The sequence below is a fragment of the Vipera ursinii genome (genome assembly GCF_947247035.1).
Source record: "Vipera ursinii genome assembly, chromosome: 3".
In the NCBI taxonomy this organism is placed as follows: domain Eukaryota; kingdom Metazoa; phylum Chordata; class Lepidosauria; order Squamata; family Viperidae; genus Vipera; species Vipera ursinii.
The window spans coordinates 89,680,245-89,752,333 of NC_139516.1; the positions used below are offsets into that span (position 1 = coordinate 89,680,245).

General features: G+C 39.3%; 2 protein-coding genes across 3 annotated transcripts in view; both read left to right on the forward strand.

The window, feature by feature from the left end:
* Nucleotides 1-3,111, forward strand: part of LOC310638889 (pancreatic alpha-amylase-like) — a gene marked incomplete at both ends in the record, with an annotated part of 23,070 nt that extends 19,959 nt beyond the window's left edge. The window contains 3 exon segments of the mRNA XM_083360250.1: nt 1,349-1,448; nt 2,041-2,162; nt 2,853-3,111. Of these exon segments, the coding sequence (XP_083216376.1) occupies nt 1,349-1,448; nt 2,041-2,162; nt 2,853-3,111 (481 nt within the window).
* Nucleotides 3,112-7,054: 3,943 nt separating this feature from the next.
* On the forward strand, nt 7,055-28,012 carry LOC310638114 (pancreatic alpha-amylase-like). Of its 2 annotated transcripts, XM_083358878.1 has the most exons (12): nt 7,055-7,504; nt 8,854-8,927; nt 9,830-10,197; nt 11,975-12,121; nt 14,000-14,197; nt 18,773-19,003; nt 22,708-22,841; nt 22,933-23,055; nt 23,450-23,549; nt 25,034-25,155; nt 25,321-25,446; nt 26,578-28,012. In XM_083358878.1, the coding sequence occupies exons 3-12, from the start codon at nt 9,904-9,906 to the stop codon at nt 26,765-26,767; spliced, it is 1,665 nt and encodes a 554-aa protein (XP_083215004.1). In that variant the 5' UTR covers nt 7,055-7,504; nt 8,854-8,927; nt 9,830-9,903; the 3' UTR covers nt 26,768-28,012. The 2 variants fall into 2 exon arrangements, with proteins under 2 accessions (XP_083215004.1, XP_083215005.1); XM_083358879.1 differs by lacking the exon at nt 8,854-8,927.
* The last annotated feature ends 44,077 nt before the right edge of the window (nt 28,013-72,089 follow it).

Here is a 72,089-nt window from a genome sequence, read left to right on the forward strand (position 1 = left end):
AGAGGCAAGACCTAAAATGTATAGTTTCCATAGCTGGATGGCTACTGAATTAGAAGTATTTGCTCTTTGAATTTTGATTCTGCGTTCCAGAATCAAATTTGTGACCAAATTGTAACCCATCCATTTTTTAAAAAACCTTCCCCCCCAAAGCGGTCCCATAAATTAATGACATTCAAAAATTTTAATGCATACTTTTATCGTAATGTATTCTTTTGTATGAACATGCTCAAGAGTTCATTAATTTGGTGCTGCAGCCCGTGGCAGCCTAAAAATAAACATGGAATGTACATTTCCCCTCCATTTTTCTGAACATATTTATATGAAAATAGATAACATTGTATTCAGTTGGGTGTAATCTCAAGAAATTATGGGCAGAATTTCATCCTTGATATAATATACCACTGGAATATCTTTGCAGTGTAGACGTGTTCCTGTTTTCTGAACTGAAGAGTGAGTTGGTACTAAAGATGGTGGTGGTGATGATCACATCTACCAAGTGTAGACTAAGTCTTTTCCTCCTGCATCTCTATAAATGGAAAGTTCTCATGCTACAAAAGAAAGCTTGGCCTTCCACCATCATCTTTACAAACATATCTCTGGGATCTACATAAACACCTTTAGAGAGTACCGTACATGTGCTCTCTAAACTTACTACCATAATTGAGCCAGGAATTATGGTTATTAAGTCATGTCAGCCATTAACTGGGTCATCACATGCTGATCTGATTTTACAACATTTTTTTGTTAAGCATATGCAGTGGTTATTAAGTGAATGTGGCAGTTGTTAAATGAACCCTTTATTTGCAAGGGGTGTTTTTTTCAGGAAATTGGAAGTTAATGCCAGTTTCTATAAAAAAAAAAGTTTCAAATTGCAGTCCTGTGGCCGTAAATGTAGACCCAAAATGCAAAGGGCCCAAAATTGAATTGTGTGACCATGGGGGAGGGGCTGGCCATTGGAATTTTGATATCCAGGTCATAAATATCATTTTGTGAGTCTGTTGTAATTTCGCACAGTCACTAAATGATCAGTCATTAAGTGCAGTTTACCTATAAACATTGGGGGCTACAGGGAGATGCTTTATTTGGAAATGAGCTCACTTGCCCAGAAAACCAGATAAAAATAAGCTATGATTGTTGGGAACATTGGGTGTGCTGGGGGGGGGGAATAATAGGGAGCAAACATCAGTTTATTTTTTGATAAGCTGAGTGCTCACACCCGTGACTGGAGCCATTTTGTGAGAGTGCCTGTCACCTGTTTTCAACATTTCAAGTTATCTATTCTATGTTTGTTCATTTCTGTGTCTGAAAACACATTTAAACCAGAACTCTTATTTTATCTTTTTAATAGACTTTATAAGATGGCAGTAGGGTTTATGCTTGCTCATCCCTATGGATTCACACGAATCATGTCAAGCTACTGGTGGCCTAGAGATATCCAGAATGGAACGGTAACTTTTTGTTACTTCACACAAAACAATTGATTTTGAAAATGTTTTCATTTTATTTGTAAGCCACTGTATCTTAAAAGATAGTCCCATCACTTTGAAAACAGATTGAAATTGATGTTTTCCTGTCTTTACTATTGTGAGTTTTACTGCAGCATTTTAATCATTATATTTTATATCTTTGTCCATTTATTTTGTTTGTATTCATCTTTAAACAGCTGGGAGGATGTTTTGATGAGAGACTATTTAGATTTTAGCTCATACAGAATATGAATTGCATAATTTTGCTTTAAAAATATTTGCACAGAAACATTCGCATATGGCAGGGAAAATTAACTTTTGCAAGTGTTTAAGCTTAACTGATGTTTGCAGTGCCAGTTTAGGTTTTTGGTGATTTTTTTTGTTTAAGTTTCACTGATTCTCAAATTCTTGCATAAATTATAATAAGAACCTTGTTAACTTTCCAGAGTCTAGGACTGCTGCTTCTAGAAATGTTTAAAAGCCGGATATTATAAAGGAATGAAGGTATTTATTTAGCATGTTCATATCTTGCTTCTTATGGTTTTAGTAATGGTATGCTACTTTTTTAAACAAGGACTTGAATGATTGGGTTGGACCACCAAGCAATAGTGATGGATCCATTAAACCTGTGACAATTTATGCAAATGAAACTTGTGGCAATGGCTCGATCTGTGAGCACCGTTGGGATGAAATTCGGTAAATGCTTTCAGTGCTACCTTATATAGAGCCTTCTTGAGAGTAAATTTGCTCTTCTGTATGTCTAGGGTTCAAATAAGCCATTTTTTTCCTAGGTAAGCAGGTGGATGTTAAAGATGTCTTTCCCTACAAAATGCTGTACAGGTGGTTTCAGTTACAATTTCCATAATCTGTGGGCTTCAGAGCAATAGGAGTGTATCCAAAAGTTACTGCAGACAGCAAGAAAAGTATGCAAGATCAGTTGTCAACATGGCAATGGTAAAACACATTTAAGTCCACAACAGACGTAATGTTTGGAAGTAGTTCAGACCTCCAGAATTCACTGAATTATATGTTGCACCTTTTCTTACATAAACAGATTTATCAAATTAATGTCAGCCCCATTATGTAGTCCAGACAAAATCAAAAATTACTTTTATTAAGATTGGCTCTAATTTCAGAATCTTGCAAATCTGATTGTGCTGTAATTCCTCCTCCTCCTCCTCCTTATTCTTCATTGAATTAGGGAGTTGTCTCTCTGAGCTTAATATTATCTATCTGTTGTGAATTTAAAATAGTTTTATTCCTGGCTGCCCTAGCAAGTGATCTTTCATCTCTCTATCAAGATAATCTTCCATTATTTCCCACAGTTACCAGGTTGTGTAAAGATGTGTACATTCCTTACACTGATCCATTTCCCCCCCATTTTAGGAACATGGTGATATTCCGAAATGTTGTCTATGGGGAGCCAATTACAAACTGGTGGGACAACAATAACAATCAGATAGCATTTGGACGTGCTGGCAAAGGATTTTTTGTGTTTAACAATGATGACAGGTATGCTTGTTTAAGAATTGAAAGGGCCTTGAATTTTATGCACTGTATAGTAGGACAAAATCATTTGGGTTGCATCTTTGGATCAAAGCTAATTAATTGTTTAGTTCCAATTTGCTACTTTCCTACTGCCTGATTGGTCATATTGAAAAGGGGTTGAATGTCTGTCAAAACACTGGATGTCATCATCAGTCATTCATACTCAGCATATATTCCACAGCACACTGGGTTTTCTGATACTCCATCTCTTGAGGTTTTGTAGGGTCACTGCGCAGACACATTTTAGCTTTTCTGCATTCCATGCTAGTTTTTTAACGGAGCTTCTGTAACCCTCCAATCATTATATAGCCAAAAATATTGTAAGGAAAACAGATAACAGTAGAATTCATTTATTGAACAGTTTTGGGGATTAAATAATATGTTCTTCTTGAGGGTCAGATATCAATACAAACTTTGTTGCTGTTATTGAGATGCCATTATAGTTTGTCACTATAAACCATCATTCTAGAGATAGACAGTCTGGTCTGCTCCAGAATATCTTCCAACATTCCCAACCAGCATAGCCAGTGTCAAAAAATAGGAGTTGTACTCCAGAACTTCTGGATGACATCAACTTGATTAAAAATAAAGACTTATAATGAGCCAACTCCTGGTGACTACATATGTACAGGTAGTACTTGGTTAACCAGAATTTCCATCACCAAGCATTGCTGTCATAAAGCACATCACGTGACATGGCTTAGCAACAGCAATCCCGGCACTCTGTCATTAAGCAAGGAATATGGGTTATTAAGAATGGACCTTCTCACAACTTGTTGCCAACAAGCAAAGTCAGTGGGGAAGCTGGCAGAAAGCTGCAAGTCCACGGCAGCTTATAAGCAGGCTGGTGACCAGAAAAATGGCTGCTGTCAGGTAGGGGAGGATGTGTGAGGGGCCAGTATGGCACAGTGCAAGTGTGGCAGGGCTTAGAATGCCTACTGCAAGATGCATCAGGCTGTTGCTGCACTAACCACCCTTATTCACATTACTCATCCCACTTGATTTTACCAATGACAAGTTCAGCTTATCTTATACTGGGAGTGCTTTGTCTAATTCTGCCAAAAATGAGACCCTCGGGGTTAAGGAATATTGGGTTATGTTAGACCAGGGGTGTCAAACTTCCAGCCCGCGGGCCAGATGCGTCACGCGGAAGCTGCACCCACCCCATTGCCGGCAATGCCAAAACAGTCCCGATACGTTGTGAGTTTGACATGTCTGTGTTAGATCATCTCAACATTAAAGAATATTTATTTCCCAAGGTTTTTTTGCATTGGCAATGAGAAAGATCATCCTACTCTACATAGGTGTCCTACCAAGGACAAGGTGAAGCAAAATATGATCTAAGTATAAATAAAATAAATGCTTGTTTAATTCCGCATTATTTCTTCAACCATTACATGGGAATATAGAGCTGTCTATGCCATGCACTTAAGAGATAGTGGTATAAATCACTATCCAACTTGTCCTCATCAATCTTCTGGCACAAAACCACCAGCACTAAACCTTGTTGAGTTTTTTTCAAGGCTAGGCAAAATCTTTACATGCTGTCACCTTCTGTGGCATCAGAATTGTTTATATTTTCCTATTCTGCTGCTAAATCAAGTTAAAAACCTAAACAAACTACTTAATATTTAAAAGGATTCCAATGCTAGTCTTTGAATGTTAAGGGAAAAGCTACATATTTATCCATATCACCTGGACTATAGAATCCTGAACTTCATTCAGATTGTCTTCCAGCCCTTTTATTTATTTTATCTGGTAAATGAGGTGCATCCCCTACCTGGAGGAGAGAAGCCTGTCTTTGGAGACTTAGGCATAGGCAGCTTCAATTATTGTAATGGAAATTTTTGGTGAAAATGGTATGGAAGACAGTCCAAGAAATTCTGTTCGCCCAGAAATTGGCAGTGCAGTCGGTGAGCGTTGTTTGTGTTGGAACAGCTTCACGAATGGCTGGTTGCCTTCTAAGGTCATTACAACATATGAAATGAACCTTTATTGTCAAAGTACAACTATGTGTACATTGAGATTAGCTGAGCCTCCCTTTGTGCTCCCACCCCCCAACACACAGTGACAACAAACCCTCCATCTTACTACACCATGTGAACCAACTACACCACACACCGGCCTCCCAAGTCAATTCAATTCATATGTTAGTTTAGAAAGCATAAATGATTTGTACCTGGGTTGCTTACAGACTTTCAGCATCCATCAATATAGTAATTTTGTTAAAGGTTGTAATTGTAACAATAAAAACAAATGTAGAAGACTAGAAAGCAAAATAGAAGGCAGAGAAGAAAAAAATGAAAGAGAATGAAAAGTAATAAAGAAAAATAAATCTATCTCATTTCCAACCTTCATCAAAATAGCTATCAACAGTTTTAGTAACTTGTCAACTCCTCTTAAAATACAACAAATAATCTCTTCTTCCCATATCCCATCTTTTTATCTCTAAATGAATCCATAAAGCATACTCATTTCAGTGTCAGCAAAATTCCATTCAGCGTAACAGAAATAACAAATCTTTATGAGCCTTGATCAAATAAACCAGTTTTTATATTCTTTCATTTTATTCCCATCAGTTTCAACCTTTATTCCATTTAAATAATGTTGCAGAACTTGATTTTTATTTCATTCTTTGTCCCTTCTCATGAGATCGTTCACAACTTTAACAAACCTCTTTTGTAAGTCCAATATAGGAAAATTATCCAGGTCATTCTCTTGGTTTATTGTTTGTATATGCCTTTTAAGTATTAAAGTAGACACAGTTTCTTTGGTATGTCCAGGATAACAACGTTTTCCATGTTTCTCTGTACATTCAAGTGTAGCCTGTCATTTGTAAATCCACTTTAAATTCGATCTTGGCAGGTATAACATCTTTTAGACACACTCTAACAATACACTTTTAGACATATAGAGGTACAGATGTCTGTGTTGACACTATTAATATTAACTTTTGAGACCATTTTCCAAAAATGTCCTTTAATATGTCCAATGTTAAAATACTTTGCTTCATTCTGTAATTGTAAATCATGTTTATGTTGCCATTGTAATATCTAAATGTCTATGGAGATTCTCAGTCATCCAGGTCATAGTTGTCCCAAAGAGTCTTTTCAAAGGTACCAAATAAGGTTTGAGCGAGATGAATATTATCTTGTCTCCCAGAGCTCTAAACCCTCAGGAAATGACTATCTTCTATCTCTTTGTGAGGGGCAGCTATCGAGCACATGTGGGTAATCTCAAGTACTCTCCTTGTCCAGAGAGGTTCAAAGAGCCAGCCTAGTTGCCAGCTTTTCATTCCTCAGTACAATTTTCAGTCTGCCATTTCTTCCTTCAGAAGTCAAGTTACTTACAGATTTTCTATTCTTTTGTATGCAGTCTAAAAAGGGATGTATACCTGTTGCTGATTTTATTATTTATTTATTTATTTGTTTGTTTTTATAAACCGCCCTTCTCCCGAGGGACTCGGGGCGGTGTACAGAGTAAGGTAGGTATACAGATTGAACAATAGTGAAAAACAATAGTAAAAACAAACTGGGACCCCAATTAGAGCTATCAGGCCAGGCCGGACTGCTGGAACAGGTAAGTTTTTAAGTCGCTGTTTAACTTTTCTCCAAATTGTGAAACCATATGGTCACTGAAGGTGAAACAAGGCTCCTCCCTCTTAACAATTTGGAAATGAGCTGAAAACATTCTTATTTACCCAGGCTGGTTAATGTTTTAGTATTTTAGTGTTCTATATTTCTTGATTTGATGCGTAACCATTTCTATTATACATTTTATAAGACATTCATAGCAATGGGTGGCATATCATTTTCTGAATATAAATAAAAGAATAAAATTATCTTTTATTGTACAGGAACTTGTCGGTAGTCCTTCCAACTGGTCTTCCTGCTGGGGTTTATTGGACAAAAAGAAGGCAAGGCTTGCACAGGAATTCAAATCCATGTTGCTGCTAACGGCATGGCTCATTTCCAGATTAATTACCAAGCAAAGCATCCGTTCATTGCAATTCATGTTGAAGCCAGACTGTAATATATACTGATGAACATTTCTCCTATTTGATTGGTTTCTGTTCTCTGTGTATTATAAAGCTGATTTTTACATGATTATTACTTGTATAGGCTGACCCCATCATAACTCATGGTGGTGTACAATGTAAGACAACTTACAGCAATGCAATTCAAAACAATACCAAGAACATGTGGAATAAAATAATATAAACTTTAACAGACAGTTATCCTACAAGGAATTCATTTCCATCCCATTCTAACCCAAGGCTTGGGATGGTCAGTGAAGTCCATATGAATATCTGGGAGAAGAGTATAATTCCAAAGAATGAACGATGCAACTGAGAAGGTTTGCTTCCTGAGTCCTACCAGGCTACGTTGCCTGATTATATGGAATGAATAGAAAAGATAGATGGCCCTCAAACAATTAGGCCCTTTGTCGTGAAGGGCTTTATAAATTGGAGTGCAGCCTGAAGCTTACTGGTAAGTAGTACAGTTTACAAAGATTTGTTCCGTGGACATATTGTGCATACCCATAACTTATTTTACCACTGTGTCCTGGACCAGCTGTAGTTCCTGAAGTGGTCTTCAAAGATGGACATATGAAGAGTGCATTGCAATAGTCCAAATGCAAGGCAAGCAAAACCTGAGTGATTCTCCTCCTAGTCCATGTATGGGCACAATTGGCAGCTAGATGAATTATGCAAGGAAGACCTGCAATGAAAACCCCCAAAGTGTGTGCCAGTGTTGAAGGGAGAAGAATAACTTCCAGAATAAAAATTGCTGTCTCTCCTGCCTGGGTAGTCCCAAAATCCCAAGACACTAGTCGTATTGAAATTGGTCCTCTCCATCCAGACCCACACAGCCTTCAGTCACTGAGATAAGATCTTGATAGCATCGCTTGTTCAGCCTATGGTTGAGATTTACCGCTGAGTATCAGTGTTCTGATGATACCTGACTTGAAACTAATGGAGGGCTTCATCCAGCATCTCATATAGAAACTAAAGAGAGGAGCAAGAACCTAAAACTCTGAAGCACCCCATATATCAGGGGTCTGGCTTGATTTCTTCCCTCTTGGTGGTTCAGAAGGATATGTTCTATGATATTGATACTTGCTGAAAGATTGAGGAAAACCAGAATAGTTGCAATAGCCGATCTTGGCTGCCTCATATTATCAGCCAACGTAACATGTTGTTAAACCTGTCTCGAAATTTACTCAAAAATAAATGCCATTCATAGCTCAAATCTTCCTGTTAATATTGTTAAATAAACTTTGGATGCTTTGTCCATGCAAAGGTGCCCTGCAGAGACATTCCAATATTGGACCTCAATTCTTGCTAGCTGGGTGTTCTTGGAAAACCCATCAACAAGGTATGAGGATGGTAACTCCACCTCATTGTTTGTCCCCCAACAAGCAGTTTTTATGAGAATAACCTCTCTGAACAGGATGCTCAGTTTTTTACCTCTTGTAACTTGCAACTTTGGGACTTTAAAGTGGACTTGACTGATATTTGTGGAAGCTTTGGAGGGCTGATGAAAAACCCTTAACATCCTGATAAGAGTTTTTGTCACTCCTCTGGGACATGAAAGCTGCTTCCACTAATCAGTGGGTATCAATAGAAAAGGATCAAAAAGCAAGAAGTGATTATCTCCTATCAGCTCTTGATAATTGCTTCTCCCCCCCCCCTTTTCCCAGATAATAAGTGTTTCTTGCCCAAACCAAGTTTGGTATCACAAATTTAAGGAAATTATTTTTAAAAAATGAAATGTAACTCCTGCATGTAGCAAAACATCCTTTCATGTGGTAATCCCCAATCTTACTTTGGCTACAGGACTGGTGGCCGATAAAGAAGAAGGAAAATCCAAAGCAAACAACAAAACCCATCTCTGCCAACTCACTATACAGGTAGTTCTCGACTTGCAAGAGTTCATTTAGTGACCATTCAAAGTTACAACAGCACTGAAAAAAAGTGACTTATGGCCATTTTTGACACAACCTTTGCAGCCTCCCCACGATCATGTAATCAGAATTCAGATGCTTGGCAACTGGTTCATACTTAACGACCGTTGCAGTGTCCCGGGGTCATGTGATCAGCTTTTCTGACCTTCTGACAAGCAAGGTCAATGGGGGAAGCCAGATTCACTTAGCAACTAGGTTACTAACTTAACAACTGCAGTGACTCACTTAATAACTGTGGCAAGAAAGATCGTAAAATGAGGCAAAGCTGAACAAATTCTCACTTAACAGCACACTTTTTGGGCTCAATTGTGGATGTAAATTGAGGACAACCTGTAGTCACAGCACTTCATGCAGAATTTTCCCAGTGCAGAATAATTCTGGTCCACAGAACACAAAAGACCCCCAAAATTCAAAAGAAAGGTGTTGAGCTAAAGACTAAACTGTTAAATCCCTACCTTTATGTAGTGGGCAAACCCAGAGTTTTTAATGTCATGGAAAAGTAGCAAGACTTTATGTCTTAATTTTATTATTGGGATGAGAGGGGAGTTATGTGGGTTTTCATTGGTTCAGATGTTGTATCTTGGTCTAGGATGCGATGTACTTTTTGCCATTTAATCTCAGGCAGGCTAATATATTGGGCTGTTCCCCTGGCTTAATGCTAGGCAAAGTTATGAATCATTTGGGGGAATGAGTGTTACAAAGAACAGATCATCATATGCTGGAGGCCTCTGATGTCTGTCTGACTTGTAGAACTCCTTGAAGCAGATAGTACATTAACTAATTTATTTGGCCGAAGACATGGATGTGATTAATCCCTCTGAATCTTATCTTGGTTTATGCATTGACAGTTTTTCCCCAGGGAACCTGGTTCTTTATCTTCACCTGTTTTTCTTATTTAAACCGTCAAGTGGCGTGACCTTGGATGAATGGAAATTTGCTAAATGCAGCCAATTGTGTCATGACATGTACTTTGAGCTGTACCAGAAATATAAATGCAGCACTGAAAACTGCAACTTGGAGCACAGGAAGAGCCATTACCCAAGGCAGTATGTGGTTTTTAATTCTCTTTGCCGGTCTAGAACTTTGTTGGGCTCAGTATAACCCAAATACGCTGCCTGGAAGGACATCTATTGTTCACCTCTTTGAATGGCGTTGGAATGACATTGCTCTTGAATGCGAGCGTTACTTAGCACCTAATGGATTCGGTGGTGTTCAGGTAGGCAGATTTTGGTGGCAACATCTGGGAAAGATATCTTATGTCTTTGGCACACTTTCTCTAATTCCCAGAAAATATTGAATTTAATTGAAATTGAAATTCAACAATATTAACAACAGTGAAGGTCTGTGGAAAATTTTTTTCCCCCATGGTATAAATCACTAAATCATCTTTCAAGCATGCTGACTCCACTTCCAGGGTTTCCCAGTCAGTTTGTAGAAAAGTTGTTGCATCAACAGACAGTCAGATTCCTGATTTATTCAGCTTTTATTTTCAATATGGCAATCCGAGCACCTCAGCTGCCCCTTCATTATGTACTTCATCAATCATAAGGGCTCTGGCACAATAGAAAGAAAACAACCGTGGTGTTATTTTTTTTAATGGCTATATCATCTATAATGGGGATTGTGGAAATGAAAGCACTGCAGAGTATTAAAGCTGAGGAATTTTTACTGATGACCATTTTGCTAATGATAATACTCCATCAGATGCTGATTGTTATAGCTTTCCATCTGATTGTAAATATGTTCCTATATTATTCAGAAGAAATAGAAGAATAATGGGATTTACTATTTTATTACCCATCCTGCAATATAACAAGCTGGACCAGTATTTTATTTACACTTTCCAAACCAATGTGTAACAAACAACTTATTTTAATGAGTAATATCGAATTTATCATTCTGTCTAGCATATATTCATTAGCATTCTGGTCTATTATATAGACTGAATGTTCCTCTAGTACTTCGTTAAGAATATATATATAATGAAGACATGGCAACTTTTCTAGATGGCTATAACTGACGTAAAATAGACTTCATGTACAATGCATCTTGTTTATTTTATTAACCCAGTAGAAGTTGCTGTTTGCATTGAAAATAAGACAGTCAATCTCACTTCGTATTCAAAATTTATTGCCACCCAGTAGAAATCAATGTTTTGTCCAATGAGCAAGCAAGCCTACTGCCCAGTTATGATCCAATAATATTCTGAGCATCGGATGGATTATATGTTCTTGTTGTAGAGTAACAGAGGTGAATTTCAGACTGTAGTTCACTTCTGCAGTGAATTAGTCTTGCAAAACTAGTTTTCTCCTAATAAATATTTTATTTTGAAAGGGTGGGAAAACTGCTTGCATGAGGGGATAACCTTATGAAGCCAGAAGATGTTTTATAGGCTTTGGGTTAACTGAAACAGAATTCATAGGATTTCTAGTCACTCTTCAGTTTCTGATTTCAAGAAAACCCATGAACTTGAGAAGGAAAAAGTAAGGAAAGACTCGGCTTTGTGCACACTGGGCTTTTCCAAACTTTTTTGTTTAAAGGATTCCTTAAGAAACCCAAGTGCTTTAAACCAGACATGTCAAACACAAGGCCCGGGGGCCAGATCCGGCCCGTGGTTTCATGTGGCCCGCGAAGCCATCCTGGAAACAGTGAGGGAACGGCCCCCACTGCCTTGGCCCTGGCCCAGAGACCCTCCTCCTGCCAGAGACCCTCAAATCTGTCCCACTCCTGCCCAGGCCCCCATAGGCACCCTTGATGCCAACAATGTAAAGCTGGCCACGCCCACCCATACCCACCCGGCCCCTTGAGGGCAACTGCAATGCTGATGCGGCCCGCAATGAAATTGAGTTTGACACCCCTGCTTTAAACTGAGATAAGGATTGTACTGTATGTTGTATCTCCTATGTTGCCTGTTTTCCATGGACTATGTAAAAAAGGATTTTCAACCTGCCACTGAGCTACTGTGATGTTGTTGGATGATATTCAATTCACAGATCTCTCCTCCAAATGAAAACCTTGTCATTACAACACCATGGAGACCATGGTGGGAAAGATACCAGCCCATCAGCTACAAGTTGTGTACACGATCTGGAAATGAGTCCGAATTTAAAGACATGGTGAACAGATGTAACAATGTTGGAGTAAGTGAGCTCATATTCTGTTTTAAGATCTTTGGTTCAAGTTAAGTCTGCTTCCCTAACAGTGATACGTATTTTTAAATTATAGCTTGCATTCTCAAACTAGTGGTAGGACTATCTCCCTTTAGTCAGTTCAAAATGGAATCACTTTGATTGGATTAATTTAGAAAATGGGCTTGAATATCGTAAAGTCATCTATTTAAGATTAGCTCCTTCCAAATAATCACGTTCCAGAAAATCTAATTTTGAGGGCAATAAAATGCTGAGAGACTGCCTGAGGTGATCTTTTCTTTGAATTAACAAAATGAGGACAAAAGTTCCTTGCTGGATTTTAGTTACTACAGCTATACAATGTAGTCTTCTACAATTTCATATGCACGCACAGAAACATTCACCCTTCAAAAATGATAAGATATGTAGTTCATGTGACTCTCAGTGCCTAGAAATGTAAGGAATCACAAAAATTATATTTGACATAATTAACATTTGATACCAGACACCTCAGTCCATGTTGACTTGCTCCTGCTGGGAATTGGGAGAACTATGCTTTGCATCATTCCTTGTCAGCTAGGAGCCTGAACTACAAGCTGGGTCTAAATAATACAAGTGTAGTAATAGGAGCTATTTTGGGAAGACAAACCAGCCACCATCCATCTCTAAATTGGGAAAGGAGGGAGGATCAGCAAGGAGCTTTCAAAAAGCACAGCATGGGAAAGCAAACTTCGTCTTGACTGTGAAATCATCCGCTGGGTTCTTGTAAATTGTTTCACTGCTACTCTTTTATCTCTGCCCTACAGAGAAAGGTGAAATGTAAATTAGGATTGGATAGGTTCTGGAGGGACAGACTGATGATCGCCCTCACAAGCACAAAGTCTTTTATTTGATATCCTTTGGCTGTGATGCTGCCAGCGCACAAAGCTCAGAACTGTACTTTGGCAAATCAGTGCAGGAAGGAATGGGACACCGGCCAAGAATGTGATTTCTATGCCTTTAACTGAGCCTGGTGCACAGATGGTATCATCCAAAGGGCAGCTTTGGGTAGCTTTCAAAGGTATATTAGAAGCCCAAGGGAGAAAGTGTTCCTAAGATAGGTTGAATACAAGCAAATTGTCCCACCAGGCTCAAGGTTGACTCAGCCTTCCATCCTTCCAAGGTAGGTAAAATGAGGACCCAGATTGTTGGAGGCAATAAGCTGACTTCGTAATAATGCCACTTGTGGGGGGGATGAAAGCCCTAATAAGCAGGCATATACATAGAATGAAGGCTATTGCTAAGCACATTGATTTGTGCTTCTTAGATTGTAAGCCGCCCTGAGTCTTCGGAGAAGGGCTGGTTATAAATGGGATTAAAAAAAAATGTTGCAGCATCTTGAATTATGCCAGTAAGAGAGTGGGGATATGCAATTATAATACCTTGCAACTGCATGGCAACACCTCCAAGCGTTTACACGTGTCATCTCACTTAGTCATCTTTACAATCAATTAGCTATTAACGTGTCCCTATTGTAGTTTGAAAAAATGATTTTTCAGTTAAGGCCAGATTGTGAATGCAAGTATCGATCTGGAGACTTCGTCATCTATAGTTTAGGAAGGAATTTTTGTCTAGTTTTGTAAAGCTACACTTCTGATTCCAATGGGCTAGAAATTAATGTTTCTTTTCACAAACCACAGAATATCTGTCTTGTTTGTGATTAAAGAAAAAGATGAATGCTGTGTTCATATGGCATTGCCACAGAACAGTACTATGATGTCATAGGGGGATGTCATAACGACATCACTGTGTGACAGGCATGGATTATGTAATATGTATAATGGTGTCACTTCCCTTCCATGCCCATAGAGGACAGCCTTGCTGTAACCTGATTGACAATTATCTGCTCAGGTATACATTTATGTGGATGCTGTTGTCAACCATATGTGTGGTGCTGCTGCTGGATCTGGCCACCATTCTACATGTGGAAGCTACTTTGATTCAAACAAGAAAGAATTTCCTGCTGTACCATACTCTGGATGGGATTTCAATGACGGGAAATGCAGAACAGCCAGTGGAGAGATAGAAAATTACCATGATCTACACCAGGTACTTTTCTGAATTCATTACATGTAGTCCTCAACTTACACCCACAACTGAGCCCTAAATTTCTGTTGCTAAGTGAGACGTTTGTTAAGTGAGTTTTGCCCCATGTTATGATTTTTCTTGCCACAATTGTTAAGTGAATCACTGCAGTTGTTAACTTAGCAACACGGTTGTTAAGTGAATCTGGCTTCCCCACTGGCTTTGCTTGTCAGAAAGTCTCAAAAGGGATCACATGACCCTGGGACAGTGCAACCGTCATAAATATGAGTCAGTTGCCAAGCGCCTGAATTTTGGTCATGTAACCATGGGGATGCTGTAGTGGTCATAACGGTGAAAAAAGTCCTAAGTCGCTTTTTTCAGTGCTGTTGTAACTTTGAACGGTCGCTAAATGAACTATATATATGTACATTCTGGGTTTTTTTATTTTTTAATGGTGGGAACAGTCATGCCCAGTGAGACTGCATATGGAGAGCCTCATTCTTAAGCCAGGTTTCTGGCACTTGTAGATAAACACCCTAGAACAGACATGCCAAACTCAAGGCCTGCAGGCCAGATCGGTGATGTGTTTAGATCTGGCCCGCAAGCAGACTAGTAGGAAAAAGTGATTGAGTAGTTACTTCCTTGCTTCTTCAGGTATCTTGTCAGTGGCAGCAGTGCTAGCAGAGGATGCGCAGCGGGTTCCTCTCTGATGTGTGTAGCTGTACAGTAGCGGTAATCTCAGGGGCGGGTGGCCATGGGTCTTTGACAACTCACAGCAGCCAGGAGGGTTGTGCAGCCGGCCCAGCCCTACTGACTCGGGATGGCTGGGTCGGCACGGAACAAGTTGCACTGGCTAAGTCGACGTGGGAACAACCGAGAAGGTCCACCTCCCCAAACTGCCGGCAGCCAAGCGCACGCAGACACACACACACACACACACACACACACACACACACACACCGCATTCCAAGTTTAGGGACTTTTATCCACAGTGGAAGGAAAGGTCCTTCTCCCTAAGCCCAGGCATGACTGGCAGCTTGCCATCTCAGATGTGGATAAAAGTCTCCAAACTTGGAATGGTGTGTGCGCGTGCATGCGTGTGCACAGCACGCCAGAGGAAACATTCTTCTCCCAACGCCAGACATCTGAGCATTGGCATTTCCCTGTCCGGTGCCCATCCCAGCAAAACAGAGGTCAGAGGGCAACGCTGCTGCGCGTGGAAGCATGGAGTTAAACTTCTGCCTTGACCGATCTCTGGAGAACAAGAAGAGGAGGCAGGGGAGCAGTGCTCCCTGGTCCCTCATGAGGGAAGCTGGCCATTCTCAAAAGAGAATCCTTTTGAGAAGGTGGCTGGCTTGTTGGGGCAGCCTTCCCTCACACAGCTCTCCGCCACCCCTCCTCCTCTCCAGAGATCTTTGTAATTCAACCAAGAACTTTGGCATGCTGCACTCATACATGCACACACACACCATTCCAAGCTTAGAGACTTTTATCCACATCTGAGCTGGCAAACTGCCGATCGTGCCTGTGCTTGTGGAGAAGGCATGTGGATAAAAGTGGATAAAAGTCCCCAAACTTGGAATGCACTGTGTGTGTGTGTGTGTGTGCGCGCGCGCACATGCATGCATGCGCTTGGCTGCCGGCTCTTTGGGAGCTAATTGCACAACACACCGGCCTCGCAAGTCAATCATGCATAAAGTTTATAAAATTATTTCCTGTTCAAGAGCCTAACAGCCCATGGATAAAAGCTGTTCTTTAGTCTGTTGGTACGGCTGTATCTCCTACACAATGGTAGGAGAGTAAAGAGATACTGTCCAGTCATTCCTGAGAATTTTCCTAACTCTTCCAAGGTAGCGAGCCCTGGTGATGTCATCCAGTGGTGTCAGAGGACAGCCCACAATGTCTTGTGCTGTTCTCACCACCCTCTGTAATACTTTCCTATCCGCGGCTGTCAGACCAGCATACCAAACCACGATATAGTACGAGAGGACGGTCTCTATAGTAGACCGGTAAAAGAGGGTCATTAACCCTGTTCTTCCGCAAGACCCTGAGGAAGTGAAGTCTATGTTGGGCCTTTCTGGCCACCTGGCTTGTATTAACTTTCCAGGTAAGATCTTCACAGAGGTAGACTCCCAGAAATTTAAAGGAGGAAACTCTCTCCACACAGCCCCCCCCCCCCGATGTAAAGTGGGGCAGGTTCCTCCTTTTTCCTCCGGACGTCTAGCACCATGTCTTTCGTCTTGCCGATGTTCAGGTGCAAGTTGTTGTTGCAACACCATATGGATAGTTGTTGTACCTCCGCCCTGTATGCTGTCTCATCCCCACCTGTAATAAGACCCAACACAGTCGTGTCATCTGCGAACTTAATTATTACAGTAGATGGGTCGGATGATACACAGTCATATGTGTACAATGAGTGCAGATAGGGGCTAAGCACACAGCCCTGTGGCGAGGTGGTGCAAAGCTTCAGGGGGGTGGATAAAGCAGACCCAACCCTCACTGTTTGTAACCGGTCCCTGAGAAAGTCTCTAAGTCTAAGTGCTATTGCTACTCAATATAAACTTTGGTTAAGTTAGTTCAATACTTTCTGCTTCAGCAGTTCCGGAGCTGTGTGTTGCCATGTAGTAGTGTATTCTATAAAATGAAACCATTAAAACATTAAGACTCTGGTGAGTGCATGATATTTCTACCCATAGAGAAGGCTACCTGCTGAATCACCACACGATCCTTTTTTTAATCATGTGTTGTTAATGAGAGGACACTGTGCTATATCCCTGCATTATATTTTATGCTAGGCACAGAGGAATTACCTGCCTACAGTGAGTGAATTTTCAAAGTCAGTTTTATTTATTGATTGCAATAAGCAAGTTTTTGCATCGCCCAACAATCTCTCTGGACTGTTCCAAAAATAAACATTAAAAAAACCCGAAATGCATCAAACATAATAATACTTCATACTGATCGCAAAAGAACTGTGGTCAGACCAACCACAGATAAGTAATAGGTAATGAACTGGAAACACATGATTGAAAACTGGAGACATAAAAAATGGGTTGGGAGAATACAAACTGTCCTCACCCCACACCACCACCATCAAAGAAAAAATCAACCATGCAAGGTGAATCCATTTTAGGAGAACTGTCAAGAGCTCAGTTGCAATTGCTCCTCTGAGAATAAACACCATTTTAATATGTTATGATTTTTTAATTTTTTTTAATAAAGTATACCCTTCTGTTTTAAGAATACAATGTGTACTTTAGGTATCAGAACTTCTGGTAATTTCACTCTGTTCCACTTTTGTGGGCTTGCATGGAAGCATCCTTAAACCTTCTCCATAGGACATCTTGAAATTAAAGGGATTAAAAAATGGATGAGGCAGAGCTAGCATAATCAACTTCTGCCCAGACTGACCAAGGTTGAGGCTGATTTGAAAAACTGCAGGCCTGATGAACTGTCCCCTGAGGGCCAAATTAGACCTCTTCTATGGAGACCTGCCAGCTGGGATCTTCTCATGTGCAGGATGCCAATATAAATAGCCTTTTTTTGCTTGAGGAACATCATGAAGTCTCCATTGACTCATATGAGTGCCTGAATAATTGTCACTGCTCTCCTGGAATATTGCTGGGTATGAAGTCAGAACAAGGAATCCTGCCTTCATGACTCCTATTACCCAGTTTGATATTCTTTAATTTCAGAAACCTGGCAACTAGCAATCTGTATCCTGAAGGCTGTAGAGTAGACCTTTGTCACTTCTGGCAGACCATGAAACAGGATGAGAGAGATTCTATGTAGACTTGAAAATCCATATCTGTCAGTCGTAGCACCATTATTTAGAATTGGAACTTCTCATTTTATGTGGATTTATTTTTGAAACAATGTTCTTAATTACTATTAGGCCCTACTTACTGTTTTTCTCTTATGCCCATATACATATATAGAGAAGGATGTAATACTTTTTGCCATCCTATATCTTCTTTGTTCACTCCTCTAGATCCCTTTAGCAGTCTTCCGTAAGAATTTCATCCTTATACATGTGTATATACCCCCAACATTCCTCGCCTTTAAATTGTAGAAATCTGGTCAAAATCAGAAATCTGCATTAATATTCCTTGGTTCTTACATGGTTATAGCTGGGGATTTTAACATAAGATTGTATTTAAATGACAATCTGCTGTATTCTGAATTTTACCCTCTGCAATCCATCCTAGAGGTTGACCCCTCAACTTGAGTTTTATTTATTTTATTTATTTATAAAATTTATAAGCCACCCATCTTAACTCAAAGTAACTCCTGGGCGGCTCTGAGTTCTAGAGACTGTGCATGAAAACCAGCTGGGTGACCTTGGGCCAGTCCCTCTCTCTCAGCCCAACTCACCTCACTGGGTTGTTGTGGGAAATATAATGGGTAGAAGATGTGTTAGATATGTTTGTCGCCTTCAGTTACTTGTAGAAACAATAAAAACAGGATACAAATAAACAAACAAGCTGAACTCTTCTATGGTTGCCACAGTTCAAGAACAACGTTGGAGACTTTAGAGTCTGTTATGTTGGGACAGATGTGTTGGATATGTTGATTTCTTTAAACGGACTTTCTGAACAGGTTCGGGACTGTCGCCTTGTTGGTCTTCTTGATCTTGCACTAGAGAAGGACTACGTGCGTTCCAAAGTTGCAGAGTATATGAATCACCTAATTGACATCGGTGTAGCAGGATTTCGCATCGATGCTTCCAAACACATGTGGCCTGGGGATATGAAAGCCTTTTTAGACAAACTAAAAAATCTCAACGCGAAGTGGTTTGCTGAAGGGACAAGGCCATTCATCTTCCAAGAGGTAAACTGCCTACATATCTGTTTTATACCAAGGATCAATATCAAATACATAACAGAGATGGAGAAAATGGCAAGGTGGAACATTTTCCTAGGCCTCCAGCTCCAGATAAAAGCCAAAGTTGAACGTAGTAGAACAACGTGAGAACATAATCTTATTTGTTATAATAAGCCACCTAATGAAAATAATTTAAAAACAATAGATTACAAGATCATAATTACAGTGCTGGTGTGGAATATATGTCAACTTTAATTTATGCCGCAAACTTAACATTGCATGTTAGTGTTTGGAGGGACCTATTTAAAAAAAAAAAACAAGAGAGAAGAGTTTCTTAGCTCGTTGTAGAAAACAACCTTGCAACCTCTTAATTTTTTTTTTATTGAAAAGTTTTAACATACAATTTTTCCCTTAAAAAAAAAAATCCCCCTCTCCCTTCTCCCTCCCCCCCTTCCTCTCCCCCCTCCCCCCCTCCCCCCCTCCCCCCCTCCCCCCCCTCCCCCCCGACTTCCCAGAGCTAAATACAAGGTATATAAAAAAAAACAATCATAAACAACCATATACTAACAATCATAAACTCTAAAATCTATCACTCTCTAGCTTATATAGGATAAAACAAACCTTAGTAGTATTAAATATATATATAAAATAATAATAATAATAATAATAATAATAATAATAATATAGGAAAAAAAACAAAGAAAGAAGACTTATTCAAATATGAAACTTCTTAACCCTATACTTATTCTGGATAAACTCAAGCCATTTTCTCCCTTCCATAATATAACATTCTTGCAAGTAATCTTTCAAATAGGCCGAAATCTTCGCCATTTCAACCAGGTCGGAAACCTTTAAAGTCCACTCTTCTATAGTCGGCAGTTCCTCTTTCCAGTACTAACCTATCAAAAGTCTTACTGCCGTAGTTAAATTCAACAACAACTTAGTGTGTTCCACCAGACTTTTATCCAAAAAGCCTTAGCCTTTTTACAAGTCCACCATATATAAAAATATATTGCGTCTTCATCACTGCACCTCCAACTTTTAGGCTAATAATTCAGATACATACTTAGCTTTTTAAAATCTAAATACCATCTATAAAACATTTTGTAAAAATTCTCTCTTAGATTTCAAACTTGTGTAAATTTTACATTCCTCACCCAAATCTTTTCCCACCTCCCACTACTTGGCTGTAAGTACGTTGTGAAAGTTCCATAGACTTCTGCTGATCTTGTTCTTTTATCTTTTTTGATCATTTTAAAGCAGCACGCGTCACCCTCTGTTCTCTGGGATCATCCAAAGGTATTATATCTTGATCTCCTCCAGCACCATTCTCCTCTGTCTGTCCATCTTCAGCCTCTTGATGTTCTCCTTCTCCAGATCCCTTTGCAGCTTCCAGAAGTGTTAATGGGATTGCTTTTAAAACATTATTGTAAAAATCACGTGCTTGCATCACAGTAACCAGACGGTACCTTTTACCTTCATGCATCACCATCAACCCAGCTGGGATCTCCCATCTGAACCTTATATCTCGTTGCTTGAGCTCTTGCACAAGAAATGTAAAATCCTTCCTTCTCCTTAAAATCTTTGGAGGAATTTCTTTTAGAACCAGAACTTCTTGACCAGCAATCACGACTTTAGTATCATAGGCAGCTCGTATAACTTCATCTCTAATTTCCCTTTTTGCAAAATAAACCACCACATCTCTAGGCAACTTTCTCTGTCTAGCAATCCATGAGTTCACACGAAACACTTTATCCATGCCTCCTTTTATTTCAGATGCTGGCTGGTTCAATACCACTTCAAGAGCCTCAGAAACCAGCTGCTTTAGATCTTCCTTAATATTCTCCTTTAAACCTCTGATTCTAATGGCAAACTGCATCTGGAAATATTGAGCAAGACTCAGTTCTCTATCCAATTTGTCTCTTAAATCTTCATTCTCCAATACTTTTGCTTCTAATATAACATTCTTTTGAGTCAAATCTTCCACTTTTTCCTCCAAATCTTCCACACATTCAGCCACTTTATACACTGAAGACAAAATGTCTACCTTCATCACACTGAACTTCTGTTCCATCCTCTCCTCCATTCTCTCCTCCAACTTCTTCAATTTCTCCTCCATCTGTGCAAATTTATCACCCATTGCTTCCAAAATTACCTGGGCAAGTTTTTCCAGAGCATCTCGTAAGTCCTTCAGTGTCAATACATCAGGAGGATGCAACGCCTGTAATGAAGATTGTTGCACCGGAGAAGTTCCAGCACTCCGAAGAGTTTTAGGGGGAGGTTTAGCCGCCATCTTTTACTTTCAATTATGACGCACTTTCACTTTAAGTTTAAAAAAAAACCATCAAGCTCGAGAGTAAAATAAAATAATCCTCTTCACCTTTTCCTCTTGTACCGCTCTGCCTGCTCTTATTGCTCCATAGTCCTTCCTTCAGGCAGGGGTGGTCGCAGACGCCTGGCTCCGCTCCATGAAGTCAGGAGCAGAGGCGCTGGCCAGCTGGGAGCGACCCAGGCTACGGGGGAGTTCGATCCTTCGGCCGCCCAAGCTGCAAGCTCAGGCGGCCCCGGAGAACTCGACCCCTACCTGGGGCCTCACCCCCTCCTCTTCTCCCGAGGAGGGGGCTTCAAATTCGCCCGAACAGCTGATTGGCGCTGTTTCGGGCGAAAATCACACAGCTGAGCCGCGGGCAGCCCGGGAAGGCTGTCTCCGGCGCCGCGGAGCCACCGGAAGCCCCTTATTTTAATTTTTTTGCACTAAACATATTGCTGCTAAGTTATTCTGGCCAATATATCCTTAAATTTATTTGTAAAAATTGATGGTTTCTAATTGTATATGTGAACTGGCTCCACTGAAAAGCAAGTGATAAGAGGTGATTTTGTATTTCTTGAAGGTTAACATCAAGTCATGCCTTTATGTGTAACCCAGGCAATCCTACGCAATTAGCGTGCAGGCAAAGCTGGAGCTGAATTATTATGCCTGCGTTCACTAAGTTGGTTAGGTTCATATTAAAACTTAAATCCTGGTTTAGAAACCTCATTGACAGCATTTTTAAACAAGCTAAACTACAGACAAGCAAAATGTTTTAGCTTAGTGAGAAGGAGGATCTTATTCAACATAGACTGCATATTGGATTTCTCCATTGCTTTATTTTATCAGGAGATGACTCCTGCTTTCAGACACATTTTATATATTTATATTTGTATGTGTGTGTGTGTATGGTGGCTCAGTGGGTTAGGACGCTGAGCTTGTCGATCAGAAGATTGGCAGTTTGGTGGGTCGAATCCCGAGTGCCGCGTAATAGAGTGAGCGCCTGTTACTCGTCCCAACTTCTGCCAACCTAGCAGTTTGAAAGCACGTAAAAATGCAAGTAGAAAAATAGGGACCACTATGGTGGGAAAGTAACAGCGTTCCGTGCGCCTTTGGCGTCTAGTCATGCCAGCCACATGACCATGGAGACGTCCTTGGACAAGCACTGGCTCTTCGGCTTTGAAATGGAGATGAGCACCGGCCCCTAGAGTTGGAAACGACTAGCACGCATGTGCGGGGGCACCTTTACCTATGTGTATGTGTGTGTATATATATGTATGTACAGTAGATAGATACATAGATAGATAGATATCCATTTAAAGTTATATGTATATGTATGTATACATATAGATATCCATTTAAAGTTGTATGCCACAATAACTTTTCTTTTGATTTTCACCAGGTGATTGATCTAGGTGGGGAGCCCATTTCATCCACTGACTACTTTGGAAACGGCCGAGTAACTGAGTTCAAATATGGTGCCAAACTAGGGACAGTCATTCGCAAGTGGCATGGAGAAAAGATGACTTATTTGAAGTAATTTTGCTTTTTCCCTTTTTTAAAAAAGATTCCTAACACATTGACATACTGTATTCAGTTAATCTGACTCTTGCTGTCTTCTTTTTAGGAACTGGGGTGAAGGCTGGAGTTTTATGCCTTCTGATAAAGCTGTCGTCTTTGTAGACAATCATGATAACCAGAGAGGTCATGGAGCTGGTGGAGCTTCTATTTTGACCTTCTGGGATTCCAGGTGAGAAGCACTTCTGAAGTCCATGTGCCAGATGTTTCTTAGACTAACTGGGGCAACTGCCTCAAGTAGGAGGATTTGAGTTAGTAGCAACAATTCTTCAGAATTGTTTTTATTGAGTTTTGTAGTTCTTTCTCTGTTTTGGTAGGCAGAATTTTGTATACCTTGCAGCCTGTTCATCCTGTTCAGCTAATTCTCAAGTCCCATTAAAATACCTGTGCCAACGAACGATGTAACTGTCCATCCAATTGCTTCTGTGTGTATGGAATGAAGTTAGGTAACTTTTTCTCTTGATCTCAGACACTAAAATCATTGGGTCCAGAAGGCCTGACTGAGTCCTCCTTTGGCTAGAGAGATACAAAATTTGAGTTTCTCTGCTTTTTGGTTCCATATTTAGGCTCTATAAAATGGGAGTTGGCTTCATGCTTGCACATCCATATGGCTTTACAAGGATCATGTCAAGTTTCAGCTGGCCAAGATATTTTGAAAATGGAAAGGTCAGTGTCTGTTTTGCAAACTTAACAAACAGCTTGGGAAAATGCATGGCATCTATTAATTATGTATTCAGGAAAAAGTAATTGAACCTCACCTTTCCACAAGAAAGAGGGAATCTTGGTTTACCTGATGGGTGATCTTTATTAGGAAAATGATGTGCCCAGACTGATTCCTGTTCATTCTTGACAGTATTTCATAATATTGTCTGTGTTAGTTTTCTGGATTGACTCAGTAGATTAAAGGATTCATTCTTTATCAGTACCTGAAAGTAACATGGGAGGGAATTTTGCTTTAGTCCACATCTTATACCCTATACTGTTCAATATTTATACCAGGCACAGACATTCCTAACATACTGTTTATGATTCCCAAAAGCCTGTAGAAGTGGCAGACAGAACATTTTGAATCCCCTTTTAGGGACGTGAATATTTTAGATAGATTTGAAGAAGCAACTATCCCTTTTTCAAAGCTTTAGGGGAATAAATTCTGTTAACCAACCCACCCCAAGGTTCAGAAGATCCTCAAATTTCAATCCTGCCAGTTTGAAATCAGCTGCTGTGATCATTAAAGTGATCAAGAAGCAGAACATAGCTGAGAAAGGTTGCCATCCCTACATGAAGCCTATAGCAGAAGTTACCGTGGAATGTTAGGTGGCATAAATAAATGAAATCATGCTTAGTTGGTACCTAATCTACAGTTCTAAGGGCTGTGCAGATGTAGAATCATATCTCAACTCAGTAAATGGCTGGACGAGAGCTACTCAATGGAAGATAACAGAATAACAAAGTTGGAAGGGACCTTGAAGGTCTTCCAGTCCAACCCCCTGCTCAAGCAGAATACCCTATTCCAGGGGTAGGCAATCATGGCTCTTTTATGACTCATGGACTTCAAATCCCAGAATTCCTGAGCCAGTATGAATTCTGGGAGTTGAAGTCCATGAGTCATAAAAGAGCCAAGGTTGCCTACCCCTACCCTATACCATTTCAGAAAAATTAATCAGAACCATGACATCTATAGTTTCTTGCTTGAGCAGGGTGTTGAACTAGAAGATAAATTCTGATTCTCTTACATGACTAAGTGATTTGCCGATATAAGTCTTCCTCTTGGGACTGTGAGATAACTAGTTGGAAAAAACTGATGTTTTTGTATCTGATCACTGCAGTGAAATTACTGTTTGCACAAAGGTAGAAAGATTTGGGAGAGGTGCGGCCAATAAACTTGTAAAGCAAACAAGCAAACAGACACAGGAATGGTTGATGAACGTGATAGAATTTATTGAGTTGGCCAAATTGACATTTGATTAGAGAAAAGACAAGATCAACATTTATTGCTGACGGGAAAACCTTTATAGACTTTTTGCATAAAAGAAAAAAAAGTCAATTTATGATCGTCAGGCAGCCTAGTCTAGTTTATATATTTTAATCTCTCTTGTTTTTATTTATTTTTTACATTTTCTCTTCACCTCCAATTTGTATTTAACAACCAGGATATTAATGACTGGATTGGTCCTCCAAGTTATGAAGATGGATCAATTAAGTCTGTAACAATTAATCCAGATACAACCTGTGGCAATGGCTGGATCTGTGAACATCGGTGGCGTCAAATAAGGTAAGAAAATTCCACAATTCCTATTCCAACACCAAGATATGCATGCTCCCCAGAGCCTGTCATCTTGCAGGTCAGTTCCCGTAATTTCCAATCAGAACATGTGACTGGGAAAAAGCTAATGCAAGTCAAGATTTTGAACAGCCATTTTCCCTTCTCTTCTCCAAGGAATATGGTTATTTTCCGCAATGTTGTGGATGGGCAGCCATTCACCAATTGGTGGGACAATAATAGCAATCAAGTGGCATTCGGTCGTGGCAACCAAGGATTTATTGTCTTCAATAATGATGACTGGTAAGTAAACAGAGATTTTACTTAAAGGAAGCAGACATCTTGCTGGAACTTGGGTGAGCACTACAGCATCTCCCAACCAAATGCCTTTCAGTTCTGCGACTACAGATGCCATAAACTCTTGCGTGTCTCAAACAGTCAGGTTAGTCAGATTCAGATACTCTCAGGAAAGTGTTTATTTCACTTACATGGCATGGGTCCAGGTTACCTCGGGGATCACCTGCTGCCGGCGTCAACTTCCCTCCGCCCAGTACGTGCCCACAGAGAGGGCCTCCTCAGGGTGCCTCCGGTCAGGGAATGTCGACTGGTGGCCCCCAGGGGGAGGGCCTTCTCTGTGGGCGCTCCGGCATTATGGAACCAACTGCCGGTTGAGCTCCGGATGGCATCAGACCTCCGATCCTTCCGCCGCGGGTTGAAGACCCACTTATTTGAATTAGCTGGTCTGGCCTGATGGGGGAATATGGGTTTTTTAAATTGATTTTTAGTATTTATTATTGTTGTTTTTAATTGGGCACTGGTTTAATTTCCTTTTAACTTTTGTATTGTTATTTATATATGCCCTGTGAACCGCCCTGAGTCCCTAGGGAGAAGGGTGGTATAGAAATCAAATAAAACTAAACTAAACTAAACTTTGTTTATTTATTTAAAATGATGATTAATTAATCAATTAATTAGTATGCTGCTAGACTTTCAACAACTTTGGCCAGCTTTTAGCTGATCTTTGGGTTTGTACTTTGATCAACTACTGTTGAAAGAAGAATATGGCCACACACAACTCACAAACCGATAGTGACAGAAGTGTACAAACTACTTTGCAAGGCAATTGGGCCTCCATTCTTAATATTTCAATTCAAGAAATTCTTAAGCAAATTTTACATGAAAAAATAAAATACATATCTATAGGAAGGATTTTAGATATTGTCAAAAAAAGCCTGTCAAAAAAGCCTGACATACTTTGGGACTTTAAATGCTAAAAGCCAACACTTTGATTTGGGACTGGGAAATTGCATATCAGTGTTTGCCACTGTATTACAAAATATAGTCTCAAAGCAACACAATTAAATCTAGGGAATAAAAATGTATGATATAAAATCACTGCATTTGCCTAATTTGAAAACTTATCTTTATTAATAGGGACCTGATTGCCACTTTGCAGACCGGCCTTCCTGAAGGAATTTACTGTGATATTATATCTGGACAGAAGGAGGGTAATATCTGTACCGGAATTAAAATCCAGGTCCATGGAGATGGCACTGCTAATTTTATCATTAGCAATTCTGCTGAGGATCCATTTGTTGCCATTCACACCAAGGCTAAATTATAATCTTAGCAAGAGAAACCTATTTTAGCAATTTTGTTTTCCAAAATAATTTTGGGGCCCTTTAAAAGCATTTTTGTCTTCCAATAGTTTTTCCATTTGCTTTACTGAGAAAAGGTCTTTACTAATTGTTTTGTCTCTGGGCTTTAGCCTGTTATTCTTATTTCAAATACCGGTAACTTCAGATGTCCAATTCTGGGAGAGAGCATAATAATGTATAAAATAGTCATATTTACTGTCTTATCACATGTTGATCAGTAGCAAGCTCTGACCTCTGCACTGTGGGGTCTCTCTCTCCATACCAGCAGTCCCAACCTTTCTAGCTCCATGGACCAGTCGCTGCAGTGGCAGCAGCAGCAGGGTGGGAGAGAGGATGGTTGGGACGAGGGGTTGAGGATCCTGCTATATATACTAACTCATCACAGAATTACCACTGTACAGAAGTGGTTTCAGACATAACAACGGTGCATGGATTTATCCTTGGCCTAGATTCATTTTTCCCCAGTTCAATCAACTTACTCCAATGTTTTGTCCTCACAACAAAAGGAGTTGCATGGCAGGAGAAAGATAGACTGCTAGAATGCTACCTTTTACATGCCAGTTGGCCAGTCTCTCTGTCTCTCTCTCCCTCTCCCTCTCTCCCTCCTGTCTTGCAAGGTCATTCACACATGCCATTACAGTTTCCCTCCAGCTTTGAATAGGGGGTGTCTATAGAGAGAGGTAGCTTAAGCTGTAGGTGAGGTTTGCATTGCACTGGATCAGTTGTTCCTATATTTAACTGAAGGAGAGCATGGGAGGTAGCTAGATGTTGAAGAATGTCAGTTCTAGCAAGGCATTTTCCAGAAACAAAAAGAACAAAGTGGGATTGGATAATAAAAGAGGACGAACCCTAACCCTAAGCAGCCAAGCTCAAAAGTCTGCAGTTGGCGCAATGCCAAATGTAACAGGATGTGAAAAGTATTTGCCATTCTGAGACATATGTATATCTGTAATTATTTTACTTAGAGTACAACACTGTTATATACACTATTAACATAAAGTATTGCTGGATACACACACACTCAAAGATACACACACATATCCTTACCATTGCCAAAGATATGTTTAAAAATGGTTGTAAATATTAGGAAGTACTACAGAACAACTTAACTTAAAGCTGTGTCTTGTCTTATTTTGAGTTTATAATATGCAAAATCAGATGCATTTGTTTTTTCTTGGCATATAAACCTTGACAATAAATCATTCACCAAATGAGAACTTTCTGTCTTTTTTAAAATCCATATCCATTGTTAAAATATTGCAATACAAAGAAAGTAGGAAAAAAAGCAAGGTGATACATAAAAAGATTGCTACATTTGAATTAAACAAAACATAGTGAAAAAAGAAAAAGAAAATTACTTTAGCCTTTTTGCATCAAATACTAATTGCTGCTAGTTTCTATTTGAATCCTAATTTTATTTGTGTGTGTGTGTGTGTGTGTGTGTGTGTGTGTGTGTGTGTGTGTGTGTACAATCTGCTTGATTACACTAAAAATGCGAATCCTGGGTGTGCACATATTAGAAAGGAATTGAACACCAGGATCAAAATATAAACAAAACTGTATATTAAACAGTTTTGTTTATATTTTGATCCTGGTGTTTGATTCCTTTGTTTTCTATTAGAGATAGAGATAGAGATAGAGATAGAGATATATAGATATATAGATATATAAATAGATATAGATATATTCCAGATGTCCAAATCTCTTTGTGTTTTATATAAGAGAGCCATTTCTGCTTCAACTTAACTAAACTTTTTTTGTGGATATGTACAGTCAATGTTGCCATTATGACATATATATCCAATTTTAGTCCCCCAGTCTGATATTATAGGCAAGGTATCTCTTTTCCAGTATTGTGCTGGATTTATTCTTGCTTCAATCTTAGTAAATTGTTTCTTACTAAATTCAGTATATTTCATGTATGGTATCTGGAATTATCACCGATAAAAATATCTTTGGTTTCAATTCATATTTTATTTTAGGGTTTTTAAAAATTCTTTTGATGTATTTCTTTCTAATACCTTTCCATTTTTTGCATGTCCACTCTATATAGTAAAGTGTTTAATCTTACAACATTTTAAACATTTGTCTGTCTTTATCTATATTAGTAGATATCATAATTAATATGTCTTCTATAGAATATTTCTAAGGTAAAGGTAAAGGTTCCCCCACGCATGTGTGCTAGTCGTTTCCGACTCTAGGGGCCGGTGCTCATCTCTGTTTCAAAGCCGAAGAGCCAGCGCTTGTCCGAGGACGTCTCCGTGGTCATGTGGCTGGCATGACTAGACGCCAAAGGCGCACGGAACGCTGTTACCTTCCCGTCGTATTGGTCCCTATTTTTCTACTTACATTTTTACGTGCTTTCGAACTGCTAGGTTGGCAGAAGCTGGGACGAGTAACAGGCGCTCACTCTGTTACGCGGCACTCAGGATTCAACCTGCCAAACTGCCGATCTTCTGATCGACAATCTCAGCATCCTAACCTACTGAGCCACCGCGTCCCTTCCCTTAGAATATTTCTAGAGAATAGAAATTAAATTGTGTCTTAGAGTAAGTTTTATTGACTTTTTTCCATAGCGCTTCCCTTTGATCCATTGTAATTACTTTTCTCAATTTCTGCATCCATTTCAACATTTGATTTTTTAAAATTTATTCTGTCTCTGTGTCACATTTCAGGAACAATTTGTAAATCCATCTTAATAACTGATTTTGATTTTGTATAAGAATTTCACATTTTGCCATCTTTCTCAAAGTTCCTTCTTTTTGAGATTTGCCATCTGAGCAGCAGAATATAAGATAATGGACCTTGGTATAAAGAGAGTAGATTTCAATTGAACAGTGGATGAAATTTCTTTGTCGTGTAAGACTATAATTCCAGGAGACTATGCAAAATGGATTTTGGAGGAGGTGTGAGGAGTGTGAGTGAGAGACAAAATTGGGAACTGAAAGAGTGTCAAACGTGTATGATTATTACATAGTAAAAATACAACAAAGTGGAGCCTGTGTTATTTTTATTTATTTTATTTTACTTATTAAATTTATTTGTCACCCATTTCATTTCAGAGCAATTCTGAGTGGCTTATGGCATAAAGAAAATCATGAAATATAAATATGCACTCAATAAAACTGCAATACAAACAGAATAAAATCATTGACCAAAGATGGAGAAGGAGACAGCTGGATACATGGGTGGGGGGTCCCTCTAAAAAGGAACATAACACTCAAACACAAAGTTTAACTATGACACTAATGTTTTAATTCAATAACAGGCAAATAATTAGTTCATGGCACTAGGCCCTTTGAACCACAATTCCCACCATGCCATGTTTCTTTGCCATGTTTCCTGGGAATTATAGGAGTAGAAATACACATGGAGAGGCTCCATAGTTATCTGGACACTGAGATGGGTGGCATATAAATTTAATAAATAAATCTGAGAAATGCTTCCGCTCTTAACACCTCCAAATCTATGATTGTATAATTCTGTCAGCATACTAGACAAAACACTTACTGATACTTCTGAGTCTTTCTTAGTGGACTCCAGTGGTGAGGCCTCTCCTCAAGAAGCCTGCCTTGGACCCAGCTGTATCGAACAACTTTCGTCTGGTCTCCAACCTTCGCTTTCTTGCGAAGGTTGTTGAGAGTGTGGTGGCGCATCAGCTCCCTTTGGTCCTGGATGAAGCGGATTATCTAGACCCGTACCAATCGGGTTTCAGGCCCGGGCACAGCACGGAGACGGCATTGGTCGCGCTGGTGAATGATCTCTGGAGGGCTCGGGACAGGGGTCATTCCTCTGTTCTAGTCCTATTAGACCTCTCAGCGGCTTTCGATACCATCGACCATGGTATCCTGCTGCGGCGTCTCAGGGGATTGGGAGTGGGAGGCACGGTCTTACAGTGGTTCTCCTCCTATCTCCAGGGACGTTCGCAGTCGGTGTTGACAGGAGGGCAGAGGTCGACCGCGAGGTCTCTCGTTTGTGGAGTTCCTCAGGGGTCGGTCCTCTCGCCTCTCCTGTTCAACATCTATATGAAACTGCTGGGTGAGATCATTCGTGGCTTTGGAGTTGGGTATCATCAGTACGCTGATGATGCCCAGCTTTTTCTTTCGACCCCAAACCACCCCAGTGATGCCCTCAACGTGATGTCCCGTTGCCTGGAGGCGGTTCGGGTCTGGATGGGGAGAAACAGACTTCAACTCAACCCCGACAAGACTGAGTGGCTTTGCATACCTTCATCCCGGGTTTATTTGGATATTCCATCTCTTTCTATGGGGGGTGAACTATTACCCCCCGTAGATAGGGCTCGCAACTTGGGAGTCCTCCTAGATTCATGGCTCACCTTGGAAGACCACATAGTGGCCGTGACTAGGGGGGCTTTCGCCCAGGTTCGCCTGGTGCGCCAGTTGTGGCCCTATCTAAGCCGGGATGATTTATGCACGGTCACGCACTCGTGACCTCTCGTCTAGACTACTGCAACGCTCTCTACATGGGGCTTCCCTTGAGGACCACCCAGAGGCTCCAACTGGTACAGAATGCAGCCGCGAGAGTTGTGTTGGGAGTCTCCCGATACTCCCATGTTACACCTCTGCTCCGTGAGCTGCATTGGTTACCAGTTGTCTTCCGGGTGAGATTCAAGGTACTAGTAATGGTGTTCAAAGCCCTACATGGCAGGGGTCCGGAGTACCTCAGGGAACACCTGCTGCCGGCATCAACTTCCCTCCGCCCTGTGCGTTCCCACAGAGAGGGCCTCCTCAGGGTGCCACCGGTCAGAGAATGTCGACTGGTGGCCCCCAGGGGGAGACCCTTCTCTGTGGGTGCCCCGGTGCTATGGAATCAGTTACCGGTTGAGCTCCGGATGGCGCCCGATCTTCGCTCCTTTCGCCGCAACCTGAAAACATACTTGTTTGAACAAGCCGGCCTGGCCTGAGGGGGGATTGGTGGGGTTTTTTATTGTATTTTATTGGGGGTTTTTTTTATTATGTATTAATGGTTTTTTAGTGGGCATGTATTTAATTATTTTTTAACTTTTGTAATTCTGTCTTTTTATTCTTGCCCTGTTCACCGCCCTGAGTCCTTCGGGAGAAGGGCGGTATAGAAATATTAATAAATTAAATTAAAATTAAAATTTATTGTGACACAGTAAAATGAGTTTGGGTCGTGACAATCCCATCTGACTTTCTTCATTTTCTTAAGTGGTTTGCAGCTGGTGATGTATTTTGCAGAGTGGAAAATAATGTAGTAACGTGGCTTACATCACAGCTCAGGGACAAAATGTCAGCATTTTGGGGATAAAGGGGGCCAGTCTGTTCTTGATGACAGCCAATGAAGAAAGGTTCTCTGTGGAGCCATTGGAAGGTGACTGTTTTGCCTTTCATTCTAAAAATAATCCACAAAGGATAAAAAAAAACAAAACAAAACCAAGCTAAAAAGGCTTGGCTCTCTGTCCCTCTTTGCCCCATACAGCTGTAAAAAAGCAGACTGATGTTTGTCAGCAAACGTAATGGGATCTCACAGGGATAAAAGAGGACCTTCAAAGATCTTTGATTAGGAAAGGAACAGATGGGGAAACCATGCAGTCTGTTTGTTCTTTCTGTCCTTGAATATAAATTCTGTGGAAAAAGGAAGTTTGTGTGTGTGATTCAGCTTATTTTGGAATGAGATATTTGCTACTGCAAGTATGCACAAGTACAAGATACACAGAGTAAAAATTGTTGAAGCGGTATCTGTCTTTTTTAACCCCTGTACACTCTCTCTCTCTCTCTCTCTCTCTCTCTCTCTCTCTCTCTCTCTCTCTCTCTCTCTCTCTCTCTCTCTCTCTCTCTCTCTTATAATACTTTTGGTGCATAATTTGGTGGGCATTCCCCATGTTAGTCAATGTTCCAGTATAGGAGAGTTTTTACAGGAAGAGGAGGGGAAGGAAGGAAGGAGGAAGAGGACACTGAGAACAGGAAGGGAAATAAAATCCAAATGTTAACAAATTACAAGAAACTAGGTATTTTATGCTGCACTATTTTGTTGCAGTTCCAACTGGCAAGTACAGTACCTTCCTTATCGGAGGCACACCGGACAATTATTAGCAGCTCACTAGCTAATTGCATAGAATAGGCCTTTTTCAGTGACAGCCTCTTACTTTGGGATGAAGGAGATAAATTTTTGAATAGTAAGATGTGTGGCATATAAATTTAACAAATAGAAGAAATTTAGACAATGTACAGCCTAATTTTATTTATCCAGACAACCTGTCATGATGACAATCCTCAGGTGACAACATATTCAGGTCTGGGTTCCCCATCTCAGAAGACAGAGTTATTAATTTCCTGTGGGGGAAGAGAGAGATTCAGATCCTGAATAAGTAAAAAAAGAAGATTAGTTAGCTTGACCTGTTCATCCAGGCAACTGATGAAAACAACTGAACCGCGAGCAATCCCATAACACAGAGCCCATCAGGAGAGTGGGTTTCACTTCTCAGGTGGGTTTTTCAAAAAAAAGAGAGCAGCTTTCATTTGAAGGGCTTGTGTTTTTCTCCTTCAAGACTGAATAAAAACAAGGCGAGGCTGAAATTGTTAGGTAGCAAGGCAGCAAGCAGGTAGTGAATCTGGAGAAGCAAGCTAAGATCAATTGCAATACAGCCTATGTTTTGTTTCATCAATTGAGATCTGGGCAGTGTGAATTTCTTCTGGCGTGTGAGTGAACGAGGGATGCTGGGTCTGAGATGAATGCACCTGGAAGGTTATTTGTATATTCCTTTCCCCCTCTTCAGCTTTCTTTCAGGTCTCTGATTGTATTCTATACAATAAGATTTAAATTCCTAATAAATTCTGGAAGAAACCTTTGCAGGCTAAAGGGACTGCAGGATATCACTGCACTGCTGATTTTCTCCACTGTGAAGTGAAATGCCAGTATATTGAAGAAAGGATCGTAAGTGCATGCTGGTCGTGTCCCATACATTTTGCTTTACTACATGTTACCAGTGTAATAAAGAGGTGGGAGGCCCAGTGGGCTTATTTTCTGCTTTTTATCTCCTACTGGTAAACTATATCTTTGTTTCCATCTGGTGTTGAATTATCCTTTGTCTCTCATGAGACCATCACCAGAAAAGCAAATAACAAGAAGAAGCTTGTTAATCTAAATTTGTAAATCCTCTTCAGGCTTGAGCTGCTAAACTAAGAAGCAGCTGGAGAAAAAACAAAACCCACAGCATTTTTAGTTCCAATGAGAGGAGAGACAAGAAGCAAGAAATACTGAGTTTGCATTGCTGTGTATTACCGAGTTTTAAGAAAGCCATGATAAATGTTTTTCTTTTTTAAGCTGTCCATTCTGTATCCAGATCTACATTTACTATCTCAAAGTTTTGTAAGATGAAGTAAATTTGAATATAATAGTTGCAAATATAATGAGAAATTATATGAATTTTTCTATTTTTCTCCAGCACAACAAATGAGTGGGGTATATTAGGGTAAGAAATAGTGACTTGCCCAAAGTCAGCCAGTGAGTTTCCGTGCCTGAAGGTGGATCTGAATATGGATGTGATAATTCCATCGTTTTGTTGACTGTTCCTTCTTATGGATTGTTTTAAACATCAAATAGTTAAAAAAAATCAAAGTTCAAGTATGAAATAAAGCCTTGGCTAACAGCAACTTGGAAACAGCAACTTGGAATCAGAATGCTATCCAAAGTTGGTTCATCCTGAACTGTGCAACATATGGGACATTGGAGAAAATGAACTGCAATGGAAAATCAATGGAATGACAATTTAGAGAATATATATGTAATAATGCCTTATTTTATGTCACCTTCATGGTGTATGCATATCTATTATTGGTAATCATACCTACCAGTAGTTTTCCAGCATCTTGGATAGGAGTTGTGCTACTTACTACCTGATCATAAACTTAAATAAATAAAAAAGGCTAACAAAATCAACTGTTGTTGGGCTGCTGGCCTCTACTCTGTCCACAAGTCACTCTCTGGATTCATATTTGAGGCCCTCATTATTATAAGGCCTACACTGTCTACTTCTAGCTACACCACTGGATTTAAAAGGAGGAGGCTAACTCAAGAGGGAACAGCCTGCTACTTATACCCAAGCTCTGTGTAGCAAAGTCACGCAGGGCAGGGAGCTGACTTGCGAGTACCAGCAAACTAAGAGGTACTTGCTGCAGTTTATTCTTCCCAGACCCTTCAGCTTTCAGCATTGGGCTGAAAACAAAAACAGGCTCTTTAGAGTGCCAGTAAACCAAGAACTTAAAAGAACATTCTTTCTAAAAAAAAGGTATTAAACTGAGGGAGAAAATGGGATAGGCAGCATCAGTTTGAGGCTTATTATCCTCCTTCCCGCCAAAAGTCTCAATGGAGACAAAATCTCTAGCCTCTTCATTTCTTCTCCTAGGTCTTTCCAATCAGAGCCTGAAAAATGAGCCAGGTTGCTGGCATAAATGGGTGGGAGACTCTGTTTATACAGGCCTTGATAAAGGTCATTTCCAGTATGTCCTCTGCCTGCTCCTGCCCTTTCAGAAGAGCAATTTTTAAGCTTAGCCAGCCAATAGACCATTGTGGTTGGAGCTGTGGCTGTTGTTTTTCCTTCACTGCTTGCTGATTAAAAGTGTCCAAAGCAGAGCTACCCGATCAGAAGGCCCAACCTCTTGGCTACTGTGTTAACAGCTCTCCCAAAAGTTGCTGCTACTGTCTGATTTTTAATACGAAACACTTCCAAATTGCTAAATGTATGGGGCAGTCCTATTAACTGAAGCAAATTATTTCATATAAATGTAAACTCAGTTTAGTTTTTGTCTGGGATATATTGAGTTTTAGGCAGGGCTGTCCTTGGCACACCACTCAAAGATGAAATGGGATACATCTACTTTTAAAGAGTTAAATATAAAGGCTAAACATTGTTAGGATCTTTATATAAAACTTTAAGACAGTGGCTCTCAACCTATAGTCTGCAGACCCTCGGGGGGCCACAATGTTATCACAAGGGGTCCACAACGGCTTGAAGAAATGTTATGATTTAAATCTTAAGTCTTGGTGACTTGGCTATGGTCCATGGCCACAAAAGGTATTTAAAGAGGGTCCATGGTGAACAAAAGGTTGATAACCACTGCTTTAATATTTTGTTTTGAATAGGCTTCTGAGTTTCAAGGTTGACTGAAAAAAATTATATGATGAAGTGCCTCTTAGAGGTTTGCCCAACGATACTTGCACGAAACTGTTAATGTGTTTTGGATCATATGTCCTATAGAATTTCACTAGAAGGAAAAATGGAGCCAGATATTTTTCCTATTTTCCTAAGTACACAGGCAACATGTAGGCTCAGAAAGAAACATAGTTGTGTTTATTGCCGTGCAATAGTTTGAAATGCTTTGTTTTATTTGGCATTAAAATATATATAAGAGCTTTTCTGTATATTATGGTGGAATTGGAATGAAGACTTACACCCACTTAATAACAGTTTACTGACTAATAAAGTCTATTAGGAATAATTTATTGTAACGATAAGGTTTCTTCCCCCACTTTGGTAAATTTACCAGGGTTTAATTATGTTATAAATAAAACTGTGTGCTTTCCTTTGTAAATAACTAATGCAATAAGGTGCTTTAATTGAGCCAAGGTAGAAAATAGAAATATTTTTTGCTGATTGAAAGGGGATCTGGATCTAGATGTTCATTTTTTACCAAAGAAAATGGAATTACAATTAACTGGAACAGGATGCTTATTGCAAATATGCTTTTTATTGGTACCTGATTATTTTTATATATAAAAAACATCTGGCAACGCTGTTGATTTATTGAATCACTAGTTCATGGGGCAGTAGACACAACTAAAGAAAACATAATACTTTAGAGAGATTATTGCCAATAGAAAACCCCTGAATAAGATTACAGTTAGTGGATTAAGAACTTGACAAATTTGACTTGATTCAGAAATAATAAGATCAAAAGCAATGAAAAATGTTAAAGCAAATATTAATGTAAGAGCAAATCAGAAGATGAAAGCAACATACTACAGTCGAGAAGTCTGCAAAAAACAGGAAAAAAATGGTTTGTTTCATACCTGAAACAAACACATCATATTCCCAAAATCTTGCTGGAACAAACCCTGGAACATTTTTCTTATTCCAGATTTCAGCCAAAATAAGTCCCAATAAAGGAGAATATTTGTAGTTCAGGGTTGAAATGAGGGGGTCCTTGGTGTTATTAGAGTTTGGTTATTTTCTTGCAGTTGTTTCATTACCCAAACTAGGTAACATCATCACAGCTAGTGCTAGAATATCTCAGAGAGCACCAAGGACCCCTCAAAACAAGGCCGAAAGATGAGTAAGTTTTATGGGCTGAGTAGGGCAAGCTGTTAGGGCTGCTAATTTTGCCACTGCTGCATGTATTCCAAATTTAGTTTCCCAATCTGAAGTTGGCAAAGTATCTCTTTTACTATGATATACCAGGTTTGTCCTTGCAGACATCAACTTGACTTTAAATAAATTTCGATATTTCTTGTTTATATGTTCTAAGACAATCCTAATAATATATTTGAAATTACAATTCAAGTTTTATTTTTATTTTTTGTTTTTTGTAAAAAGTACTGCACTTTTTTGGAAGTGTAGATCAGAGTTCTCCAAACTTACTGGATTTGTGGACTGGCTGGGGGGGAGAGGGGTTGGTTCCGCTGTAGCAATGGGCAAGCAAGCATGCCCACCACTCATGAAAATGGAGCATGCACGCACACACTCACCTACTGCTTGTGTTAGTGGGGATGCACGTGCACACACAATCACCTGCCACTTCCACGGCCTGGTTCTGAACGGCTCATGGCCTGGTAGTGGGCTGAGGCCCAGGCGTTGGGGACCCCTGTGCTAGATTGTCACTCTTCTGAAGCTCTCTGTGTTACATGCTACACAATATATTAACAACAACAACAATCAGGAAGCTTAAATGCATTTATTTAAAACTAAATAAAAACTATTTATTTAAAATTTAAAAATTTAAAACTCTTCCAAATGGCTTGCAGTAAAAACAATCAGTTCATTTTCAAAAGACAAAACCCTATACATATAAAATCAATTTAGGTAGCAGCTTGCTAGAATCAGCAGAATGATTTAAAAAGGATTTAAAAACTGATTTTGATCAGATTAAAAAAACCCTCACCAATTAAAGGTTTTGGGCAATAAAATAAAATTTAAAAGGGTCTGACCTGTTACATGAAAGTTGATAAAGTTGGTACCTATAAATCAATGCAGGAAATATATTACATAACACACATGTAAGAGCCTTGGTGGAGCAGTGGGCTAATGCCTCCTTAAGTAACACCAGCTGCCTGCAATTACAGTAGTGCAGGTTCATGTCCCACCAGGCTCAAGGTTGACTCAGCCTTCCATCCTTCTGAGGTAGGTAAAATGAGGACCCAGATTGTTGGGGGCAATAAGCTGACTTTGTAATAATGCCGCTTGGGGGGGGGGGCGAAAGCCCTAATAAGCAGGCATATACATAGAATGAAGGCTATTGCTAAGCACATTCCATTTGTGCTTAGATTGCAAGCCGCCCTGAGTCTTTGGAGAAGGGCGGGATATAAATGGAATTAAAATAAAAAATAAAAAAAATGAATTAAAGATCCAGTTTTGTCTGAAGAAGCACAGCTGGAGCAGATATTTTAATATCAGGTAAATTGAAATGAGGGGAAGTATTTGTTACATGATAAAAATATGATGCTTTTGCGATAAGAATGTTGGACTAAAACCGAGTAGTTCTAAAGTACAAAATGTTAGTTAGCCATGAAGTAACTTTTCACTCTGATCTTCTTTCATAGGGCTATTACAAGGATAAAATGGAATGAAGCTGAAGAGTAGGGACTCATGCACATTATCTTGAATTTTCTGAAGAAAAGTGGGAATGTCTATCCATGTCCAAATTCATATCCATATCTAATGTAATAAGATCCTTCCCTTGAACTGGGAGTCATTTTTCCTTCCAGTGTTGGGGGACTTAAGTCTCCCTCTTTATTAAGTCAGTTCAAGCAGAATACAGGAAGTCATGGCCTCCATGGCAATCATGGGCTTACACCAGTGGTGGGATTGAGCCAGTTCGCACCAGTCTGGCAGAACCGGTAGCTAATTTTTTGTTGCCCAGGCCCAGAATGGACTTCTGGAAGCGGCGTCCATACAGAGAACTGCTTGTTCATGTATTTGAATCCCACCACTGGCTTACACGAAGCCCAAAGCTCTACACATAAAGGCAAGCACATGATAGATTTTATGTTTACCCCAGAGAAGTGTTTAGTAATGTGACTATGAAGAGAAACTCCAACTGTTTGCTGTGGTTTGATTACTTCCTGGTCCAATAGAAACCGGCTGCCACTAGAACCTTAGTAGGACAAATGGGTTGATTCAGACTCTTCATGGTTCTGGATGCTTTCTGGGAAGGGTTGTGTGGGGTTTTCCCAATGATCTTGCAGGCAGTTCTATGCAACAGAAAGTGACTTACCACTTGAGACAATTGGTCTCTGGTGACCAATCCTAAACAACTCTGATTTACTAAGGATCTCTGGAATTTTGTGATATGCACACTTTCTCCTGGCTGTACCTTTATTTTGGTGATAAGATGGATATTCCAATCTATTGGGTGATAATGCAAGCTGATGAGACTTGCCCATTGCTTCAGCAGACTTGGTTATTTGAGCTTGCCGGCCTGGACTGAGGGTTTGGGATTTTAATTTTTTAGAATGTAATTTACTTCTTGGGGCTAATTTAATTTAATTTATTTTTAACCTTGTATATTGTGTTTTAACTGCCCTGTACACTGCCCCGAGTCCTTCGGGAGAAGGGCGGTATATAAATCCAATAACATAAATAAATAAATAAATAAATAAATAAATAAATGAATGAATGAATGAATGAATGAATGAATTTTGTTGCAGTGAGCAACAAATTAATTAATTAACTATTTGTCTATGAAGGGGTCAGCACACTCCGAAAGATTCCAGAGAGTATTTGTAACAAACCTCAAATAAAAAATTATTTCTTGTGACAATATTCCATTAATTTAGATACTTGTTTACATGTGTCAAAATTGGGAACTATTCTTACGGCATTTAAAAAGTTCAGGGGTTTTTTTTCCCCCTAGAGAAGGGGAAACATAAACACTAATTAATCTCGTCAATATACATATTGATGGAACAGCATGAAATCAGAGAGTGTTAATGCTTCCAACACTCTGATTTCATGCTGTTCCATCAATATGTACTTTCCTACTATGGATTAAAATTAGTGGAGCTTTACTTATTCGTTAGAAATGTATTTAAAAGCGAGGGCTTAGATTAAATGCAAGGCTAGAACATCAGAATTTGCACTCCCCATTTATCAGATGCAGTCTGAAAATAATTCACCATCATCTTCAAATCTTCCAACTTCATGATCCTGAGTCCTAGCAGCAAATGCCATTGCTTTACTCACAAAATAAAATACCACTACAAAACCTAGCATTTTTATGAGAAAAACAAAACAAAACAAAACAAAAATTAGGACTGCAGTTAATCCTTGACTTATGACCATAATTGAGTCCAAAATTTCTGTTGCTAAGCAAAACAGTTGTTAAGTGAGCTTTGTCCCATTTTACAACCTTTCTTGCCACGGTTGCTAAGGGAACCACTGCAGTTGTTAAGCAAGTTACACAGTTGTTAAGTGAATGTGACTTCTCCATTGACTTTCCTTGACAGAAGGTTTCAAAAGGTGATCACGTGATCCCAGGACACTGCAATCCTCCTAAATACCTGCCAGTTGCCAAGCTTCCAAATTTTGATCACATGACCACCAAGATGCTGCAATGGTTGTGTGAAAAACAGTCCATAAGAAGGCCACTTTTTTCAGTGCTTTTGTAACTTCAAGCAGTCACTAAATGAAAGGTTGAAAGCCAGGGATTACCTGTGATGACTCTGAGCTCCACAAAGCCACAACATTTCTCTCTCTCTCTCTCTCTCTCTCTCTCTCTCTCTCTCTCCTCTCTGTGTTAGCATATCAAAGTGCCTTCAGTAGGTTATCTATAAAAGTAAAACTGGTGTTTGTGTGTGTGCGTGTGTGTACTTGATATTTGCAAGTTTACATAACATCTTTTTGTAAATCTCCATCCGCTCTCAAAATGCCAAGGAAGCAGAGCCAGAGCACCTGATGAAAATTCAAGTCCAGTTGTTTGGGACACAAAGCAACCAGCCATCTGGCAACTGTCTGAAACGTGGAATGACTTTGCTAAAACAGCGAAGAGACTTATTTGAACTTTGGGATCTTCATTCTTGGCTGCTTTTTAAATTCTAGCCCCTGTTTTACAGCCCTCTGGAGTCTCCCTAGATCACATCTCTGACATTTAATAGCAAATCTAGATTTTATACAATTGCTCTTTTTGTCACTTATTGTGTAAGCACAAGAAGCATACAAAATAGGTTTAAGCATAATAAGCATACAAAATAGTTAAAGTATTAATCAGTGGTGGGATTCAGCTGATTCGCACCATTTCGGCAAAACCGGTAGCTAATTTTTTGTTGCCCAGGCCCAGAATAGACTTCCGGAAGCGGCATCCACATAGAGAACCGGTTGTTCACATATTTGAATCCCACCGTTGGTCTTAATGCATGTAACGGTATACTAAAAACAAAAGGGACCGCTCTAAAAAAATGCACTGGGGGGGGGAGGCTGAAAGCCTTTTGTAGTAATATCAACTCATGCTCCCTGCATCCCTTGAAGGCTGAATTTTAAAACAAGAAAGGTTCCCCCATTTGTAGTAAAGTTGCTTATCTCTTGTACTAAACAGATTGCTAACTACTAATGTCAGGTACCACTTCAGTAACCTTTAGCGCCCACCTTCTTTCAGCTAGTGAGACTATTGTTCCTTGGCCTGAACATTCCTCTAGGGATGGGGGGGAAGAAAAAAAGGATTGTTGTGGATTCCTTTCTCCTTTGACTCACCCCCTCCTCCCCCTCCCCCTCCACCTCCTCTCTGTTCCTCCCCCTCCTCCTATTCCTCCATCTCCTCCTCCCATATTTCCTTCCCCTCTCCCCTCATTCTATTCCTCCATCACCTCCTCCCTTTTTGCCCTCCCCTCCTACCTCTCTTCTTGCTCCTGCTCCTCCCCTCCTTCTCCTCCCCTACCCTTGCTTCTTCCCTCTCCTCCTCCCCTTTCTATTTCATCCTCTTCCATCCATCACCTCCTCCCCTTTTCCTCCCCCCTTCTCCCATCCCTCTCCTCTTTCTCCTCCCCCTCCTCCCCTCCCGTTCCCCCTCCCTTCCTTCTCCTCCCCTTCCCCTCCTCCCCTCTCTCCTCCCCTTCTTCTACCTCCCTCCTCCTCCTCCTCCTCTTCCACCACCACCTTTTCCTCCTCCTTTTGTTTGTTCCCTTTGTTATTCCCCAAACTGTTCAGAAATAAAAATTGAGAATTTTTTTAAAAAAAATATCAAATGTGGGAGAAAACCAAACTGACAAATGCCTTAATTCAGGGGTGTCAAACTCAATTTCATTGAGGGCCGCAACAGTATTACGGTTGCCCTCAGGGGGCCGGGTGGGTATGGCCAGGGTGGGCGTGGCCTACTGGGTGGGCGTGGCTAGAGTGCGTATGGCCTCCTGGGCGTGGCCAGCTCTACATCGTTCGCATCAAGGGTACCTATGGGGGCCTGGGCAGGAGTGGGACAGATCTGAGGGTCTCTGGCAGAAGGAAGGTCTCTGGGCCAGGGCCAAGGCAGTGGGGGCCGTTCCCTCACTGTTTCCAGGATGGCTTCGCGGGCCACATGAAACCACTTCGCGGGCCGGATCCGGCCCCCGGGCCTTGTGTTTGACATGTCTGCCTTAATTGAAACTGTGAACTTTGAATGCTTAGCTGTATGCCAATCATCTGGGCAAAGCTGTTTTCAATTTTTTTCACCACGCGTACTTCCTCTTCATCAGTTGCATGGCACTCAGATCCAATATGGACTCTTTTAAGGGATAGCAATAGCAATAGCATTTAGGCTTATGTACCTCTTCACAGTGCTTTACAGCCCTCTCTAAGCAGTTTACAGAGTCAGCCTATTGCCCACAACAAACTGGGTCCTCATTTTACAAACATCGGAAGGATGGAAGGCTGAGTCAACCTTCAGCCAGTGAGGATGGAATTGCTGAACTGCTGGCAGTCGGCATTCTGCGGAATTAGCCTGCAATACTGCATTCTAGCCACTGTGACATCACAGAAGATGTGTGTGTGTGTGTGTGTGTGTGTGTGTGTGTGTGTGTGTGTGTGTGTATGTAAATCTGCATGTCAGAAACATGAAGATGGCAGCTACAACGGTATGATCAAAGCCCTTCTTTAATTTGTAAAAAAAAAGTGGGGCTTCAATCATGTAATGCTAGCCATTATCTTGTCTGTTTTTTACTTACCCTGCAGATATTCCTGGGTCCCTCCATGCAGGGAATATTATACTATTACATTTGGCTATGCAAATTGATTGAAATAAAATAAAATGCAATCCAGCTCTCCACCCCATCAAGTTGCTGCAACTAGTTCTCTCATCCATATGTCCCTTCCCTTTGGAGTTGGACAGATTGGACCCCACTTCTTTCAGTTGTTTGTCATTAAAATGACTTGGGGGAAAAAAAAGTTATTCAAAACATAATACATTCATATACCCAGTGCTTTTTTTTTGTAAAAGAAAAAGGTGCCAGAACTCACACATGTCATACAACCCGCCTTGCCTACCCTACAAGGTTCCATCCAAAAAAGGTGCCGGAACTCCATTCTGAGCATTCTATGAGGAAAAAAAAGCCCTGCATATACCCTTGATAAATATGTGTACTGCAATACTTTCCCTTAGAATGGTAACCATAGCAGACTTTCTACACATGAAGCCAGTGTCATGATGCCCTGCAAAAGTTTTGAGCACTTGGGTTTATGGACTGCAACTGCAACTTAATCCTGAGATCCTGATACGATCAAACCGAATGTGAGATTAAGAGATTCTTGACAGTCAATTAATGGTTGGATTTAAAAATACCCATCCCAATGCTGCTTACTGCTTGTTCCTATGATAAATCCATTGATTAGGTTTCTGCTGTTTCACACTCTAATTTACACATTAAATTTCAGGAGCAAAAATTCGTTATAACCCATGCAAGGCAGAAGAATCATTAAATGGACCAGATTAATAATAGCATGTCTTGGGTTAAAAATGAAGATAATTATGCTGCTCCTCCTCCTACCCACCAACTCATGTTGAAACCAAATATTCTTTGTAGGAATGGCTTGCTTTTATTCATATATTAAAAATAGTGAATAAACCATAGGCTACACCAGGGGCAGGCAACCTTGGCTCTTTTATGACTCGTGGACTTCAAGTCCCAGAATTCCTGAGCCAGCTATGTTATGCTGGCTCAGGAATTCTGGGAGTTGAAGTCCACGAGTCATAAAAGAGCCAAGGTTGCCTACCCCTGGGCTAGTCTATGGTAAGAAGCATCTTCTGCTGGGGTTGAAGTATTGTTTTGTGCCCTCACCAGGGTAAGTTCAGAGAAAATTTTAATTACTTTCAAGATCGCAGACACTCCTGAGAAATTTCATTCAGCTTATTGAAATGGATAGTTCACCCCTTAATGATCTCAGAGTTTATATCATCTACTTCGCTATACCAATTCACTTTCTTTCTTCAACCTTCCTGCTTTTCGCTATTGCCAGGCCTTTTTGCTATCTGCTTGCCTGCTACTTTTATATATACTGTACAGTACTGGCCGTGTCATACTTTGCCTTGCCATCTCTCTCTTTTTTTAATTGAAAAGTTTTAACATACATTTTATCTTTAACAGTCCCCCCTCCCTCTCCCCTATGTCTCTTGCCATGTCTCTTTACTGTTCTTTCTTTGATCTTATTTGTAGCTCAGTTTGGTCTTTTCAGTATTCATGGAGTACATCAGTGCGTCTTCTTCACTATCCTTCAGATATTTTTTTCCAGATGTTCTTTTTTTTATTTCTCCAGATGTCTGGTACCTGCAACATTCCATGCTCACCTATGGTCCTTGATAAGTGGAATCTTGTCAACATTACTGTGTGGATGAAGAACATGATTCGTTGTCATTTTTTTTTCTGGTCTTCCTATCAAGGACTTATAATTCAGCTTGAGTCCAATCCACTATTCAAGCTGTTCATCTAATAACTGGAATTGCCAAAGTTTTTTTTTTTTAAAATCCCATTTATATCCCGCCCTTCTCCGAAGATTCAGGGCGGCTTACAATCTAAAGCACAAATCAATGTGCTTAGCAATAGCCTTCATTCTATGTATATGCCTGCTTATTAGGGCTTTCGCCCCCCCCCCCAAGCGGCATTATTACAAAGTCAGCTTATTGCCTCCAATAATCTGGGTCCTCATTTTACCTACCTCAGAAGGATGGAAGGCTGAGTCAACCTTGAGCCTGGTGGGATGTGAACCTGCACTAATTGCAGGCAGCTGGTGTTACTTAAGGAGGCATTAGCCCACTGCTCCACCAAGGCAAGTATTAATTGCCTTGATGGTATTTCCCGCACTGAGTTTGGGCTTTAAGATCTTCTTTCTATACAATTCTACCACACAATTTCTACCATTTTGTCTTGACTTCAGTGTGCTTGATGCTGTCACCTTGAAAGATGCACTGAAATTTGGAGTTACCTTTTTCATTTAGATTCTTAATGCCATTTCCAGGAATCTTGATTCCTTCAGGTTTTAATACTTTCTCCTTGTTTATGATAAGGCTGGCACATTTGCTGCCATCATCATCATCATCCATGTTTGGATGATAGAAAAAAAAATCATTAAAAGTTCTCTTTGCATACAGTATAGCAGGAGAAATTTCACACGGAAGAGGAAAATTCTTGCTTTGTTCCACCCAAGAGGTTAGTTTTTAATGGGATGGGGTTAAATGACAAGATGGTAGATTTTTGAGGCCTGTGGTACTTTAAAAAGTCATTTGGAACTGGAAGAAATATTTGCAAATCCCAAGCAAAGTAAATAACTGCTAGCTCTTTCAGGAGGACTAGATCAGGAACAGACACCATAAGCTTGAATGGGCGTATCGAAATAGGTTCTAGTAATAAAATTTTGAAAGCTTGACTGTATTTTTCCTTTCCTGCCTCTTATACTCATGAATGAGAGTGGAGTCACTCAGAGCTTCTTCTTATACTTTCTCTAGTTCCAAGCCTAAAACAAGCTTTCTTTCTTTCTTTCTTTCTTTCTTTCTTTCTTTCTTTCTTTCTTTCTTTCTTTCTTTCTTTCTTTCTTTCTTTCTTTCTTTCTTTCTTTCTTTCTTTCTTTCTTTCTTTCTTTCTTCTATTTCTGCATAGTTTCTCCAAGGTCCTTTCTGTGATTCTCTATACCAGTGATGGCGAACCTTTTAGAGACCGAGTGCCCAAATCAGAACCCAAAATCCACTTATTTATTGCAAAGTACCAGTGGCGCATCAGCATTATGGTGCCCTCAGGGGGGGCAGGGAGGCACTTCTGAGTGCTGCCTCTGGCACGCAAAAATCGGGCGTGAAAATGGGCCACTGTGCTGCAAGGCACTGATACAAGGCACTGCACCACACAAGAACGGGGCAGGGCTAGTGAGTATCATGCAAGCACTAGCCCCACCCCATTTGCAGCACGCGTATGCTCGTGGCCCCATGCATGCACTCATGCAAAATGCTTCCCCCTCCCTTTTCTTCCAGTCCACCAATCAACAATGGTTGGTGACCTCTGCTCTACCACCTCTACTTGAGCTTGCTAGTCGGCTGCTTTGCCTCCTTTGTGCTGGGCGGGGCTCCTGCTCTGGGCAACGGCAGTGGCCTGATGTACCTGCTGCTGGCAGCGGTGGTGCGTGTGCCAACAGAGAGGGCTCTGAGTGCCGCTTCTGGCACGTGTGCCATAGGTTCGCCTCCACTGCTCTATACCAATGCTTTACTCTTCTGATGGCACAGTGGTTATAATGCAGTATTGCAGACTAATTCAGCCCACTGCCAGGAGTTCGATCCTGACCAGCTCAAGGTTGACTCAGCCTTCCATCCTTCTGAGGTGGGTAAAATGACGAGCCAGATTATTGGGGGCAATAATGCCGACTCTGCAAACTGCTTAGAGAGGGCTGCAAAACACTGTGAAGCAGTATATAAGGCTATTGCTATTGGTATTCTCTGACTACTTTTAGGACTTTTTTCTGCTCATTAGTGAAAGTATTTTCTTTAAAGCAGCAGCACCTCTTCCCAAGGCTCATGTAGAAAAAGAGTATTGTAATGAATAAAAGAGGTGGGCCATTCTTATGTGAACTCTGAAGTACTTCTTCTGAATCATCTCTAAGGCATGCCTAGTCATTATAGATATCATTTGAACATCATGAGAAATGTTGTCTTGACAACTACAGCACTTCCACAGGGGACAGTGACCTTCTCTTGACGAAGGTCTTCAAATGCAGCCTAATTAACTAGAAATGCTAAAAATACCAATTTGTGCTCAGAAATCCAAATGAATTAATTTGCAGAGCTGAAGAGGATATCTGTGTTAAAAGGGTGGTGGTGGTGGTTGTGTGTGTGTGTGTGTGTGAGTGAGGGAGGGAGGGAGGGAGAAGAACAAACAAAAACAGGGCTGTTGTTGGTGTCTGCTATCATCCTCTCAGTAAAGGGGAAGATGTGCATGGTGATTTTTGAAAGCAGATTGAAGCTGTTTCAAATACGTAAGGTGTCACAAAGATGGGAGGTTTAATTAACTGACTTCTTTTGGGAGACATTCCAGGAAATTCTTGTTTAGCTTGTTGAAAAATTTCTCTTTCAGAGGTTGGAAGAAGGTGCAAAAAGGTCAAGTATCCTTGATTAAGGATTAAGTTCAAGTGTCTATAGAGATTCTCCATCATCCAGGTCTTAGTTGTCCCAAAGGTGCTTTTTTAAAAAAAGGCAACTGGACTTTGTTTTCCAGTTGTCTTTTTTAAAAATCACCTTTGGGACAATTAAGTTCAAGGAGAACTAAGTTCTCTTTTAACTAAGGGGAAATTTCTTGATAGTGAGGACAATTAACCAGTGGAATGGCTTTCCTTCAGAGGTTGTGGGTGCTCCATCACTGGAGATTTTAAAGAAGAGATTGGACAGCCATTTGTCTGAAAGGGTATAAGCAGAGAGTTGAACTAAAAGAACTCCGAAGTCCCTCCCAACTCTGTTATTCTGATTAATAATAGGGGAAATTTAGTTGAAGAAGCAGAAATAGCAAAACATAGGGAACATACAGTGATGTCATGCTGCAGCTCTTAATTTAAAGGGAAAATAAAACTGTAGTCAAATACATGCCTTGGATTCTAATAATCTTAGAGAAATGAGAAACAACAATCCATAGCAGGAGAAAGTAATTGGAAAAGGAGCTCAAGATTGATGGAAGTTTCTAAAAAAGAAAAAAAAAACTTTAAAGTACAATTGGAAGAGAAGGAGAGCAAAAGAAGCCAATAAAAACTTTACAATACGAAAAACTACTGAAGATCTGAACCAGAAAAAAGTACATATACAGGAAAAGGAAAGAGGACTAGCTTAAAAAGAAAGAGGATAGACAGGGAGAGTTGTAGAGACGGTTTCAAGAAAGTAAATGGTCAAGATGAGCTGAGGCTAGCAAAGGATGATAAGAATAACAAAAAATGGCTTCTCTGGATATGCTCAAAATAAAAGGAAAAGGGAAAAAATAGCATACTAGCCACTCAATGAAGAAGACAAAATGTGACAAAGGACAGATTCAGAGAAAGATAATAAAGGTGATCAGAAGATTAGAAACTAAGCTCTACAAAGAAAGATTTGAAGAGCTGTTTAGCCTTGAGACAAGATGGCCAAGGAGATACGATAGCACTCCTTAAATGCTCTTTCCAGATATGGAGTATGAAAAATTATAGGGTGCAAAAATATAGAGTGCAGAAAGCAAAATTCTACTATAATGAACATCCTAACAATAAGGATGGTTCAACAACTGAACCAATAACTTGAGAGGTAGTAGGCTGTTCTTGGGTATATTCAATCAGGAGTTAGATTTCCATTTCTCTGGGCTTCTTTAATTTGGATCCTTGCACGGGGGAATTGGAGGTGACAACATAAATGGACATGCAGTTGATCAGAATGCACGGCATTGGATTAAATGGTTAAAGGACCCTTCCTGCACTATACTTTTCCATATATGCTTTGCTTTTTCTTGACTGGCCATTGCTATCTGGATGTTTTCCCAAACTGCCAATTCATTAACAAACAGTATTTGCTTTTTAGGCCCAGCGATGGCTCAAACTGTGTTCTCTGTTGTTTCCTGTAACTGAAATCAGGAGGATGAACGAGGAGAAAGCACTGAGCCCTCTGGTACCCCACAATGTAGAGGCTAAAGGTAGGACCTCTCTCCCCAATCATCACAAACTGGAATTGATTGCAAAGGAAGGAGGCAAACGAGCACAACACAGTCCCACCAATGGCCAATCCTTTGAGCCATTCCAGAAAGATACCATGGTTGGTGGTATCAAAAACCACCAAGAGGTCAAATAGATAAAGATGAATGCATTACCCCATCCCACCCACTCCAGCGATCATCCAAAAACATGACCAATGCCATTTTTGTCCCATACCCAGGTCTGAATCCTGATTGAAAAGGCCCCAGGTAATCTGCTTTCTCCAAGGCCCTCTGATGCTGTTGTGTGCCCATCTTTTCTATCAGCTTTCCCAGAAAAGGGAGGTGGGATACTGAATGAAAATTATCCAGTATGGTGGACAATTCACATGCCAAACCTGGAGCATGTCTAACATTTGCCATATAATGCCATTACAGCATCATATCTGTAATGGTACATGGAAATGGCCTTGCAAAACAGGGAAAATGGCCCCAGGCAAGGCAATGGTTGGATAAAAGGCAACCTAGCCCTCAGCGGGAATGCGAATAAGGCAAATTTCTCAGGGAAAAAAAACCCTCCTTAGATTCTTGGGCTGCAAAAAATTGTTTCCAGACTTGTAAGATACTGTTAATTTACAATAAAGTAGAATGGAGGTGTGGTGACGAAGATGCAACATATTTTCACATATGGTGGACTTGTAAAAAGGTTAAGGCTTTTTGGATAAAAATTTGGTGGAATATGCAGAAGATTTTCAAGCAAAGGATAAAGTTTTGTCCGCAACTTTTTTTGTTGGGTATAATTACAGATGCTACGGTTGTGGACACTAAGTTGATGTTGAACCTAATTACAGCAGCAAGACTCTTAATAGGTCAATATTGGAAGAAGGAGGAACTGCCGACTATAGAAGAATGGACTTTAAAGGTTTCTGACCTGGCAGAGATGGCAAAGATCTCGGCTTATTTGAAAGATCACTCGCAAGAACGTTATATTATGGAGTGGAGAAAATGGATTGAGTATATCCAGAACAAATATGGGACTAAAAAGTTTCATGTAGCATTTGAATAAGTCTTCCTTTCTTTTTTCTTTTTTCTTTTTTTATATTTAATATTAATAGTGCTTGTAGTTATCTTATATGAGCTAGAGAGCGATAGATTTTAGAGTTTATTGTTGTTAGCATATGGATGTTCATGATTGTGTTTTTGTTTTTATACCTTGTACTTAGCTCTGGGAAGTCGGGGGGGGAGGGGTAGGGAGGGATGGGTAGGGGAGGGGGGGATTGTTAAAGATAAAATGTATGTTAAAACTTTTCAATAAAAAAATAAAAATAAAAAAATAAAGTAGAATTAGTTTATTTGTGCATGCTTCCTGTCTGAACTATCTTGCAAGGCTGACTATAGCAAATGTTATCAAACTCCTTGTTAAGCATGGATTTAGAGTACTCTTTTTAAGACATGCTAATCTTGTGTTCCACAAGCAGAAAGCCAAAAAGAGAATATTACATGTTTCCATCTGCTTCTGACAGTAAGACGTTTTAAATGGCAATAATGTTTGCCCTTTTCATTCTGGATTGCTGTTCTCATGAGCTGGGCGATCAGAATGATGTGTTCTCAGTGAGACCTTTCCAATACTGCAGCCATAAGATTGGACCTGGACTCCTTAATCACTAATTGCCACATAGCCATTCCCTTGCAGCACCAGAAAAGGATAGAGGTCATCTGTTAGCATTTCCTAATATTTGTTCATTAGGCTATTTTTGAACATACTTTTAGCAATCTGTGCAGCAATAGGTCACAGACATGGCACAGGTGTTGAGAAGAGCTGTCTAAGCAAGGGTTGTACCAACTCCTCCTGGTTCAACCCACACACCCCTCCATCTCTGTAATCTGATTTCTGGGCAACTCAATAGGTAACATTACTCACTTAGTCCCTCCCCTTCCCAGCTGAGAGTAATGATTGGTGTTTGTTTTCCTGCCAGTAGGTGAGCAGTAGGTGGGTTAGGAAGAAGCTAGGAGAACCCACCAATTCCTTTCCATAATTTGGCCTGCAATAAGTATATACGAATGGCACCTTTTACTGGCCTTGTTACTTCCGCAGGTTAGGAATCAGCCTAGACAGCAGCACAATTTACTTCTGCCAGCTCAAGAATTGGCTGATAGGACTTTAACACAGCTGTCTGGAAGACACATGGCAAACCTTGCAGTAAAATGCTAAACTATGTGATTGTAGCAGGATAAATGCTAAATCCCTCCTACCTGATGATTTGAACACCAACATTATTCATCAATCCTCAGTGGTTGCCATTTATAATTTTTTAAAATGTGCATTAAATCTAAAGGTCTACTTCTCATTTGTGGTCCAAGTAAGGTCCAGATAAGAAGAGATCATGAATGAATTAGCTATCATTCCTCCCCTATACCTTGCCTCCAAATACAACTCATAGTGTCTTGATTTTGGGCAGAATTCACATTACAGGGAAAGATACTCCAAATCCTTCTGCCTTGCATGGTAAGCCTGATCACTTCCCAGCCTGCAGAATCTGTTGCTTGGAGAGATAAAAGGATGCCTCAACATCAGGAATGGTAAAATAGATATTTCTGATGTTGCTGAAATACTCCATATCCTGTTCATTCTGGCAGTCTAGACTACAGATTAGCAGCTTCCGGAAAGCCACAAATTTCCAACTGCTATTATTTATTCTTCCCTTTGCATCTAAGCATTTATGGGGATGGGGGTGGGGGTGGGGAAGAGAAGAGAAAACACTTGAATGAGGAACACAGCAATAGTTCAACAAAAGAAGGTGATATTAAGCAGTCCAGCCAGCAATAAATTCCAGTCAACTCTTGTTTCAGCCATGTTGGAATTAAGGTTAGAAAGCTGTCTCAAAGACCTGTCCAAGCCAGGGTGGTGGGATGCAGCCAGTTCGCCCCACTTTGGCAGAACCGGTAGCTAATTTTTTTGTTGCTCAGGCCCAGAATGGACTTCTGGAAGCGGCATCCACACAGAGAACTGGTTGTTCACATATTTGAATCCCACCACTGGCCCAAGCACTTGTGCTTTGTAGACGTGGATCAATTAGTCAATGCCCCCACAAAGTTATCTGAAATAAGTCTTCCATTTTGGTCAGAAACTCCTGAGCAAGTACAGAATTCAAGAACTGATGTCCCACTGAAGTGATCTCACTTTTCTGTTTTTATTCTCCAAAAGACAATTTTCCTGCTCTGTGCATTTATCACATTTATTGTAATTGCTTGACTGTGGCGAGAGGAGGATTGTATTTCTATGCTCCAGCAATAATATTAGTTGCGGGAGGATTATATAAGCCATAAGTCTTTGTCAAAACCAATTACTAGAATTTTCAAGAAGCAGGCTAACTAGAGAAAACTCTGAGGTAAATGGAGGTCCTGAGCCTGTGCTCTTTGAAATTATCCTGTTGGACATGAGCCAAGATGCAGGAATGATGCCAACAATGACACCACATGCAGGTGAATGTTTGGCTTCTCTTCCTGGTGTTTTTCAACAACCTGAAGAAATAAAACCATTGATTTTCCTAGATTTTGCAGGTGTCATCCATATTCAGGTTTCTCAGAATGATTTTCATTTGTATTCTTACCAGGGTACAAAAACCAAGGTCTAGATGTGGATGGCAATTATGCCAAAGCCCTCCTTTGCTTGAAGGTGGCATGAGATGGTTTTTGCCAAGAATGGAAGATTGTCCTTTACCAGGTGCCTGTTGTGATAAGAATTGTGATAATGCAATCAATCAACAGGGAGTGATTCTGAAGGATGAGTGTCTCCTGTTGATTTTGTCAAGGGACAATTTTGCTTTGAGTAGATTAGGATATTTCCTGTTTGATAAATGGAGAAAATGGTGACTTGAACTGATAGTAAAATGTTGTCACAGATATAATCTTAGTTTGCTCAGAAAGATTCTTTCTACAAGATGTTTGGAGCCCCCCCCCTTGTGCAGGAGTGTCCTTAAAACACAGCAGGCTCACGATAACAATAATTATATCCTCGGTGTACCTATCCTAAGGGTCAAACATTAACATGCTACAGCAGTAGAAACATGGACAAGAAAGTGAACTTGTTCATGGTAGCAATATTTATTTACTTTTTCCAACTTACTACTGTGATCTGCAGGTCCAGATGCTTTTTTTCTGGTTTCTTGGTGGCTCAAAATTCTGATTTAATGGAAAAGAACACAGCTGAGTAAATCACTGCGACCACTGCTGCCTCTGCATAATAGCAAAGTAAGAGAAATATAGTAACATTCTTCTTGAGAGGAAGGAGGAGAATGGGAAAATTCCTGCCCGTTGGTAGGAAGGGATTTCGGCAAAGTTGTACAATGTGTCTGACAACCTTCTACAAGCTGATCATTCCAGTGAGTGAAACATCTACACACTCAACAACACTGTTTTCACATACCAGGTTTTCTTGCAGTTTACTTATTTTGTTTCAAGAAGAAGTATTTGCTCAAGGTACCTTTGAACTGGTATACCATTCCATTGAACATATATTGGTTTATTAACAGTGTTGGTACTGCAGGTAAAATAGAGAAGCCTAAAGAGGGACCCATAATCTACATATATATTCCTTCACAATCCTCCAATTTTTTCCTGCTACAATAATATTGGGAGGGCGGGAGGGCGGGAGGGAGGGAGGGAGGGAGAGAGAGAGAGAGAGAGAGAGAGAGAGAGAGAGAGAGAGAGAGAGAGATTGACTCACCTAAAGTAACCTACTGAACTTCTATGGTTAAGGGTGGACTTGATCTGGGATTCAAATACAAGCAGAAGATCTCATCTTTGAACACTCCCTTTTCTACCAAACCTCTGAAGAAATCTAGAAAAGGACTCTCACTTAGTTATCTAAAATGTTGATTAACTGTATGTCAATCCTTTCCTCTTTACAGTTACCTGTTTGGTAAATCCACTTATGTCCTGCTTTTTCTCAATAAAACTAACAGTGACTAACAACAGTAAAACTACTCTAACTAAAATGATTAAAAAGGCATAGTAGAGAGATTAAAAAAAAATAGAAGCAAATATACAGTATACGTATATAGAGAAGGATGTAATACTTTTTGTTATCCAATACCTTCTTTGTATCTGGCCTTGGGTTTGTAATAAACAAATATGAATTTGAATTCAGTCTTAACACTGGGGTTCTTAACATAAGATTATATTTAAATGGCATTTGGTTGTATTCTGAATTTTATCCTCTGCAATCCATCCTAGAGGTTGACCCCTCAACTTTAGTTTTTATTTATTTATAAAATCTATAAGCCACCCATCTTACCTCAAGGTAACTCTTGGGCGGCTCTGAGTTCTAGAGACCATGCATTCTAGTCCCACCTTAACCATGAAAGCCAGCTGGGTGACCTGGGGCCTGTTCCTCTCTCTCATCCAACTCACCTCACCGGGTTGTTGTTGTGGGAAATATAACACGAAGAAGGTTTATGGATATGTTTGCCGCCTTGAGTTTACTGTTACTGTTTAGGTTGTCAAAAAAGAATCAGACATGATGCTTAAAAATTCACCACAATTCCCAATTGTCTGCATAAGCATGTAATTTTGCTCCAGCTATTTTATTAATGGTGACTTTCCTCTACTCCCCTCTACCCAGTTCTACTCTACCCAGTTTTTATTACTAAAAAGTTTATTCCTGATGGTTTTGGAACATGCCGAGGTCTTTCCTTTTGAAAGAGTTGATATCATCCTAACAATTTATTCCCTAAGTCATTTATTCTGGACGAGGCTGTATGACTAAGACTGTTAGGTGTGAATAAGAGGATCCTGATGAAAGCAAGTGCTTCCTGCCTTTATTGTAATCACATCTTTGCTTTTCATAAAAACTGAATTCAGAAAAGTGGCTCTTTTGCAACATATATAGTATGAGAACCTTAAATTAGTGAAGAATTGAAATTAATATATTGGGCGAGAGTCAACCATACAGCTTTCTTTGTACTATTTATAACATAGTACACCTTTCCTGGAATTCATGCAGAAAGAGACATGTATCACAATAAAAGTATTAAACGTGAGGGGGTTACTTTTGTTTAAACCTCAAGAAGCTAATCTTCCAGTCCTGCAAAGTTTAGATTCTATTAGCCTGCTGAAAATAGTTCTTCCAGAAATCAGTTATCAACTCACTGGTGCAATATACAGGTAGTCCTTGACGTACGACCACAATTGAGCCCAAAATTTATGTTGCTAAGTAAGACATTTGTTAAGTGAATTTTGTTCCATTCTTATGATTTTTCTTGCCCCAGTTGTTAAATGAATCACTGCAGTTGTTAAGTTAGTAGCATGCTTGTTAAGTGAATCTGGCTTCCCCATTGACCTTGCTTCAGAAGGTTGCAAAAGTGATCACATGACCTTGGGACACAGCAAAGGTCATAAAAAGGAATGATTTGCCAAGCATCTGAATTCTGATCACATGATTATGGGATGCTGCAAAGGTCGTAATTATGAAAAATAATCATAAGTCACATTTTTTCAGTGTTGTAACTTTGAACAGTCACTAAATGAACTGTTGTAAGTCAAGGACTACCTGTATTTATATTGGTATATCCACAAATATTATATCCATATGTGGTCAGGCATTTTTGCCTAGTAAGCTATATTATCTGCAGCTCTAAACTCTTCCTAGCATCAGAGAAAAACAAAGAAGAAAAGGCAATAGATTCTCTCCCACCTGTAAATGTAACTTGGCTCTAGTTCCTCCAAATAGTTCTTTAAAAGCAGAAAAGGTGTCCCTCCTGTAAAATTATGCCATCTCAGAAACAGGATCTGGTAGTAATTCCAGCAGAAGGTTACAAAAGATCTCTTTTGCACCTTTGACCAATGACTATGGTGCCCCAAACTTTGAGAGCCATTATCCTAATATAAATGCGAAATCCAGATTGGGAAATGGAGTTAGGATTTTCTGGGGAAAAAAAATCATAATACTTTTAAACTAAGTAAATGGTGCTGGGACTATCACACTTGTTAGTGTCAAGCTTGCTCTTTAATAGACCCATTTCTGAAAATAGCCAAAACCCACAATGAGCATTTCATCATTGCTGAGAAAGGATACTTATTTTAATCCATCCCAAACCCTCTCTCTTATCTCCTCAAGAACTATATATTTTTTTAAACATACATGTTTGCTCAAATAATAACAAGGAAATGATAAAATAAGGGAAGATTATAGTCATTGTAAATTCAATGTGCTTTTTTAATTTTAAGGTATGTTACCAGAATAGTTTTTCAAAGCAGAAAAGTTACCCAGGCATCAACAACTTATTACTGCAGTGAAAAATGAGATACTTAAAAGATTAGAAGAAATGATAAGCTGGTAATAACAGTACAGCTTGCATTGCTCAGATGGTGTCTTCCAAACACAAGTGCTCTAACTGTGTGACCTAATTCACAACACATGGAGACAAGCTTTTAGAAAGATGAAAAGAAATGATGTTATAGTTCAGATATGATCAGATCAGTGGGAGATCAGTAACAGGAAGCAGATTAAAGTCAAGAATTAGGCACAATAAATTACTCTCTAGATTTTTTTTAAAGAAAAATATGTCAAAGTTCAAAGCTCCTTCAAGCTAATAAAAGGAAATGCTAATTCCCTAACAGAACTGATAAATAAGTTCAGTCCAGATTCAGTCATAGGGAGCCAAACTCAAGAATTACAGAACACGATGTGTTGGTGCTAAAAAGTGATAGCACAATTTTATACCAAAAGTTAATTTATGCCCTAAAAATAAAGGTCCTCTTTTAACAATAATGAAACAGGTCTTGAGGTAAAGGCCCAATATGATGTCTTACTTCTATGTTACCTAAGAAATAGAAAAGAATATGCTGTTTTGAGTTGAGAACAAAGACCTAGCACATGATGTTCTAGAATCCTAGTTTTTTAGGTTTCTTTAGTTTGTCTTATTGGCTTCATTATTCTAAAAGTTTGCAGAAAGAAACCTCTCAAGGACGTAGCAAAATTAATATTCAAGATTTTAGTTATACTGCCTTTAATTTCCCCGGCATCTTGCCTGGATGGGTGAAATGCTGCAGAATAAAAAGGTATGTCCATAATTTGATAATATCCTTCCTGAAATATTGTAACTCTGAGTTGCCATGGTTCCACACCTTACCACTAAGTTACTATATTGTTTCTCTGACCTAAACTTCTGCTCCTCAAATTACCTTCTTTTCTCTTTTACTTAGAAGTGTGTTCAAATGTAAAATAAGGTTACCATGGCCTATCAGCAAATCGGGATAATGAGAAAAACAACAACCACACACTTCCAGCTCCAGTGTAAATTCTGACCTTCAGTCTTTGGATGAGATGGCATATCAGGATCATTGAGAAAATATTATGAGTACTATGAAAAAAGATTTACAGTGGTAGGTGTACCCAGTAATTAAACATTTCACTGAAGAATAAACTGGTGAGGCAAAGATTAATGTTCCTTCCAAACTGGGAGCTAAACTCCCAGAATACAAACCCATTGTTTTTTTTTATTTTCTAGTCCTGTAATCGCTGGATGTTTATTACAACTGCTGAGAGTCAAATTGTTTATGGAGAGAGGTAACTGTAACCAACAAACTAAAAAAGAAAAATTCTGAAATTATAGCATAAAAGATATGTGCTATAAATGTCATACATGAACTTTACAACCTTACAGGCTGAGTTGTACTGAAAACTCTCAGCACGGGTTAAATTTAGCAGATTTAAAATCTCGTGTGGCAGGACAAGTCTGGCTAAACAACTTGCTCAAATTCTTGTATATGAAGCAGAATTGGAGTCTGAGCCTAAAAATGCAATATGGCTTACTTGAATTGTTCATCCATGGTTTCAGCTACCACAGAGTTGTAACTTAGCATCACTGATATAATTTCAAAAGTTTTCTTCCCCAGAGGAGGCTATATAAAATCAGATTACATGCTGAAAGCCCTCTTAGCATTTTACTCTCTCAGACTTCTTTGAATAGGTGATAACTCTTTTTCCAGCCTTTTATTTTGTTTATAAGGGAAAAAATGTTTTAATTGTCATCCCCCACCCATCTCGATCTACGACTGCAGTGACTGATAAAACATTTCAGGTTAGTATTCATAAGTAATAGATGGAAGAAGTCAAGGTTTTGACTGTATTTAAGTGGGAACAAATGCATGTAAGGCAGGTGATATTTAGATTTAATTTTTAGAGCAAGATCAGTGCTGATGACAGAACAGATGGTTATCTTTGTTTGGGGCAGGAGAGGAAAAAAAGAATTAGAGTAATCAGATAGAATTTGGCAGATGTTAGTTTATATCCATGCATAAATAAGATAAGATGGATCCTTATTAGTTAACACAGCAATCTGGGTATATATATATTTGTGTGTGTGTGTGTGTGTGTGTATTTACAGCTTACTATGCTGAAGCATTTGCAGCCAATGCAATTAAATGCCCCTAAAATAGGATTTAGCCACAAGATGGCAATAAAGATTAAAATATAACAATATTATCTAAACTAGATTTTATTTCCTTGCTTAAATGTGACCCAAACACTGTGACCAGAGCATTATCTAATGTGTGTGTGTGTGTGTGTATAGTTTTATTCCCTTTAAAGACATATAATGCACTTATTCACATATAGTCCTGATCTTCCTTTCCTAAAAATGCTAATGAATTTCAAATTTACATCTAGAGGAGGGAGGGAGGGAAGGAAGGAAGGAAGGAAGGAAGGAAGGAAGGAAGGAAGGAAGGAAGGAAGGAAGGAAGGAAGGAAGGAAGGAAGGAAGGAAGATAGATTATGGCCACCCCTCTCCCCAGGTTTATCTTCTTGTAAGTCCTTTTTATACAGAGTTGTAATTGATGGCTGTAAGATATCTACTGTCATTAAATGATATCAGATAATCACCTCTGTTGCTTAGCTATCATGTTAATAATTGCTATCACTTGAAAGAAATAGACAAGGGCTAAACCTATAATGCAGCAGCTTAATATAGAAATATTTATGATTGCAGGATAGAATATTCAATTTAAAAAAACAATTAAATGCCCCTAAAATAGGATTTAGCCACAAGATGGCAATAAAGATTAAAATATAACAATATTATCTAAACTAGATTTTATTTCCTTGCTTAAGTGTGACCCAAACACTGACCAGAGCATTATCTAATGTGTGTGTATATAGTTTTATTCCCTTTAATGACATATAATGCACTTATTCACATATAGTCCTGATCTTCCTTTCCTAAAATGCTAATGAATTTCAAATTTACATCTAGAGGAGGGAGGGAGAGAGGGAGGGAGGGAAGGAAGGAAGGAAGGAAGGAAGGAAGGAAGGAAGGAAGGAAGGAAGGAAGGAAGGAAGATTATGGCCACCCCTCCCCCCAGGTTTATCTTCTTGTAAGTCCTTTTTATACAGAGTTGTAATTGATGGCTGTAAGATACTACTGTCATTAAATGATATCAGATAACCACCTCTGTTGCTTAGCTATCATGTTAATAATTGCTGTCACTTGAAAGAAATAGACAAGGGCTAAACCTACAATGCAGCAGCTTAATATAGAAATATTTATGATTGCAGGATAGAATATCCTTAAAAAAAAGCAAATCAGTGCAATGCACACACAGCACCACTCAGTGCAGTTTAATGAAATGATATTTCATTCTCCTGTGTAAACATCAGCTTTCTGTCATACTCAGTGCTGGAGCACTAGTTGTTCATCTGCATTATTCATTATTTTTTGTCTGCTAAATTAAAAATGAAGTCTTCCAGAACAAAAGATTTTTGCAATAAGAAGCAAGATGGGATATACGGCATCTTTTAATTCACTGTTCAATAGCTAGATGACCTCCAAATTAGAAGAAAAAAGATCTTCAGATATGAAAGTTGGCCTTTAGAAATATGCACATGCATTCGTGTGTATTGCATGTATGTATATTCCTGCAGACGTTATAAAAATGTGCATGGGAACAGTTATGTATGCGATTAATAAAAACATGTTTGTATCATCATGCTTTGCAATTAGAAAATCTCCTGTTAACATGGAATTGACAAAGCTTTACACAATAATCCAATAAATAAATAAATAAAAATAAATAAATAAAATATTGCAATTTCATTCCCTAGCAGATTAACCATTCCAAAGAAGGAATCCATTCAAAATAAATTCATATTTGCCATTTCATCCTTCATGAATGCAACATCAAATGAAACAGAAGCATGTGTGTTAATGTGTATATGTATATGAAAGAGCCATTTCATATTCAGGACTATTACAATCAATAAAAGTTTATTAATACACTCCTAATTTTCTCTGGTATTTTTCCTGATATTTTATTGTTTTCATCTTATTAAAATGTTATCAACTAATTTTGGGGCCAGTAGTCTATCATATTGGCTTTAGTGGATAGATACCTTAGAGCGGGGGGGGGGGGGTCATACTGCCAGCCCACAGGCCAGATGCATCATGCCAAAACCGTGCCCATTCCATTTCCAGCAATGGAGAAAAAGTCGTGATACATCACGACACGTCACGTGACATTGCGAGTTTGACACCCCTGCCTTAGAGCTATATGGGTTTGGGGAGAGATCTGTTGTGATTGGAGATTCCCTCTGTTCTGGGAATGTATTTTGTGTTTTCCTATTTCTCAGGAGTGAAGATCCTTCCTTCCTTCCTTCCTTCCTTCCTTCCTTCCTTCCTTCCTTCCTCCCTCCCTCCCTCCCTCCCTCCCTTTCTTCCCACACACCCCTCTGACTTTCTTTCTTTCTTTCTTTCTTTCTTTCTTTCTTTCTTTCCTTCCTTCCTTCCTTCCTTCCTTCCTTCCTTCCTTCCTTCCTTCCTTCCTTCTTTTTTCTTTCTTCTGATTTTTTTTGCTATTATTTACTTTTTCTTTTCCTACTTTCTTGCAGTAGAAAGCTATGGAAGCCACTGTAACTAGAGCAGCATAAAGGAGTGAATGGGTTGAGAGAAAGGGGCAGACAAACAATGTTGTGGTTGGATGGAGCTGATGACATCCTGAAAATGAGAGGTGAGAAGTTGAAGAGCAAAAGCCATTGTATAAAATCTATGTTCAGCACAATAGAATCAAACATTGTTTCCAAGGCAAGAACGATATAGAGTGAACAGTAGTTGTGTAAATGACATTTGGATTTCTTCCCTTTTTCTTTCTTTCTCTTCTCTTCCCCCCCCCCACCCTTAAATTTCGTTTGCTCACAATTTCTCTTCCTTTCTCTTAATGCCTCACATTAAGCTGCTTATTTTCAAAGGGAATATTTCACAATGGAGAAATGTATGTACGCAGTCTTTTTTTTTTAAAGATGATTTTTGAATTGCCACTTAGAATGGATACATCTAATATGTTCTCTAGTCTTTTAAGTTGCTGAATTCATCTTCTGAAGCTTCAGATGTGGAGGATGTTTGCTTCTGCCAGTTGTCTGAAGACTGTTTCAGAGAAATATTTCTCTAAATACTTCTTGTTTGGCTGAAGGCAGACCTCTCCTCTAGGTCTTTCTTTCCACGAGGCTGTTCCTTTGCCACAGAGTTTGGAAATTATGGTTTTGGTTTTTTTTTCATTTTTCTTCCTTTTCTATAATATAGCTCTAAAGCAATATTTTTCACCCTGGATGTGTGGACCAACTCCCAGAATTCCTAGTCAGCATGACCAAAATTCAGCCCCAGAAATAATCATTTCCAGAGGCCAAACAAACATTAGTGCCTCAAGGAGGTGGGGTTATTATCTTCATGCCTCAAAAAACTCAAAAAAGAGGGCTGAATAATTTGGCTGTAACCAAATTTGCTCGAGTATGGGTTTGGACTAGAACACATCCAAGGTTCCTTCCAACTCTGTTATTTTCTGTTATATAATATAATATAATAAACCTTTATTGTCAAAGTACAACTTGTGTACATTGAGATTAGCTGAGCCTCCCCCTGTGCTCTCTCCCCCCAACACACAGTGACAACAAACCCTCCATCCCACACTATGTGAACCAACTACACTACACACCCTGGATGTGCCACCTTTGGTAACCTCTTTCCATTTTGAGCCAAAGGAGACCATTAGATGAACAATTAAGTTAATGCATGTATTGTAAATAAACCAATTAACTCTTTATTTCATTTCAATTTGAATATTATGCCATTGGATTACTGTAATATCCTTCATGTGAACATGAAGAATGTCTTTGAGATCTTTCAGATGGCTGTTAGTTTATGAATTAGTTCAATCTGTTTTAATTGAAGAAAAATTACGCTATGCTAATTGCTAACCTTGATTTCCAGGATCTTTTCAGTCTAATTGAAATTACTTTTACAGGTTTGATAGTTTAGGACCAACACACTGGAAGGCTGTTCCATTTATTTATGTCTACTTGTACATTAAAGAATGAATTGGAAATATTTTCTGTGAGGACCCCTTCCCAGGAGAATGGGTATGAAAAAAAAGTCTTTTTCTAAGAAATGCTCCAACAGTAAAAAAAATTCTCTCCAGAAAGGGTTTTCCCTAGACCTATTTTTCTGATGCAATTTTTACATGCATTTTTTTCTCTTTCTGTCAGTTTATATGGTTATAATTTTGCATATTGGGGCTTATAATTTGTTTTGTATTTACATATTAATTGATCTGTCCTGTAATAAACTGCCTTGGGAATATAACTGAAAGTAGTGTAAAAGCACTAATAAGAATGGATAAATAAAATACAGTCTCTTAATTATAGGCAGTGTTATTCTTTCATCTTAGTAATTAATGTTAAATCATTATAAAAAGGTTAAGCATAACCAAAAAACCACCACCAAAGTTAAGAATGTTCATTGTTATTTGGCTATTGCAGACTCTTTGAGTAATTTTACATGAAGATTACAATTTTAGGAAAGAGAAGTCAAATAGAAGCTGGTTAAGGAAATTCATGATAGTTCCAATTTCTGGAAGTAGTATCACACATATGCACACACACACACACACACACACACACACACACACATTTCCACTGTAATTTGTCTTCTTTCCTATAAGTTAGCCTAGAAATGGGAACGTACATCTTCATAAAGATTTCACAAGAAATTGGCATAGTTTCCTATCTATAAACATTTGATATACAACTTGAAACTCAGCATCAGAATTAAAGTGGTCAGGAAAAGGGATTGTTGTTTCGGGATTTGCTGATTGCCTAAAGTTGTATTGTCATTCCAGGAAAGATTGCTTGTCAAGAGTTGTCCTTTGGAGAGTTATATCAAATGAAACTGCCAGGAGTTGTCCTAGCCAAGACACTGAATAGGTGAAGCTGGACAGCAAAACAGTTCTATAATTGAACCAAATTTATATCCAGGCTATCACTACAGTATTAAATTGCTGATTGAAATCTAAGTTTGGATTTTAATCAAATGTATGTTGTATCCAGATGGAGCAAGGTTGGGGACTATAGTATCAAACAAAATCAATGAGATAATTTAATAGCAAAGTTTTGATACATTCATCACTATATGAGGCTAGGATATTTGGAAATAAGTTTATATAGCAGCTATAACTTGGGAATGTACGGGAACAAATATGTTTTTTTTTTCATTTCAGGAAACTTTCTAGTTTCAAAAATAGGCTTGCAGCCAATTCATGCCAATATTTAATTCATCTTTTTTTTATTTACTGTCTTACATTTAAAATATAGAACTTAAGAAATATTCTATGATGGCATGGGGCTGTTTCTTGGCATTCATATGTTATAGATCCATGTAGACTATATTTGCCAAAACTCTGAGTCCATCAAGTTATTGAATGAGATCCATGTTAAACCAGAAATATGAGCTTCTCTTTTCTTAACAAGTCACTATCAGGTTCCATTCTCCACTGTAGATTGCCTGTCATGCTGAAATTGTTCTGTGGAATGGTGCAGTATCTATAGTTTACAAAGTCCAGTGCTGATGTATTTATGCAACACATATTCTTTTTATGTGCATGTGAAGCATACAACACATGTTGAAGAAAGGCAGGGCTTCAAACACTAGGCCATGCCCACCAATTTGATGCTGTTGATCCATTGTCAGCCTTCCCAGGCAGACCAGACAGGAAACATGAGACGAGCTAATTCTACATTATTGTAAGACTACATTAACAGAATCTTGCAAGTCCAATCTCCTTTCATCTCTTTTACAGCCTGATAAGTTAGAGAGGTTTCTTTCCGAGCTTCTTACTATGCCCATTATACAGCTGCAAGACACACCTCTTATCTGATTGTTCCACAGGCTGCATCTATGGGTGTTATGGTATACAGGAATGAGAAGCAGAAGGGGAATTCCTCCACTTCTGTTTCCCATTCCTGCATGCCACAACACTCATTCCAGGTGGCCTACTGAACTAGAAATGGAAAAAATTGGGCCTTGAGGCATAAAATAATAGTTTACCATACCAAGGTATCTTGCAAGTAATTTGTATAGACTTCCAGTTCTCTTATGTAAAACCAGTAAGTGTTAACTCAGCATTATCCCCTGCTTCCCAAATAACCAGTCAATATCAATCAATCAATCAATCAATCAATCACTCAATCAATCCAAGATATCTGCTAAAATAAAACAACCTTTGGAAGGTGGTCTAAAAGATCCAGCTTCCAAGGTAATATACTATAGTAGCTTTAAGAAAACATTAATCAGAAATAATTATATCTCCAAACCTTCCCTTTGTTTCCTTCAAAAGTAAAAAGTACTTCATAAAATGGAAGTGGTACATTATAAACTAATATACCACTTCCAGTATATGAAATACTTTAGCTAGAGGGAGAATCGGGTTGGTCAGCATGCTTCTCTTAGTTTCCTCTCCCCAGCATAATATTCCTCTTAGGAGCATAATCACCATATTTTAAATAGTTTTTGCCTCTTTTAGCTCCACAGTCTAAAAACATTAGTCCCTAACATCAGAACATTTTTAATTAAAATAGAAAGGTCACTCAGTTCCTTTATAAGTGCCCTCAGTTATGGCTGATCTAAAGAAATATGCTTCATTTGAATTCACTAACCATGCCATAAATTTGTTGAGGTATTTTGACTGGACTATCCTTACTTTAGAGTTGCTTTCTTAATGGAAACATTGAGTTTGGCAGACATCTTAAAAGTTGCTGGCCACTATTTGTCTGAATGCAAATATGAAATGATAGTACTGAAAAAAGGACAATACTGGTAGTTGACAAGAAAGAATCTTGGAACCCATTCTATACATATGTCGTATGTAGTATGTTTTAGGTGTGTCATGTATGTGTCTCACTTTGAGAGCGGGCAACTAAATTTCATTTTTGATGTGCGCCATTTTGCCCACAGTAAAAAAATGACAATAAAGATTATCTTAACTTATCTTAATTGGTAAAGATAAGCTCACTAAATCTGTCCCTGGGAAATACATATAGATTTATCCTGTTTTGTGTAATTGGACAATTGAACAGGCATAGTTTAAAATATTATCTTTTGGTAATCGGTGACCAGGGAGCCAATATATGTCCAAACCACTAAGCTGGGGTTACTTAATTATTAATATACTTTAATAGTTCCTGATTCAACCCTTTAAGTCTCCTATGATTATTAGATGAGCCCTAATGTGAACAGCATATGTGTTTTATGTCTATATCTTTACAGGCAATGTGGTGGCTCAGTGCTGGGTTAAGATGCTCGGCTTGTTGGTTGGAAAGCTAGCAGTCCAGGTTCAAGACCTGAGCTACAAGTGACAGGGTGAGTTCTTGCCACAGATCCTGTCAACCTAGAGTTTGAAAGCATACAAATATAAGTAGATAAATAGGTACCACTTCAAAGGAAAGGTAACAGCACTCTGTGATGTCATGCTGGTCACCATGACCATGGAAATCTCTGCTGACAGTGCTAGCTCAATGGCCTTGAAATGGGATGAGCACCACCCCTTATAGCTGGCAACGACTAGCGGAGTAAAATCTGCATGGACTTTTTTTTTTTACTATATCTTTACATCTCTCATTTAAACATACACATATTCTAAATTGGCTCTAATTTGTGTGCTTTGTATTTTAGTCTTGGCTAAAAGATACATATAATAAATATAAAATTAACAACATTAACATTTAAATTTGCAATGAGTCATTTTAAATTTGCAATGAGTAGGCCACAATACTTCAAGCAAGGTATTTCAGCCTTGAAAGAGGATTAAACTTAATATTAATACACTAAGGCTGTGCTGAAGCTGTTTCTATTTGTATCCTGGGAGATTTTGATCGAGAAGAGTATAGAATTTGTAATGGTGTCCCAAATTTGGGCTTTTATGGAACTATTTTTTTTTACTAGCAAATGAGTAGATAATTACTATATAGTTATTATACTGTCCTATTGTTATATCAATAGAAATACATAATGATACCCTGGAGTCAGCTTCTGTGAGAGTTGAGCAGCCATATAAATCTGTTTCATAAATAAGTAAATAAATATAATAGCGGTAACACTGATTATTCTTTCTAAAGTCAACCCCAAGGGCTGTTTATTTTTTAAAAAATCTGATCACTCTTTTGTTGCACTTTTGTAACAACCTTTAAAAATATGTCTCTGATAATCCAAGTGTGAATTTATAAGGACTCAAAGAAACTCTGATCACCATAAAATGATGGTGAAATGACATTGGCCAGGGCCTGAAGTCTCAGAAACAACTGATGGACTGGCCAAGAAGAAAAAATACAATATTAATTATATTAACATATTGATGAATAATACAAAAGCTGAAGGCTCACAGTACCCTCCTCCATCTTGTGCCAGCTATGAGATACGTCACAGTTAAAGCAAAGAAAAAGGAGCATTCTACAGTGAAAATTTTCCAATAAAAAGAACTTGATGGACAATTTCAGGGAGAGTTACAAAAAAAGCAGGAGGACAAATGTGGAATCTGTGTTGTGATGCAAACTCCATCCCTGTTGTTCTACGCACTTTCAGAAATATTCTGTTTTTGTTACCACTGTATGATGTTGCCAGTAGCATTTTGAAAAAAGGCTTCTGATTCTATGGATATAACTGGAGACCAGCCTGCATTAAAACATTCTAGAATAAAGCATACTTTTTCATGCTGTATGCCTTTAGAGGATCAACTGCACTAACGTAAAGGTAAAGGTTCCCCCGCACATGCGTGCTAGTCGTTTCCAACTCCAGGGGCCGGTGCTCATCTCCGTTTCAAAGCCGAAGAGCCAGCGCGTGTCTGAGAACGTCTCCGTGGTCATGTGGCCAGCATGACTAGACGCCAAAGGCACACGGAACGCTGTTACCTTCCCACCGTAGTGGTCCCTATTTTTCTACTTGCATTTTTACGTGCTTTCGAACTGCTAGGTTGGCAGAAGCTGGGACGAGTAACAGGCGCTCACTCTGTTACGCAGCACTCGGGATTCGACCCGCCAAACTGCCGACCTTCTGATCGACAAGCTCAGCATCCTAACCCACTGAGCCACCGCGTCCCTGCACTAGAGAATGCTAACTCCATGGATTTTGTTCTCTTGCTCTCATGTCCCCACTTTTCTTTGTACTTTGGATTTAAATCTGAGTTGGCTCTTAAGCCAGGGTGACAACATAACCACATGGCTAAACTAAACAATTCCTATGAAACAGTTTCAAATTATTTCTATTATTTTGGGTCTGGTTTTGTATTTACGTATATTTGTGTTGGGATTCTAAATAGCAAGTTAAGTGAGTTTGACAGAGCATACTTACCTTACACTTGTTGTTGTTGTTATTTCAGTTGTTGACATGTGCTCCTGAAGAAACTGAGAATTAGTATGGGGATTTATGTGTCCTATGGTGCAAGACCTTCCCACCAGTTATTTGCTTCATGCAGCAGATTAATGGATTTGTAATTATGGTATATTACATATCCAATTGGATTAAATATCCATTCAGGCCAAGATTGACTCCCACATATAGTAGTTGGTCATTTCCCTTGTAGCAGAAGAGAGAAAATAGGAAGTTAAATTCTGCATTATCAGCAGTATAACTTGTGCTTCAAATTTCTGAAATGTAAGATTGGATTCTCACATTGATATTGAAGCTAGTAGCTGATTTGCAAATAATATCCAGAGACAGACTAGGCAAAAGTAGGAATGAATGAAAAGAAAGAAAGAAAGAAAGAAAGAAAGAAAGAAAGAAAGAAAGAAAGAAAGAAAGAAAGAAAGAGAAAGAAAGAAGAAAGAAAGAAAGAAAGAAAGAAAGAAAGAAAGAAAGAAAGAAAGAAAGAAAGAAAGAAAGAAAGAAAGAAAGAAAGATGGATGCTAAAACTTTTGAATTGCTTTTAATCTTTATGTCTGAAACTAAAGTATTCTCTGGAGTTCTTTTCAGCTTTTTAAAATGAAATTGTACTAATTAGAACTTGAAATGTCTTGTTCCTTGAATGTTCATTTCTGTTTCTGATTATTATTAAAGAGTTCTGACCTGAGTGAATTCTCCCAGAGGGGTTTGTGTGTGTGTGTGTGTGTGTGTGTGTGTGTGAATCCTAAACATTATTGGATCAATAATATTTGTGCATTGGATATCCCATATTGAAGTTACTGGAAACTGTGACTCCCATATTCATCACAGCAGGAAGCCCCACTAGGATATGGTGATCTCTCTATTCCTCCAAAAAGAAGTCACTGTAGAAATTCAGGCAATACATCACCTAGTTCTCCAACAGATGTTATTTAATTTCCAAGAATTCATCTAAAATGTTTAAAAGAACTGTAGGTATCAAAAAAGCTTTTCTTTTTTATTTGTATATTAAAAAATGAAACCGACCTTAATCATAACTACATAACTATTTACATAGAACTTGAGAAATCTGACCTGACAGCTTTACCAAGCCAGATTTAATGAAACCAAAATTTCAGTACTTTGGGTTTACTCTGAGGAGAAAAGAGCTCTCTCTCCCCCCCCCCCCGCCCCTGGATATTTGGCATATTTAATGTACCATTAGGAGCTCTTGCCCAGCTTCAAATACGAATCTGTAATTTGAAGATGAAATAATACAGAGTTCATGGCTTTTCAGCATTTCGAATTGTCATCCATGCGTTCCTTTTATGTGTGAGCTGGCTAAAAGATGGGATGGGAAAATCAACCTGATATGATTAGAAAAGACCTGAGCTTTGTCTTACCTTTTAAAACAGAGAGAAATTAAAATAAATCAATGCATTAGCCTGGTGGCTAGTGACATGTTTTATTGAAATTTCTAGAAACCAGAGGGAAGACTGGTCTACTCTTTGTGTTTTCACAATTTCCTGGGTTTCCCCCTCCCCTTCCCCTAGAGCAGGAATCTTCAAACTTGGCAACTTTAAGACTTGTGGACTTCAACTCCCTGAATTCCCCAGGCTGGCAGAGGATTTCTGGGAGTTGAAGTCCACAAGTATTAAGATTGCCAAGTTTGGAGACCCTTGTCTGGAATAGAATAGAATAGAATAGAGCTGGAAGGGACCTTGGAGGTCTTCTAGTCCATCCGCCTGCTCAAGCAGTAGAACCTCTACCTAGAATATGAATGATATGATATCACAACAGGACTATGAGCTGCTGCCACTAGAAATTCCTTTCCAACTACCTAGACATTTTCTTTCATTTGGTCCCCATGTTGTGCTCCCTAAAATTACCTGAAATGTGTTTTTGTTTTTTGTTATTTACTAGATATGAATGTGATTTTTCATGGATCTGAGAAAAAAGTTAGTGTTAATACAAGTTAATACAAGCTGCCCCAAATTTAAAGAGAAGGCTAAAGAAAAAGAGCAATCCAATATTAGAAATAAATCTACAATCCTGTTACATGCAGGAACCATATCTTATCTGCTAAAGAGTTCCTTTGTTTTTGAGTTGAGCAATGTGGGGCATCCTCTTGAGGTGGCATGGAGTTTCAACCCAACTATGATAGTCCTTGTAAAGTGGATTTCATTGGATAAGCCCATCTCATACTGGTTGTGATACACTTACAAACATGGCATTTGCTTAGAAGTTTAACCAACATTCACTTGGAAATCAAGAGTGTTGGTTTTCCAACCATATATTACTAAAATTAAAGTCATCTTTAAATTGAGCTTGAATGCTGATGACTTCATTCTTGGTAACAAAGCAGAAGTGGTTTTCCATAGTTTTATGCTGAGTGTAGGCTGCAGTTCTGTTCTTCATGATGGTCTTTAATTGAAGTACAAACCAAGTCTGATTCTGGTCAGTTTTAAAACAAAGCTATTGAATCTACCTTTACAAAAATAAACATGGGGCTGACAGATTAGAATTAAACTTGCTAGAACATGCTTTGAATCCTAGATGAAAGTTTTCAACCAGTCCCATCAGGCTTTGTAATTGGCTTCCATTTTTGGAGGTTAGAACAATTGGAAACTCAAATGCATAGAGATAGGGTTTAGAGCGACTAGATGCCATTATACTCTTGCTCTTCCAGATCCCTTCCCATTTGTATAAGTAGTCCTCAACTTACAACAGTTTATTTAGTGACCATTCAAAGTTACAACGTCACTGAAAACAGAGATATATGACTGTTTTTCACACTTATCACCATTACAGCATCCCTTTGGTCATGTGATCAAATTCAGGCACTTGGCAACTGACTCATATTTATGACAGTTGCAGTGTCCTGGGGTCATGTGATCCACTTTTTGTGACCTTCTGACAATCAAAGTCAATGGGGGAGCCAGTTTAACGACTGTGTTACTAACTTAACAACTGCAGCAATTCACTTAACAACCGTGACAAGAAAAAACATAAAATGGGGAAAAATTCATTTAACAACTGTCTCACTGAACAAAAGAAATTTTGGGCATAGTTGTAGTCATAAGTCGAGGACTGCCTGTATTTGTCTGATCATCAACCTGCAGAGAACCTTGCTACTACATTAATAGTCTTCTCCTTCTCCTTCTCCTTCTCCTTCTCCTTCTCCTTCTCCTTCTCCTTCTCCTTCTCCTTCTCCTTCTCCTTCTCCTTCTCCTTCTTCTTCTTCTTCTTCTTCTTCTTCTTCTTCTTCTTCTTCTTCTTCTTCTTCTTCTTCTTCTTCTCCTTCCTTTATTGTCATTTTGAACGTACACAAATTGGCATACATAAAAATTAAATTTCATTGCATACAGCTTTCAAAGGGTCACCACCTCTGATACACTCCTTCATGGCCAGCTCAAGTGTCAGAATGTCCATTTTAGTCTTTAGGGAGCGAATGATGGCAAACAGGACAGATGGAAACAGAGCTCATGTGGATTAGCCCTCAAATTAGCTTGTATTTGAAGTGGCTGAAGGACCACTCAGGACGACAGGTTAACTAACTAGGATTTATTTAGAGCAAGGCAAAGAACAGTACAACTTGTTCAGCTTTTATAGCTGGCTGCTGATAGTTTAGACCAATCAGGTTCTTCTCTTTTGGCACCGCGTCTTGTTGGTCCAATCACCGCCGTCGCGTCTTGACAGCTCTTCTCTCCGCGTGGTAAACCGGCTTCTGTGTTTTGACAGCCGCGAGCTGTCAAATGGCTGCGCCTGCGCTCTGGCAGGGAACTTTGACAGCTGTCAAAGTTCCCGTGTGTTCTCCTGTCATCGGAGTTACCTCACAGTATTAAACGGTTATAACTGGTTAATAACATTTATACCTACATGTTTATATACATTACACCCCTTACCCCTCCCCCGGATTGTTTCCACCCCCTTGTTGTTGGTTGTTGGAGCCGGCCCATTCATAGTCCTGTAAGTATGCTGGTGCTCTTCTGTTCCGGGTAGAACGTCTTGGGGGCGGTGCATTTTTGTTTTCCAGGGGTGGTATGTTTTCTTGTTCCCCTTCCTCTCGTTCTGGTGCAGGTAGTATGTCCAGGGGGGGGTGGGGGTTGGCTGTTTCATGGGGGGAGGTCTGGGTGGTGTTGTGGTTGCCTTGGTCTGAGCTGGTCTATGTGACGTCGTAAGTTGCCTTCTGTTGTCGTACGTATTAAATAGGAAATGGGTCCTGTTTGCTGTAAAACTGTCCCTTGGACCCATTTGTTTTTGGATGTGTACGATCGTGCCCAGACCA

Excerpts from the sequence above, each read along its gene's own strand:
- LOC310638114 (XM_083358878.1), top strand. The coding sequence starts at position 9,904 with ATGAATGGAAATTTGCTAAATGCAGCCAATTGTGTCATGACATGTACT. Across the intron at positions 12,122-13,999 it reads ACAGATGTAACAATGTTGGA|GTATACATTTATGTGGATGC; the intron begins GTAAGTGAGCTC and ends TTATCTGCTCAG. Across the intron at positions 23,056-23,449 it reads TTGACCTTCTGGGATTCCAG|GCTCTATAAAATGGGAGTTG; the intron begins GTGAGAAGCACT and ends TTCCATATTTAG.